The sequence below is a fragment of the Anopheles ziemanni genome, chromosome 3 (assembly GCF_943734765.1).
Source record: "Anopheles ziemanni chromosome 3, idAnoZiCoDA_A2_x.2, whole genome shotgun sequence".
In the NCBI taxonomy this organism is placed as follows: Eukaryota; Metazoa; Arthropoda; class Insecta; order Diptera; family Culicidae; genus Anopheles; species Anopheles ziemanni.
In genome coordinates this window covers 56,139,765-56,200,712 of record NC_080706.1, presented here as the reverse complement: position 1 = coordinate 56,200,712, position 60,948 = coordinate 56,139,765, and the positions used below count along the sequence as shown (strand labels likewise).

Genomic DNA, 60,948 nt, shown 5'->3' with positions numbered 1-60,948 from the left:
AAAATGCATTGGTTTGTGAGAGGTCTATGAGGCCAATGCATTGGTATATGACCAAGACAATGCATTGGCCTATGAGTATTTTGGCCATTCTGTTTTAAATTTGCTTCAAAAGTAAGTCACAGTCAAAATATATTCAGTCATTTCCAAGTACTACCACCATTATAGGAACACGATACCACAACTATAGGAACTATACCACCATTATAGGAGCAACCAACTCGGAAGAAATAAAGGCTTTTTTCGTCTATTTTTAATGTTTTACGGTAAATATAGATATTTTCCAGAAAAAAAGTTGTGTTTCGATCACAATTGGTACAAATATGTAAAATAATGTGTTCTTAACACTTATAAATTACATCATATTGTTAATTACATTACTAAGTGCACCAATATTGGCACGTTACCCTATTATAGTAAGACCAACACTGATATGATATACATAATTTTTATTCCAATTGGTACAACAACATCCCGTTCTCTCCGAAGATAGTTACTTTGACCGAAAGACGGTATATTATAGATCGTGGGATACCACGAGCACATATATTTTCCAACAACGGTTCAACGGCCATCTAGTAACGAAAGACAATTATATTAAAATTAACCTTTTAGTATACTATACAAAAATTGTACAAAATTCGACTCAATAAATGATCCGGACATACTCATTGGAATAGGTTTAAAATCTGTGCAAACGAAAACAAATTCATACGAAGGCTACGTATAATTTCGGTGCTGGAGTTAATTCCATAGGAACATAAATTAATTACAGAAAAAAGTTCAGCGATTCCTAGCAGCAAAACCATTTAATCTGACTATGGTTTCCCATTAGCCACCGTATCTACTACCCGGGGACAGTGTCACTAGCGGCTGTATCGGAAAACATTAGCATTAGCATACGGAGAAAGATCTTTCGTCGCCCGAACACATCTAACCAGGACGGCCATGTCGATAGTTGCAAACTTTTGTCACATCTCCGGTGGGCTATGAAAAATTAATTTCTACCCTAGCCTCAAACCGCCATAAATCATCACCCGAGCACTCGGAGCCGGTGAACACTGAGCCGAATGTGTATGAACATGGCGTAGGATGGGATGGCGTGCACGGAAACGGAAAAAAACATCCGTACTCCAGGGAAATGAATTGTACAAAAATGGGCTCCGCTATCGGTCGTTCATGAATTTTATCCCTTTTTTCTCTCTTCTTCAATCTGTTGGATACCCAAATAGCTGTTTCTAACCCTCGTCGGTACGCTTTCTTGTAGATTAATTCCCCAAGGGTGGAATAATTTTCACTTTCTCTGACGTAAACCACACTGATCTCGTTGATTTTGTGACTTGTCCGGTATTTGTCGCTTTTTTAATGCAAAGCCGTATGTATTTTGATAATTTCCAAACGTCGCATAACCACGTGGTATTGATTGCTCATAGCCTTTTGTTTTATTAGTCTTTGGTTAAGGCCGAGGATGTTTCGTTATGTTTAATCAAACCGTATGCCGAAAAGTTGAGGTTTTATTACTTACATTAATCGTATACATCCTTGAAAGCACCGAAAAATTATGCACAAAGAAGGTTCAGCCAACGCTACGACTGTGGTTGCAGGAAGACAAAGGATTGCATTTGTTGTGGTTGCCGATCCACAAAAAGGCATGCACAATCCTTCTTAAAAGTGGATACTCATGGTGGGGTAGCATTAAATCCGTGACGTTGTTGGGCATGCAGTCACAATTTATGCGGCACCATTTTAAAACCAACCCACATACGCTAAACCATGTGGTTCGGAAATGAACCATTGGGGCTTGTTGTACCGCGCAACCAAGTTACAAGTTCCTCAATCCTGCCGGTCCTTCTACGGATACAATAACCCATCTCGTTGGTCGTGGGATAATTGGGGCAATGTCGTGAGCTTGTTTTGGCACGCCATGGCATTAAATCATATGCCGACGGTTGTGATTTTTTTAAGACGCTTGAGTAAGTCGAGACGACACAAAGACAGTACAATAGATTTTGAGTTACTTTTCTTGTACTGCAATTATTGTGAAAAAAGAGAGAACGAAAAAATATTGGGTATTTTTAAAATTATGAATAAAGTAACAATTTTTTTTATAAATGCCTGTCATTTAATGTCTCTAACATCCTAAACAGTTTTTCTCCGTTATATGGTTTAAAATCACTCGTCATATCATTTGTATTTGAAAGGCTGCATATTTGTCTTATTTCTATTACAAAATGTTCTAAATACAAATATTAAAGGCTAACTCTTGGGCAAACTGTTAATAATAACTATAAGCATCAATAAAACACTATACGATATCTTACTTATTGGCATTTCACGCGCTTATCTCATCTTCAAAGATTCAAAATATTGAAGATTAAAATCTCCTAAAAAAGAAATCACCAAACGCACCAATTGTATCTGGAATTGCTTTTAGAGAAAACATTATGATCAAACTTTTGACATTGTTGTTTTATTCCATTTTTAAGGAAGATAGTGCAGGTCGTAGTGGTAGATAGGAGGGTCCGCGACAGCCGAGCGGTAGCGCTGATTAGAAAAATCGACCCATGAGCGCCGGGGCTCACCGCCTCGACGGCGTGGGTTCGAATCCCAACCGAATCCTCTGTACGAGAGAACTGACTATCCACGTACACATAGGGAAAAAGTCCCGTAAGCCCTTAACGGGCGGGCAGAGTTTTTTCTTCAGCTTTTCCGCGGGAAAATTGAAGGGCAATATTTATTGGCTTTTTTATGATTGATGGTGATTATGTATGGTTTTCCACTATTTATCACAAGTTAAACAAGGTTAATTTATGGTTGTCTCCTTTTGTTGATTTTATTCCAACAAGCATTTTTTTTAAGTACGACGCACAGATACTGGATAATGGGAAACTGGAATGGGTATAAATACATACAATGTCAGAGGCTAACAGACAAAAAACCTTCGTTGCCTTATAGTGCAACTTTGCCAATAGCTTTGACGTTTGCATCGCATCTAGGAAACCCGCAATCCGGCAAGGCCCCATATCACCATCGCCAGCACAAAGCTATCGATTAAATAACCATGTGCAACCATGTGCCAACTGAATCGAGGGAATTCCGGCTTCAGTCCTTAGGGTTCGTGCCAGAACTGCTTCTTCTTGTGCCGGGGCGTATTTCATGCGCCAGCCTATGGAAAAATTTCCTTCCGGCCAATCGATTGGTTTTCCTTTCGGTAGGAAAAATTGAATCACTTTTTAGGCGCTACTCGCTAGATATCATACAAATTCGAGCATCTTGTGGAAAGCTCTACTACAATATTGCAATCAAGCTTGACCGTTATAGTGAGCAAGCGATTCATTGATCCTAATGAACTTTCTCATTACAGTTGTTTTCGAGAATCTGTTGTTGGCTTGTAATTATTCGCGAACGCTGCTGAGCGGATGTGTCCGCAAAAGTAAAACTTCTGCATTACGTACCCGTAGGCTCGCCGATTTGCGGATTTCCATGCCAAATTCGATGCTGTGGTTGCTTTTCTTCAGCTAGAGACTGTGCTGCCATCGAATGATTTATACGGTGGCGCATTCCGGTTTGCACTACATCGCATTCTATTCGATTTTTGCTCCTACACTTGCGTGCACTTCGAGGGCTAAAGAAAATATGCACCCATGCGGATGGATTGTTCTCGATTCTAATGCAAAACCTGACGTGACGCACAAAAGAGTTTGTCTTTTTTTATTTTATTTACAGGCATAACATCATAATGCTATCACTTTTCAAATTTCATCAACAAAGTTCTATAACACATTAGGCAACTCGATCTGTGTTCTTATCGTTTTATAAGTGGGAAAAATAAAAGGTGGTTGGAACTTTGCAATTTAAAAAAATAATTTCTGTAATACTATCCATCTGAAACCATCCGTAGTTTTTCAGCATCGGCAATAACCGTAGCATAGTTCAGTGGTGTCGAGCAATATTCAACATGTGCCTTGTGTCACAATCAACCAACGTTCCAATTGCACCCTAAAGGATTCTTTAATGGATACCAATGAACAACGATGTGGTTCTGTTTCGACAGTTTTCCTGGGATAAGATAACAAGTGCTTGGGATTTGAAACGACGCCCAGAAGGATGATAACGAGGATACATTCATCGTTGCGTATACATCACATCTAATCCCATGTGTGCAATTTGTATTCAAAACATTGATTTCTCAAAATCAATGCATGGGTCCAGAAAGTCTTAGATTACGGAATTTGATGAGATATATTTTAGATACAACCATTTATTGCAATGCATGGGCAATATGCGCTAGATAAAGTGCGTGATGGCACACAGTTAAAGGCACTTCGCAGGGGATATAATGGCTGGACGACTCGAACGGCACACCAAAATCCTCGGGCATGGGCAAGCAGGTTGAAAATAATCCTCACACTTGTTTGTTGCATTTCTGCTTAGGTTAAAAACAAGGAAAGTTCTTTATTCTGATTTGGTAAAACACCTCAATATTTGCGAATTGCGATTGATCCACTCGTAAATCTGTTATGTGATTGAGTATCTATTTAACGGTATTTGTACTACGCAGTACACGACATTTACTTTCCTAAGCTACCGAAAACGCTTTGGGGTGGGTGATTTTCTTTGTTTATACGATGGTTTCTATAGCCAAAATCCAACGCAACGCGATTGTTAAACTGGGTCGCATGATTGAAACAAGAACCACGGACATACTATGTGGCCTACTTGGTGGACTACGATCTTTGTTGGTGAAAGCCAACCGACAAGTATCATGAATGGATGAGATATTATCATGATATACACGCACATACTCAAGGGCTCCAGCGTTTATAACATTTCAATGTGACCATTTTTGTTGCACGAGAAATATTTAAAAAAATATATAAAGATTTAACAAACAAAGCCTACCGACAATTTCGCAAATAGAATACAACATAGGCTGTCAACTAAAAATGTATTTGAAAAAATTGAGCAATTTTTAACAACTTGATTTACCTTTGTCCGTTTTTGTGCTTTTTATGGTGTACCCTTTCCTTTGTTGTATCTCTAGTCGACGGCTGTCTAAATGGAGACGCCTGGTTGCAATAACATCCCGCTCTATGCTGACGCCGATGTCCTGTCACTACTACCACCGGAACCACTAAATACACTCATGGAAGGTACGCGACGGGAACGCACACCATGTAAAAATGCTGAACGCAGAGGTCGAAACTTACAGTGAAGGAGCTTTAGAAAAGTAAGGTAGAAAACGTCGGAAAACTAAGCGGAAAAACTAGCAGTCACATCACAGTGAATCTGTGCCTGTATCGGTGCCGGAAAGAACACAAGCATACATACACGAGTAGCGCCGCATCAAGTAATAGCAGTAATGAAGGGGCTAAACTGCAAAACGCAGTTTAAAAAGCACAGGCAAATAATGGAGGAAAAAGGAACAATGTTTTTTTGTTGCATTTCCATCTTCTTCCGGTTTGTAATACATATGTTTCATACGTGGAATTTGTGAGGAATGAACGAACCCGTTTTTGCCATAAAACCGTTGAAAAATTCAGTTATTTCACAACAAACAGTTTGTTTTAATTTTGCTGAACTAGAAATAGTTCCAAACTAATAAAATAAGTACCATACTGCCTCGCTAATAATTGAAACACAAAAAACGGTTTGTAAGTGCTGTATAAAAAATCTATGAAACACTTTTTTACACTATTCAAAACACAATACAAGTTTAAAATGGAAGAAGATAGAATAATAATCTATATTATTCAAGATGTAAAATTTGTTCGGGAATAGTTTTTCTGCCCGGGTTTTTGGATACTCGTTAGATTGCTCATCCACTGTATTTTACAACCCATCACAACACTTTTAGAGCCCTCGTCGTAGGCTCCGTGACCGAACGCTATCACACATCACACAGTGCCTCGTGCACACGCTTTATTGTGGAGCTCGTGTAGCTGGAGGCGTGTAGCGAAACACACATCGAAAAGTTAAACATCCGCAGGATTCAAACACTACCGCAGAATAGCGGCATCGAGCCCACCATTCGGCGTTCTGGCCGCTATGGGTTTTTTGTTGCTCGCCTTCGTGGTGAGCATGCATGTTCGCTTACCAATGATGGTTGGTTGGTTTCCGTCACATCGACCGCTGGGTCATTGCACGTTACACACAATCCCAATTGGAGGCATTCTCGGGCATGCTGCGGCTTCGTTTATCCTTTATCTTTCGCTTCTCCTTTGCTAGCCGCAGTAATCCAAACTCGACCACCTCACGTTGACTACGTCCACCGGACTGACTAACTCCCGGTCGGATGGAAGCTTACGAACCGCGAGGATTGTTCCAAAGGCTACCTCATGCCGTCTCACTTCATCTGTGCACCACGGTCTATGATGCAACACGCTCCATTTCAACCCTTGGGAACCGTCCCGAAGCTCCCGAAGCTGACTCAACTGTGTGGAAATTGTTTGGTCGCCGACTGGGTCAATTTCTTCTCGGACATTTGTCCTGGCAAGCGATTTTACATGCGCTCGTACAGTCACACTTCTAAACACACACACACACACACACACGCATACACCTATATACACAATGTTGTTGCCGCACTACACTTCACAATAGGATAATGGAAATGTTCGTATAAGCTACAGCCTTTTACATGCAGCACGTACCTACTCCGGTCGATCGGCTTGGTTGACTACATGAACGAAGGACACAGTAAGCACAACTGATTGAACAATTCCACTAACGGGCAGCCTGAAGCGCCGTTTCCCGATACCATCGGAGTTAAAATACTGCAGCGCCGTAACAGTCGAGCGATGACACACGATCGGGGGGGCTGCGCACGCGCCCCTGGTCAACAAACATTCGGAAAACCAATAGGGCCGACTGTGGCACTCATCGTGGGTCGGTGCACATGTCTACCGAAGGTGCGAAATTGTGCGGGAATCGAAACAAATCGAAACGCATCCTATAATGTGTCCATGCTGGAAGCTTCGATTTTTTTTACAACGGTATAAACTTGTTAGCTTCCTGAAGGGTCGTCACTCAGGGCACCTTGTGTCTCCTGTGTTTAGATGCGGTCAAGGATCTCGCGTTTCAAAGAGGTATGGCGCATGCTAACGGTCATATTGACCCCATATGGTCTTTCCTTTCATTTACATTGAATTAAAAATATCATTTGTAAAGCTATACGTTTTGGTTTCCTTTGAAAATTAGAAGAGTACTTTCCAGATTTAGAAACGGTGATGACAAAAGGATCGTATAACTAATGTTTCGAAAATCAACGCGGTGTTGAATTTAGAACGAACGAAATAATTTTGTTTTTGCTCAACGTTCAAATTTAAGTTTATCAATGAAGATATTTCAAGATTCAAATTTGTTTACCCTAACATCGTGTGAATGGAACCTCTTTCACATTTTGGAATTTTTCTTCCCCGATAGAACCGAATGGAATAAATTGGATACATCAATGCTTTCTTTTAACTTTACTTTCGATATATTGTTTTGACCCAGCAGCTAACAATACAAACAAAAACATGACGATTGTTATCTTTTACTTTAATATCAAAAATCCAATTCGTAAATGCATATAATGCATTGCTAAATGAACTGGCCAGTAGAAAAGAGTTATCTCTTAAATAATTTTATTTATTCTGTTATGTGTGTAACTTATTAATAATTTAGTAAATTTGTAATTTTTCAAGTAATGCAAAAGTAACATTATTAATTAACTATAATTATTTTCCGATGATGTGATATTATCGAGAATGTTGTAAATTTGAACGTAACAATGGCGAATGGCTTTACGGTTTTTATTTACAAGTACAAACAGTAGAATGATCGCGTGGGGCGATTTGCAGTCTACAAACATCGACATTAAGCTCCTGGTGCAGAAGCTACAATACTGGACCAAAATGTGCCATAGTTCTTCACAACCGTGCCACTGAAAAGGGAAGAATCAAAAGCATTAAAATGTATGTGTCCAAATGTTATTTTAAATTGAATTTACTTCAACAACTCAAATTATACGAGCAAGGCATAAGCCTAAACACCTTTTGCGAACCAAAGCGTCGCACGTATTTGCTAAAAGACACAACGGGAATAAAAAAAGTGCTGGATCAAATCTAGGTCTTTGAAGTGGGCAGAAATGCTGCAAAAAACGTATCTTAATCAGGTCAACGCCGTGCAATGATTTATGGTCTATTGGAGAAACCAGTTTATGTTCACATTCGTTCATAAAAATTCATACCGATCCTACGTGCCAATGACCGTTTAACATGTCGGCTGTTATGGAACATAAAAATACCCACAGCGAATCTCTGTGTGACAAAATTATTGTGAAATCGACTTCCAAAAATACTACATGGCCAAGTGCTTGGATCTGTGATCGTTTGTTTGCTTCGGGACGGTTTAAAAGTGCAAGTTGACGAAGTATAACAACCTTTGCCTCACGCCTCAAGCCAAACCGGTTCGTATGAAGATTGACGTTGAACAGGTTTTCATTTGACCCGGACTGACCTACTAATACCTTGTCGACATTTGTCGCATTTAAAACTCTTGTATCAACTCAGGCAGTTGCTCTAATGTGACCACTTTCTCAATCTGTAAGTTTTGTTGAATGGTCAGCGATCTTCAATGGTGTTCAATTATACCCTTATAGATTAACACAATGACAAACATCATTAGACACAGATGGGGCGTGGCATGGTCAATACTTACGTAAAGTATACCTGACCCTGACGATCCTTTGGAGCCTGCCAGACAAAGGTGGCCTGTTCCTTGTCCCGATTGTCTGCGTGTGTCACCGAGGAACACTCCGGGATAGTCTTCGTGTTCGGGGTCTCGTACCACGAACCGATCCATTCATTAGTCTGGCCATCACGAGCTTGCAGAAAGAATCCACGGAAAACATCCTGATGGCCATGTATCGTAACCTGTATCTGAGTACCGGGACCGTACTGGCTGCCGCTTGCAGTCAATTGATATGGCAACGTGGCTAAATTTTGACTACGGGCCGCACCGTGATTTGGCTGGTTGGTACGACTTTTCACACAGGTATCCGCCGGGGCACCATCGGGAAAGCTCTCCGTTTCCGAAATAAGCACAAGCCAGTAGGTAACAAATGTTACCAGTGCACAAAAACTCTTTCCACGAAACAGCATTATATGAACGTAGTAAAAACCTTTACTATATTATTAAAGGTTTTGAATAGAAAGATCTATAGATGCAAACTTCACAAGAGACAACCATCGACTAAACGGCCAAAGAATTCAAAGGTGCTGCATTTATACCACAAACTCCCTTCTCGAACGATCAGCCTAAATCATCGAAATAAAACGGAGGGAGGCTTAAGTCCGAGCTTTCCAGCCGCCGCCAAGGTGGGGACAAGCAATTATGTTTTCATCTAAGAAAACTGGCAAGCTGGCACTCGAATTGGTGAATGAACTTGTGAAAATTGAGCTCATTTCTTTGCCACCCATCGGTGAATGGACCATTAGAGACCCCTGCGACCCCAATCGTTGGCTCAGTCGAGCCGCAACGGTTACGTGCAGCTATACTGCACGTTGTGCGTGAAGATCACGCATTTCGAGAGCAACCTTCAACCGAACTGTTGGTTGAAGTCAGCCCTGGGTGTTTTTGATCTCATTGAGCCTTTTCGTGAAGGTTTTTTTTCTAGAGGACAAGTTAGATTTTCGAGGATAAATCGTTCGCAGTGTCAACGAGCTTTCCTTCTCAGAAATTATTGAAATTACGATTTGTTTCATAAATACTGCTAACATGGATCCATCAGCAGTTTAAATGGTTTGCATATTATGTATCCACTTAAATAGCAGACAATCGTAGCACGAACTCTAGCGCAAGCAATTTATTCTTTTTTCTCCATCTTAACATGGAAGATGTACTCACGTATTGTGGAATCTTAGCACGAGTACTAGGTTATAAACGATTTCAATATTTTATTTATTAGAGTATTTTTTCTTTTCAAGTCATGATCTGACCAACCAAAGTGAACACAGTAGAAAAATTCGTTATGTAAAGAAAAAAAGTCCTAAAAGATCTAACTTTATTTGAACTATAAATTCGATGGGTTGCAATAAGATGTCCGCAAGAAAGAAAAAAAAACATTGTGCAGATACGGAGTGAAGTTTTCATAAGCTACTAAACATTCAACTACTTTACCTAACCGTAATACATGCATTAGCAAGGTTGGATCGGATGGTAAAAAAATAATGCTTCGCCCTTCTGATAAGAAAACCTGTTTAACCCGTTTATCTGCCTGTTTTAGGTTAAGCATTAATTGAAACACGTCCACCGGGAGAACTCTCATTATTTGTTGAAAAGTTATATTTTAAACTGTCCCATTATGAATACATATAGTCTTTCACTCAGAATCCAAAAACCAGAAACCTTAAACCCATCCAACCAAGGCTCTAATCTAATCTGCACACTGTTGTTTGCGTCGATTGGCCGTATGTTGTCTGTTGTTACGGGACGCTGTTGAACCGTTGATCGCAACATGCAGTCATATTACTGTAACTGATCCAGTTCGCCTCTTGTAAATTGAATTGTAATGGTGTTTGTGGTTGCCAGAAATACAACGCATACTCGTGGCCTATGGGGTTGAGTACGATTGAACATAGGGCACAGAATGCAGTTGGTACTTTCAGATAACCGATCGTCACCTATCAGTCGTCTGCGTAATCGCAACTATCGGAACATGAGAAAAACAACCCGATGTAACTCGATGTATGTAGGAGCCCAGAACAAGTGAAAGCGAATGGCCTCTCGACGGCAACTGATAAGTGTTTTGCATCATGTATAAGTGCGCGTACGATGCGGCGTGTAAGGGCCAAGACTTGCGCGCACTTGTACGAAGAGAATATGCATGACGACCATGAATGATTCTACTGTGTTTGTTCCTCCGTCGAATCCTATCTAAAGTACTTCGTTTGGCCTGTTGACAAACGGGTCGTCGAGGTTGCCGACCATCGGTCCCGTTTCAATCCCTCGGCCCACCCTCTGGTAAACCGGTTAGAACGAGTTCATCTTCATTGGCAGACGGGCGCGGTGATGATCGCCGGACGGGTGTAGCGGGCATAAGTTTGCAGATCGGCACTACGGCAAGTTTGTAGTTACTGCAGCTACCGCATTCAGGAACCGACGGGCAATCAACACGGTCGTAGCAACGGCTTGGTCTACGAAAAAGTATTCTCAATTGACGTACGTCTGCGAAGGTCACAGTAGGAAACAGTGTAGGAATACTTCATTCCCTGCGGATCAGTGCATTGCAGAACATAATGGTCATCAACTTTGGCGCCGGCCCGGCCAAGCTACCTCGCGAGGTGCTTTTGGAAGTGCAAAAAGAGCTCGTCGAGTATGGGACGAGTGGTATGAGTGTGATGGAAATGTCGCATCGTGGGAATTTCTACGTAACGCTCCACGACCAAACCTTGGCGCTGGCTAAGGAACTACTGTAAGGGTTTGGAAATGCTTATCTTAGAAAATATTAAAATAAAAAATTAAAATAATAAAACCATGTTTCTTTACAGCGATGTGCCCGATAACTACAAGATTCTACTCATGCAGGGCGGAGGCACGGGATTATTCGCAGCCGTTGCAATGAATCTGATAGCCAAAACGGGAAAAGCGGATTACCTGGTAACGGGTAGTTGGTCGACCATGGCAGCAAAAGAAGCGGCACGTTACGGTACGGTCAACTGGGTTCTACCAAAGCAGGACAAATACACCGGCATTCCAGCTCCCAAGGATTGGAAGCTTGACCCGGAAGCATCGTACGTGTACTACTGTGATAATGAAACGATTGGAGGTATTGAATTTGATTCCATCCCCGACACTAATGGAGTACCATTAGTGGTGGATATGTCCTCTAACATGCTATCTCGGCGGGTTGATGTTAAAAAGGTAGATATTTGTGGCACGCACTATGTAGTAAGAAACTTTGGCAAAATTTCCCATTTTCCTTTAACCACTAGTTCGGAGTGATATTTGCCTGTGCACAGAAAAACATTGGTCCTTCGGGTATCACACTGGTGATCGTACGAGAGGATCTGATTGGAAATGCAATGCCGATTACGCCGACCATCTTTGACTTCAGTATAATCGCGAAGGCGAATTCGATTAGCAACACACCACCAACTTTTATGTAAGTATATAACTACTGACCACGAGAACGTAATCAGGAAATAATCACAATAATCTCGAACCACTTGTGCATTTCGCAACGCTTTCACTTATCTGCTTGTTTCTCCGTTATCATGTCATGTGTAGCATCTACGTAATGGGGCGCGTATTTGCCTGGATCAAGAGGCATGGTGGCGTGGACGAGATGTACCGGCAGTCATTGAGCAAATCCCAGCTCATATACGATGTGATTGCCAAATCGGATGGATTTTACTACTGTCCGGTCGATGCAAAAGTTCGCAGCCGTATGAACGTCCCTTTCCGAGTAGGAGGATCGAGCGGTGACGAGGAGTTGGAGAAACTATTCCTAAAAGGGGCCGAAGCACTTGGTATGCAGCAATTGAAGGGGCACCGATCGGTCGGCGGTATTCGTGCATCATTGTACAATGCGGTAACGATCGACGAAGCAAGAGCGTTGCAGCAGTACATGCTCGATTTCTTGAAGAAGCATCAAAAGGCATAATTGATGCTATGCAACAGAGATTTCTTTATTATTACTGCTTTCACCCAAATGGTGCCATCTTATCAGAGCAGCTGAAACATGATCATATTAAATAACTTTTTCCTGACGAAAAATATCATCCAAAATGCGTTCCAGTGGTTCATTGGTGCCTTTAAGATTATCACACACTTGTTTAGCCCAAATGAAATATTCGCGGCATCTTTCGTCGGTCCAGTTCTGCGGTTTGCAACGTTGTAAGTCGCGTAGATTGTAAATTTTGTCGGCAAGTTTTACCAACTTAGCCTGATGGCTTATGGTAAGTGCGTGTTCTATTTGCAGTAGCTTTCTCTTTTCCTTCGGAAGCGTCTTGTCGTCCGTTACCTCCTGTACAATCGAGCGTACGGTGGTACCAAAATGCGTTTCAATTTCTTCGAATGTCGTTTCGGTATCTTCAACTGTATCATGCAAGATAGCTGCCTGAAGCACATCGAAATCGGTTATTCCGGCTTCGGCAGATAGAATTTGTGCGACCCCTAAAACGGAAGAATACCGGTCAAGCGTTTAGGATATAATTAACTATATGACTAACTCACCTATCGGATGGTTGATGTAAGGGGTTTCCTCCGTGTCTTTACGGCGCTGATTTCGGTGTTTGATCGCAGCAAAATTAATGCACTGCGTATAGATTTTCAACAGCTTGTCTGATTCAGTTCCCTTCATAGTGTTGCGCTATGTTGAACAAACCACTTTTCTTTAAAAATTCGCAAATATTTTGTTGGTGGAAACCAAGGCTTCTACATTTACAAGGTAGCGTAATGTGAAACGATTTGACTTTTCACAGCATGACATTTCGATCCGACTGTTTTTAGTTTTTAAAAACAAGATAAACAATAAAATCAATTTACACTACACAAAAAAATAAGCAAACTGAACACGTTGTTATGAATTTATTATCTTGTTTTAATCATTGCTTCACTCGTCACAAGCTTCAATCGCTATCATAAGGTCGTTCGGAGGGCGATTGATTCTGTTATGAAAAGCGTCACATTTGGGATGGCAAATCGCACAAATACAACCATCCCTCGAGTCCGTGGTAGCAATTGATAACTGGTTTCGCTGGAACAGTGCAGTCCTCTGGAGTCCGTGAAGCGCGTTGGAAACGTTCGTCACCTATCTAGCCGATTGAAGCGATTGTTCATTGTTGTTTGTCTGTTGTGTGAAGTGGAGAATCTCTGTTCAATTTAAAAAATATCGCAGTTGTCCGTGCAGCTACGTTTCAATTGTTGGAGTTTTCGCAAAACAACTAACGTAAGTACTGGAACTATTTTGGTGTGTAAGGCATGTTAAATCGAACCTGAAAGATTGTCTGAATGCATAGTGTTTTATTCCCCAAATAATTTGCAATCATATAGGTATTCTACTGTGACGATTTTGCGACTCTGTGCTAGTCAATGCAGGTTAGCAAATCTTAATTCTATTGTTTATAACACGATTCAAACACGTTCGCTTTGTTTGACCTTAGTGTGACCTCTATGTGTGTAACGTAACGCTTTCCGAGGTTCATAGTAACGCTTCTCACTGAGATGTGTGCGTGAAATTCCATAGTAATGACCGGCTTTTGTAGAACTGAAAAGCCGGTACGTAGTGAAGAGTATTGAAATTCGCACACTAATCATTTTGCAAATCAGCTTGTACTTCCCGGTGGACGAGAATCATTCGAGCGTATGAAACTTACACGGAAGCAAAAATAAAATGGATGATAGTCAAACAAAATATGATGCTGCGCGAGGTAACTGATGGGGGGATATGATTTTTTATCGTACGCACATCATCGCACGAGTTCTTCCTTCTTGCTTTAGCAGCCGCAAAGCAAATGACGCACAACTGTATTACTTTTCTCACGTGCCACTGTTCGTGCAAGTTCGATTCCAAGTGCACCAGTCGGTCGTTGGTTGTTCTTCGATGCTGTTGTGTCTGCAGTTACTACTTAACATTGTCGTGAAGATTCAATCGTTTTAATTCGAAGTTTCGGCAGGAAACTGCAAATAAAATCTGCTTCGTTCGTTTCCGTAAAATTGTGCATTGTTCCTGAACTGAAATGAGCATGGAGGTACGAAGAAAATTATGAATTTTATAGTGTCACAAGTGTAGTTGATATCTAAAATTAGATAAAATTCAAAGCAAAACGAACAAGTTTATAAAAGCAGCAACTTCTAAGCCGAATTATACTTTGGTTTCGATGGGTAACTGTAAAAGTGTTGGATAAACAATCCATTTTTGCTTGCTACACAAACACAATGATAACTGGCAAAATCATATGATTCAATTGCCGGCTCGAAAGACAAAGGTTCCGAAAATTTCGTGGAAAGGGTATGGTGCATTCTAATAGAAGTCAAATAGTATTCAGTTTAGCGTATTTTGCATTCATGTTGAAGAATTACAGCAAAACATGAACAATTTGGAAAATAGGATGTAGAGTAGCCTGTGATGGTTAACCCGGACGTGTTGGAGTCTATTCGAGAAATATCCAGCACGATTCGTATTAGCATTGGCAGTGCTAATTAAAAAGCAGATGTTTTCGTTAGCTTCTTGAACAGGTTGTACGTGCACACGCGATACCCTTGAAATTGTCCTATGATCGTAGAGTTTAGTTGTTACATTTGGAGTATGATGCGTAATACGCATGCGTTGATTCTATTCCTTAAATTCATTCTATCTGCTTTTTCTATTGTTGTGTAAGTTATGAAGGTGCTATTACACGAACGCAACTTATAATGTAAATTTCGCTAGATCATCATACAGCTTCGACCTCGCGTGTGGATTATTTTTTTTTGTTCTTATCCAATTTAATGTGTTGTTGAAACACTATACACAGTTAGGAGGCATTTCCTGGGGCATAAGATAGATCAACTCATGTGATGGATACTAACCAAGTTGTGTCGTGTAAAATCAACGTTCTCTTGAATCTATTTTTGAATATTTTCTGTGAAAATCGTACCTAAAACATCGCCTTGAATCAGTATCACACTTTTCGATATAGCATAAGCAAGAAGTGAAAATTAGCTTATCCGTTGCTAGCGCAACGGATAGTTTAATAGTCCAGTGACGTTTCACCTGACAATTTTTTTGTTTTTGAAAAAGAGGCATTGGTAGAAACGGAAGAAAAGTCTGGGCCATTGATAGAGCATTGATGTAATAAAACAATCCACGCGTGATTGAACGAGTCATAAAACGATGAACACGGTGCAAAAATGCATTCGGTATTATTTTCGGCTGCCGATGCATGCTGGGCAAATTCGGCAGGAGCGGTTGGCTGGTAGTATCCTTGGCGCGGGGATTCATTATTTTCACGAAAGGAGCCCTCGCCAATGCCGAACGAATGGCGTTCATTCGTCCACATTCGTGCTACCATCGTTACCAACTGGTGGCACTTTTCCAACAACGACCAAATGCCAGCCTCAAAAGCACCTCGTACGTTCATTCCACTGCCATCGGTTGAGTTGTGCGAACAGAATCCCCATTTTATCGGCCACGGTTTTGCTATCGATTGTTAGCGCTGCTCAGCAACCGTTGATCAGCAGGATATCCGCCTACTCTGGAGATTTAACGTCGCTGCGTTCAACAGCATTTTTCGCCTTCACTGCAAGTGCATCTGTGAGCCGGAGGTGCTCTAAAGAAGTACTTCAATCGAATCAGCTGTCCCGTTTGCTCCCGACCGGAAGAAGTGTAATTCCGCTTTCCTCCTTCCAACCCGGACCTTGGTTTTCTTTTTCCTCACTGATTAGTACCTTTAACCATTCAGGGATGATGGTGTGGGTTTCTGACTACGATTTCGACCCCAAGGTAAGCGAATGGAGCAAGTGCATCAAGGGCCCTGGATGGTGTCTCACCTGCATGGTCAACTGACTCTTGTTGGACAGACAGGAGATACAGGAGATGTCTTACAGCATGCCCCAGTGTGATGTGTGGTTGTACATAACATAAGATTCCAAGCTACACCATCGGATGCATCTCATCTTCGCTTTTGATCGAGCAGCAATACATCTTGCCAAGGGTATCGAAAGGATGCTGAAGAAAGTTTAAGTTGCTTAGTTCATTGGTCAAGGATGTCTCGAGCGTTTCAACCATAGTAAAGTTCACGTACATTCTGTTCGTCATCGTTGTGAGTGAGCTGCCAAGAGCTAAAGTGTGCCGAAATTTAGTTAGCTCTATTTTTATACCCAACAAGAGTTTTATTTTAACTGCTTTGTTTGCGAGATAACCATAACATGCGTTACATATGAGTGTGCCATATTGGCATTCGATGTGATAGTATTGAGCCGTCTCGTTAGGTTAACGATAGAAAACTACAGAAGCCAATGAAATCGAGCGCCTAACTCGCGATGCTATCCCTATTTCGTAACATCACACGCTAGAATCAGTAAGCGATGGAGCCGGCTTTAATATTTTCACAACAAATCCCCATCCTTTGCGACCGGTACGCCCTTGACCAAGGGCAAGTGAAAAATGATTTTTCCCTGTATTAATCGGGACGGCAATGCACTTACCTTTATCGTCGCACAAATTCGAGTGTGAGTGTGTTGTGCTCGTCTACTGGGCGATTTTCCTACCAGAGTTTTCTATGGGTTCGTGTGTTTTCCGCATCGATCCGTATCCAAGCGGCGGGGGAGCGTTGAGATGATTTTCACTGCTTCGACGCACAAAACAGCTGTGAACAACTTTTTTCATGCTTTCTCTAAGCGAAACGGTTTTTGATTAACAGATTGAGCGATTGATTTGGGGCTTTGCTGCATAGCAATATTGTGTAATAGTTCTTTTGAAAAAAAAATCTTAAGGAATAACAGCGCGCATCTTGTTTGAAGGTCAGATTACGTAAACCATTGCTTACACAAGCCATCAACTGGAACAGATTGTGCTTGCGACATAGATGCACTTTATCACTTTACAAATAATATTATTATTTATTTTGCTGCCTGTGCATCACAAACAATTTGTTGCAGGAAGTTGCACTACGACTTGTATTTGTTTTTCTATCATGAATAGTAAAACACGTTAGTTTGGTCTGGTCAAGTCTGTGAATGAATAATTTTTAGCAGTTTTCGGAGTATGTTAAATGAGCGAAATAGTTTGTTACAATAAAGCCATCAATTATGTGATTGTATAACACTACAAACCGTTATGCTGAGTCGATTGACAGATTCAAATTATATCATTAACTACCATCTGTATCGTAGGAAACTGTGGTAACAATTTGTTATGAATAATTTCATACACGTTTAATTGTTTGATACATTTGTCCTAATTCTGATCAATATTTTTAGGCTAAAAAAATGAATCCTGAAGCGGTTTCGCATTTAGAGCACATGTGCTCGCTCGATATCGATGCTACGGCACCGTTTGTGCGTCTATCCGGCATCATCTGCACGATCGGACCGGCCTCGGTTTCGCCCGAAATGTTGGAGAAAATGATGTCCACTGGTATGAACATTGCTCGTTTGAACTTCTCCCACGGTTCGCACGAGTACCATGCCAACACGATCAAAAACATCCGCGAAGCGGTCGAAAACTACTCGAAGAAGCTGGGCAAACCGTTCCCGCTTGCCATCGCACTGGACACCAAGGGTCCGGAAATCCGTACTGGTCTGATCGAGGGCAGCGGTACCGGCGAGGTCGAGCTGAAGAAGGGCGAAAAGATCCAACTGACCACGGACAAGGAGCATCTGGAGAAGGGCAACAAGGACAAGATCTATGTCGATTACGTAAACATCGTGAAAGTGGTTAAGCCGGGAGACCATGTGTTCGTTGACGATGGTTTGATCTCGCTCGTCGTGGACAGCATTTCGAACGATACTTTGACCTGTTCGGTGGAGAACGGTGGAATGTTGGGCTCGCGCAAAGGCGTCAACCTTCCGGGTGTACCAGTCGATCTGCCGGCCGTGTCGGAGAAGGACAAGTCGGACCTGGTATTTGGCGTGGAACAGGGCGTTGACGTTATCTTCGCATCGTTCATTCGCAATGCTGCTGCACTGAAAGAGATCCGTGGAATCCTCGGCGACAAGGGAAAGCATATCAAGGTCATCTCCAAGATCGAGAACCAGCAGGGCATGCAGAATCTGGACAAGATTATCGAGGCTTCCGACGGCATTATGGTTGCCCGTGGTGATCTTGGTATTGAAATTCCCGCCGAGAAAGTGTTCCTGGCACAGAAATCGATGATTGCTCGATGCAACCGTGCCGGCAAGCCGGTCATTTGTGCCACACAAATGTTGGAATCAATGATCAAGAAGCCGCGCCCTACGCGTGCCGAAATCTCGGACGTTGCCAACGCCATCATTGACGGTGCCGACTGTGTGATGTTGTCTGGTGAGACGGCCAAGGGTGAATACCCTCTCGAGTGTGTGCTAACTATGGCCAAGACGTGCAAGGAAGCCGAAGCCGCTCTGTGGCATCGTAATCTCTTCAAGGATCTTGTCGATACCACCCCGACGCCGCTGGATACGGCTACCTCTATTGCGATCGCCGGAGCAGAGGCTTCGATTAAAAGCCGAGCAGCAGCCATCATTGTCATTACCACGTCGGGACGTTCGGCTCATCTTATTTCTAAGTATCGTCCACGCTGCCCAATCATTGCTGTGACACGTTTTGCGCAAACGGCACGACAGTGCCATCTGTACCGTGGCATTCTGCCCGTCATCTACGAACGTAAGCAATGCAGTGCAAAATATCCTGTAGTTTAATAGTTTGTAAAAAAAATATCTCTTATTTACAGAACCGGCTCTCGAGGACTGGCTGAAGGACGTCGATGTTCGCGTACAATATGGTATTGAGTTTGGTAAGGAACGTGGGTTCCTGAAGCCCGGCAACCCGATTGTTGTCGTCACCGGCTGGAAGCAGGGATCTGGATTTACCAACACTATCCGTGTGATGTACGTATCCGAGTGGTAAATCGAACAGTGCACAAAAGCACGAACCGAAGAGTTGAACTTGAATTTTTAAATCTTGCTTGTTTCCAATTTCATTGCAGCAATGTTGAATAAATACAAATATAATACCACACAAACTATTCGTGTCTCCAACATCTCGCGAGGTGTGCAAGCCGAACCCTCAGGCGATAACCATCACCCCTACAACTCTCGCAGACTACAGATTATTGCCTAGACTGCTCAGAGTTACATCTCCCGGTTAATATCGTAGCACATCGTTCGTAAGCGTCCGAGACGTGAGTTGTTACGGGTTAATAAGTACCCAACCTTAAAACGGTCAACCACACATTGAATACAACATCCAATCCCTCCTGTCGCGTTTTTATGACGCGCAGACAGATTTATTTATTGTACCCTAAAGCCTAAATTATTAGTTGCAGAAAAATGCTGCATTGCACCCTAGGTGTGGAGCTGTTAAATCACCATTTTTGTTATGCAGGTGGTGTTAAATAGAACCTGCAAAATAAATAAAACTATTGACGTTAATTTAGAAATTTTTACCAGTAAGTGAGTTCAAATTAGGACTATGCATAAAGGAAAGTGGTTCTTGCGTTAAAACTAAACGGACAGGTAAAATTCAATTCGAACGAGGGATATACGATAACAATAATGTGTGATTGTACTAATAATAAACATAATAAGAGTAACCATTCGAACAGAAATCTACATTGTTTTTATTTGCTGGTTATATGGGATAATTGTGATGAACAAGCATTAACATGCACTAGACATTAAGTTCCTATGAATTTTGACGTAGAAACAAAAATGGATAATGCGTTTTGAAGTTGAACTTGTCTCACACGGTCTGTACATCGAAGCGCGACGTCTCGTCATGAAGCGTGACCGGCAGCTAAACTCCATACAAAAAAAAAAGTCGCAGAAAAGCGGGCTCTAGCCCGCCATTGTCTACAATACCAGGTGTACAAACAGCGAAACTGTCGCCAAACGCGATCTCGTTTTAGCTCTTGTCAAATATATTTGAAACGTGAACAAAACGACATGTCATGGAAACTGCAGTTTCCAACGGACAAGACGTAAACAAACCGAAACACAAAAGCTAGCAAAACGAGCAATATTCACCACGAAACATCAGATTTTTCGCTTCCCTCTTTACTGACTCTTTACAAATGTAATTCAGATATAAAACTCCGTTCTAAACGATATTTTACCACGTTGGTAACGTTGGTACGTTTTTCCTGGTACCGAAAAGTAAACAAGCTAGCACTTCAAATAACGGGCATTTTACCACTAGATGGCGTTGCATATTGTTTTTCAAAAAATATAGAACTGGTCCAATAGTCCGTTGAATTGTACGTTTAAACGTACGCGACCTTATGGTCGTTTTGAACGAGTTATTTCGAAAGTAGTTTATATTTCCCTGTTGAAGAAAACCATGCCATGTTTTCCCTTGAACATCTGTTCTATCTTCAAAACATATTGGAAGGATATAAACTAAGATGTCCAAGGTTACTCTTTTTCACGCGCCATTCAAAATTTGTGCAAAATAGTTCGAACCGTGTGGAGGGCACGAACCAGAAGGCCATGGTTATCGATTCAATTAACTTCAGCATTCATTAAATACTATATTTATGTACTGGATGAACGCTTTTTTATCTCGATGCCTCTGTTTATTTTTGACGCAGAGCTGTAAAACTCACATAGGATATATACACATTTTAACAAACATATTCCATTCGTTCATAAACATTGAAATTGCTTAATTCAGCTAAAATTATGTCCATCTTGTCGTGGTAACCCCAAGTGGAATAATCGCTATTCTCGTTTTTCTTTACCCAAATATTTCCTAGGTTAAGTTTCTTTTACTTGCTGCATTGATGTGGCTCCTGAATGGAATAAATAAAAAACACGCAATATTATTTTTAAAATGGTTTTGTTCGCTTTATTTGTTTTACTGTTCACCGTATTCTGTTTTTCGTTCCGAATTTCTCCTTTTCCGAGTCCTTTTCTTTAAAATTACATGATTTCCTGCCTAGAGTGCACCGGCCCGGGAGGTTTTGCAGCCGGGGTGTCACCTGCTCTAGTCTAAATATCTAAATACTTTGTTGGTATAAGAGTAGATGAAGTAGTGTGTACGTTTCATTTCATTTCATTTCGATTGGTTTGCGCTAGCACTGCTCCTAAGTTCCTGTCCTAATTTCGTTTTCCTATTGCAACTACAGCATGTGATTGAACGTTTTTGGCTGGTTTGTGTACATGTAAGTGTGTGTGTGTATGTTTAATGTTGTCTTCTTAATTTTTATTCATCCCATGCAACCATGGCCTTGAGCCAGCTGGTTCAGACACGTGTATTCGAACATTTCTTTCCTTTAGATTTTCTGCAAATGATTTTCCTAAGGTATACCTATTTTTCCATTCTGTTTGCTTCTTATAAAATATTTTTAAACGTTCGAACGTAAAACATTTTAATAATTCTAAACATTGTCTTAGTACTGATCTTGCTTCCAGTTGGTGGTGAGGCAGCTAAACATTTTTAATAATGGTTGTTGTATTCGTTTTTATGTCACTGCACCAAAACTGTCTTCGTCTTACTGCTGCACCTTACTCTACTGCACCTTACTCTACTGCACCTCCTACTGGTTATCTCCTACATCTCCCTATGACCTGGCGAACGTGGCAACAAATCCGGATTATAACAGGTGCTTAAAGAAAATTTTCGCGGTTCACCGGCCAGCCTTTTTTTCATAATTGATCCATGATCTTATAATTCCACTAAAAATTGCCTATAATACTTTTGTCTATAGCCGCCGTCGTCCGGTTGCATACATGTGTTCGGCCACTTTGTACACGTAATTCGTATCCTCTATCTGAGCCTGTCGCGTGTGTTTCTCTAGTGGTTTTGCATGTTGCGTTGTATGTGGTTGTTTACGGTTGTTTCCCTATCTAAGTTTTTTTTTATTTTCTTTCATTCTCTTTTATAAGCCTTACTTTTATCGCGGGTGTTTCTTCAAATTGAACATCGGCCAACATGGCTGCTTGCGTTCTATGCTTACGGATGTGGGTGGCAGATTTGCATACTGTGCTAGAATCTTTTCCTATCTCTTTGCAGCTTCATTTCCCGATAGCATCTTTTCAGAGAACGTTAAGGACGAGCTACTTTTAACAGCCGATTCAGATTCTACTATGCTTAACGCCTCCTTGGATGTCAACACGTATCATCTAGGAGTCTTGGTTTGCAGTACACGATTCTATAAATGTTCATGAAGATCATAGAACCACTATTGGCTACCGATGGCAGATCCACACAGGGCCTTATGTGTTCTTTGATTATGGAGGTTCCACGGGAAATGATCTTAACTGATGTTAGGAAACTGCAGAATGATGATTTTTTTCCAAAATGTTATTTACATATGCACACCTTAATCATTGTAAATGTGTTTTACGAAACGATGATCAATCTTGCCGAGCTGCTGATGAAATCAGTGCGAATATCCAAGAACCGGTATGTGAATTTATATTTACACTATCCATTTACATGGCCTCCGTATCAGCAAAACGGGGAGTGAACGGCAATAGATGGAATGCAGTTAAATTAGTTTAATTTGAGCTATTTGTAAGACAAATCTTACTTTTGTCAATCCTTCTTAAACCGATAAACCTTGAGATTCGCAATCAGTTTGAAAATATAAGACAGTACACATCATGATATTGATAATTTTTCTTTTAGTATTTCACTGTCTTTTAGAATTTACTTTTGAAATTGTGTGTTGTAGAAAACATAACTTAAAGTTTATATTTGCATCAATATTCCTGAATTTTAGCCGTGCGTTGTATAGATTCGTTTTGCAAAGGTTTTCCTCAAATGCAAGGTAAAGCCTTTCCTTATATATCAACATACATTGACTCCATTTTTTCTGTCGTCAGTTCGATATAAACTTTCGGGTTGAATGTGAGTTCGACAAGATAACGAAACAATAAATGTCTGTGTATGATTCACAATGACAAGTGTAGGGAGCAAAGGGAAAATCTTGATTTGAAAATAAAACAGACTTCACGAAAAATTGACCTGGTGTGCGGCGAAATGTGTGTGTAAGAGACACCTCGATGAAAGTAATCAATTAAAACTTTTTGCGGTAGTAGGAAGACAATTGTCATTACTTCATCTTTCTCTTCGCATGGAGGAGCGGTTTGGTTTTTAGTTTTCAGTTACAAATCTAAAGCCTCGAACGTCTAGCGTCACTTCGTAGTTGAAATATGTTTTCCATTTCAAAAGTTCTTCATCTTCAACGGTTCAAGAACACAGTCTGGATTGATTGATATAATCGTTAATTTGCGGTTGTATTGACAAGTTTACTCATCATCCTTCCTTGTTATGTCTTAATTCTCGCAACTTTTGAATTAATTTTAGCCCCTTTTCAGCTGCCAGACAAACAACTCGCGACATTTACGTAAGGTCCTAATGGGTGTACCGCGTCTCTGAGTTAATTTTTTAAATTGTCCTGTTTTGTTTCCTAAACATTGATTTTACGAATGATGATATTGTCGACGTTGGGGTCAGAATTAAAAGTGCAACTACTGCTTAAAAATAGCATAACAACACTGGGAGTTGATAAACCGGTTAGCCACGTCCACCCTAAAGCCGCAAACGTGTGAATGAAAAACATAAAATTGAGCGATCACCCAGCGACGCATAGAATTGCCTAACAGTTAAAAATAAAATGCGCAAAAGTGCAGCACATTAGTAATTTCAACTGCCACCATATTATCTCAATGTATCTACTATTCGTTCATCTAATAGGAAACTAATTATGGGCCTAACCAAATGCGCCCGCAGCCCATTTCTTCTTTTTTATAACTACAATATGCTAGCATTGTGCGGTCGAAAGATCCGTTCCGTTTCGCTAACGTCGACTTACCGTCGACGTAAACACACGAATGTAACATTATAATTTGCACACTTTTTGTCTTTCACTGATGACATCCTATTTAATCTAACACACGTTCAGTAACAAAACACGTGGGAGTATCAAAAACGTGTAAAATCGTGTACGTTCGTTTTAATGCAAATTGTCATATGGGGTTTCAGTACACATACCAGCGTACACGATAGTATCGAAGAGTTGGATTTTTTCTCTCTCGAATGCATATGAAAAGTCCCAATCCCGTTTCCTTGTTGGGAAAGGTTTTAATTTGCAAACAGTCACGATTATCAAAACAATCTATCCTACAGTTTGTATTTGTTAGTTTTACAAAGATTTAACTGGCGCCGCATTGATCTATTTATGTTTGCCAGGATATGGAAAACTTATCCGAAAGGAGGGAAAACGTACATTGAAGTGCTTAATTTTTTTGAGTTTGGTTGAATATTTTTGTTTAAATCCAAGTAGCTACTATAGGATCATTTTTGTATTTTGATTTTTCATGTCCTTATATGATAAAATTATATATTAGCGAAAAATAAAGTTTTATTTTAAGAAAAACAAAAAAAAACAGAGACAAGATAAAGTGCCCACTTTAGATTTTCTGCAAAATAATACGTCGTAGTATTTAATACGTTCTCTTTTGGCTTTCAGAACCTATCCAAGGCGCTTTGGAATTTGGTAGTATGCTTCGGGCCGTCCTGTTGAAAAATTAACTTCCCCTTCCTGACCCGTGTGGATTAGTGAAACCTCAAGATTTCCCAGCAGGATGTTTTTCCAAAACTGGATAGATATTATATTATGGATTTTAACAAAGTTTCCCACTCCATCCCTCGAGAAATACCCACAAACCATCACATGACGTTCCCAATGCTTCCTTGTGCGTTGGATTCAAGGATCCTGAAGCTTCTCACCCAGTCTGCGTCACACACGACCATGCCGTTTCCGATCAAATTTAGTTTCATCTCATAAAAGGGCCGTTTTATAGTACTTAAGGGGTCAACAGTATATTCCCGAGCAAATGTATTACCACTTGGCTGTTTTTGCCTAGGTGATATAAAAGCACCTCCATCTGAAGCTGGTCTCCAACTCGTGTTCTACAAGTCGATGATGAAAAGTTTGTACGGAAAATGATAACCGAAGTGTTTTCAAGTCATTTAAGATGGGTATTTTTGTATTATTTTTTCGACCATAAGTCAAATACCATAACGAATATGAATACTCCATTGGCCAAGGAGATTGTAAACAATCAAATAATTGATCAAAACCCCATCGATTGGGAGACTTTTCATTTTGCAAAACTCATTTGCATTTATGCAAAACTCGATATTTTTAAAAGAGCACTTTGTGTTGTCACTGTATTTTTAGATACACATTTTTAATATTTTTTTCTAAACTAGCCTGCTTTTTCGTTAATCCATGAATTAATCTTATAAAGGATATGGAAAAAGTGATACAAAAATAATCTCAGAGTATTTACTAGGGTTTGAACTCAAACATTAAACAAAAATTTAAAAAAACCTCGAGATGGGCACTTAATTATGCCAATCATTGTACAATCAATGGCTTGGCTTGGCAAACAATAACGGTGTATGCATGCATAGGTTAAGTGCAATAGTCGATCTTCATACCCTTTATCAATTCGAATAAAATAAATATAATTCTTTAACACATCTTTTTTTTCGTTATAAATACTCTTTGCAAATGGGACTGCCTATTCTAAAATATCCACAATTTCACTAACACGGTTTTATGAACTACAAGAACCGGGACAACGAAACGAAATCAAGGAAACATTAACGATCGATGACGATCCATCAATTCGCATCATCAATGGCACACTCATCGCGTTTCCTTGGCAATAGACATATTATACGAGCACCAACACGAACGATGTTCCGGATCACAGATCCGGAGATAGTATATCTTTCGCCATTTGTTTGTTTTTTACACTGCTCTGCCCCTACAGTTAGAACAACGAGGGTTCGTTGTGTGTCGATTAGACGATTTGCAACCGCCAATAATGCTGCCCGTGCATTGTGAGTTCGTGTTTTTGTGTATGTGTTTGCTGTGTACGTTTGTGTTTGTGTGTGTGTGTGTGTGCATCTGTAGGTTTATATGAACGTTGGGTTGAAAAGTTTACAAATATTCAACAATATCACATTTAATCGATATATTGGGGCAACTGGCGCCTACCATATTCCTCGCTCTATACCTAGACTCCTTCTCGTTCAGCAGCTTTCGGAAGATCGGCAAAATGGCCGTCTCGCCGTCGAGCAGCTCCGATTCGGAGCATGCACCGTACAGGTTGGGCTTGGAAGCCGAGCCCTCTTTCTTTCGATGTTTACTTATGTGTGAGCCCGCACCGCCACCGCCCGCGCCAACCATGTTCCCGTCCGCCGGTCCCCGCGACTCGCTCATCCGGTGCTTGCGATCCATCGTCCCGGCTCGCTCCATCCCGGGTGCCACGTTCGGCGTGGAGTGATGATGGGAGTGCTGTGACTTCGTCAGCCGCCTCGAGGACATTTTGGTTGGCGTAACGTAGCCGCCCGCACTGACACTACCGCCGCCACCCGCCGTGCTGCCCACCATCGAGACCGTGGCCGTGGAGCTGGCAGCCGTCGAGCAGATAGACGAAGAGAAGTTCTGATAGTCACGTTGCTCCCGCTCGCTGTCCGTCTCGCTCTGGCAAGCGGTGCTTTTGTGCTGCTGTTTGTGCCGATGCTTGCTGCGATTCTTTTCCGACACGCTGCGCTGGATCGGACCCGGTGAGGTGGTCGCACTATTGTCGTAGTCGTATTGCTGCTGAGTCTGCACTTGTTGCGACTGTTGCTGCTGCTGCTGCTGTTGTTGCTGGTTGAGATGCCCGTGGTCCGGACATCGGTTTGAGCCCTGATGGGACCGAGGCGATTGTCGCTGGTGTTGCTTGGCGTGGGAGAGTGTGTGCGTATCCCAGAGATCACTTTGCGACACGACAAAGTTACCCTTCAGGGAGGATGTCATCTGTACGCTCACCCTTCGGGACCCATCGCTGGTCATATCTGCAAAAAGTGAAAAGTCCCCAAACCAACGTCAGCGAGTTTGAGGCAAAGTCCTACTGGGACTCCTCGTGGCGACTACTACGTTTACCTGCTCGACTCTTACTACTCGATTTCGAGTGATGGCACAATTGATTTAGCTCCGTGTTGGAGTGGGTAATTGAGGTGGTAGAACTGCTGTTCGCCTGTGTGCTAAACTTGCCGATGGACGACGGCCCATTGGTACGCTCATCCTCGTAGTACCGGTGGTGGTCCTGGAAAGTAAAATAAGAAGATTAAGGGATTACTTCAAGGCAACCAATGGGATGATTCCATACGGGACGAAAGAGTCCTGCCAAACTAGATTGGCACTGCGAATGATACGGAGAAGGAGACAACGATTTGCAGAGAGATTAGTACAGGCAGCCATCGGAGACACATTTCACCCATTTTCGATTGAGCTTGCCACACTTGGCACCAAGCTCGTGGATTCAATTGCAAATTAATAAACTGGAGAAGCAACAAATGGAGATTTGAAAATGATTGCATCAATTTGTTTACAAGCTCGATTTAATTTTTTGGGCGATTTGCCAGAGACAAATCAAACAGGTTTTAGCTAAATGCCAATAATTTGTACAAACAGGAAACGTTTGGGAGCAAGCAAGATGAAAGAGGAGCTCGATTGCAGAATGTACGAATGTAGAAATTATCATTCACACTTTATTTTCTTCTTCTTCTTCTTCTTCTTGGCGTAACGAACACTTGGTACGACACTTTTTACCCTATGTGTACGTGGATAGTCGGTCCTCTCGTACAGGGGAGGGTCCGGTCTCGGTTGGGATTCGAACCCGCGCCGTGGTGAGCCCCGGCGCTCATGGGCCGATTTTCTAACCGGCGCTACCCCTCGGCTGTCGCGGACCCTTCACACTTTATTTTGTTGATGGCATAACATTTCTTCAAATTACAGGACAATCGTTTTTGCACATTTTATTAAGCATGTTAGTGTGCAATCATGTGTTATTTGAAGTTAAAAAAGGGTATTAACATTTGCAGGCCAAAAGTTTAAAAATGTGAGTAGCATGAATATAATGCTGCGAAAACAAATGTTAGTAGTGTATCCACTAACACCAGTTTCATCCTTTGGGAATGACTTTTTTGCGGGTTCCCCAATATAGCCTAAGAATTGAAATTGCAGAGTTAAAAAATCATTCATTCATTAATATCATGACTTTTTCCGCCAATTTGTCACTTTTTTTGTCAGCTCCGTTTACTACTTTTGGCCATCATGACCAATGCATAATGCTAAACTGTTATTGATTGGATCTTAAGTTTTACATTCGCTTAGACCCTAGACACACAGACCTGTAATAAACATATTTCTATTAAAACTAATCTAAAACTCCACTTGTCCAATTTCTAAAAGAACTTTTGTACAATTCGGTTTGAAACGCATCATGAGGAATTTTTCTTTTCGAAATGGTCGATCAAAATATTTACTACAAATTTCTGCATTTGTATAAGAAAAGAAATCAATTTTTAACCAAAAAATAACAACTCGCGAAAATCTTATGTGGTTTTATAGCAACTGGACAGAGATCCTAACAATAGCCACAGTAATATGTTTTCGACTTTATCTATCTGTGCGATTCCGAATATATCTTAAGCAAACAGCTCTGTAAATCATTAGTAAATGCTACTAAGCCGCCGTTAACTTTCCCCTAGGCAACCTCACCACAATGAAGGATGCGTAAATATTAAATGTGGCACAATTCAGTGGAATAAAATGGAATCGTATGCTCACCATCGTCTGCGTTTGTTGCTGCTGATGCTGCTGTTGAAGCTGCTGGCCGGGTGACCACTTTGCGCCGGCCGACACCGACTCTCGCCGGACGTCGTTGAACATCGGCTTGGTTGGATCGACCGGAACGCTGGTGCTCACGTTGATGGGCAGCACCGGCGTTACCTGGGTCGCCTTGGTGGTGGTGGCAGGGGCGGGGGTAGCGACTGCCGCTATCGCACTGCCTACCTGTGTTTGTGCATTGTTGTGTATGCCGTTGGCGGCGACTGGGGCAGCCTGGGGCACGATGGCGGTGGTGGTAGCGGCCGCAATGGAAGCCACCCCGGCCCCAGCGCCTACCGCCATCGTCGTGATGGCGGTCGCCAGGTTGACACGCGATCCAGCGGTCGCCGTGGTGGCCGCCAGGGCTGTCGGTTTTGTCGCCGATAGCGGTTCTTCGCCGGGAAGCACCACGGTCGTTTTCTTCTGCTTGCCTCTGTTGCACATCGAGGGGGGGGGCGAAAAATGGGGTGGAAAAGTACGATTGAATATTAAATCACACACATGCATGCACGGGCACTGGTCAGAGTGTGCACGGAACTGGGTTTAATTACGTCTGGCGTAGATGCACTATCACCTATCATCGAAATTACCTTTCAGGGCCCGAATCGAGCGTGTCATTGCTGGAGCCCACGCTGCCGATGGAGGTGAAATCTGTTCCTTCTGCAAACGGAAAAGGGAAGCGGTGGATACATTATGCATTTTAATAAAGACTCCTACGTGGCGCACATGCATGCACCGAGGCTAGCAACAAAGAAAAACTAGTCACATGCGTGCTGTATGACGAAAGAAGACATGAGGGTAGCCAGGATTTTTTAAGGTAAGTGCAGCGGAAAAGGGAACAATAAGCGGCGATAGGCCACTTTCAGTGTGTATTAATGTAGTTTACATCCGACAAAGATTACACCCGCCAGCGTACATTCCTAGGCCCATTATTCACACCTTAATAAACCAGTTAACCGCTAACCTGGCCGTTAATAATTCCGGCGTAATTAACGAAACGTAAATTGTCTTTGCCATCCATTTTCCGACTAGAATGGGAGGCACACCACAATTTCAGCACTCGGAAAACGGCACGCCCCGGCATGTGGGTTTGGGGTGGGAGGTTGACAGTTTGCCAGCGTGATAAGGAATCATTAACGGAGCCCAGCTTTTTAACCACATAAAGCCATTATCGTTAGGCCTGGAGCCGTTATTCGGTAATGGATATATGTAACCGCTGGTGATGGCGTCGAACGACGAACGTTCACGGTACTCGTGATGTGTGGAAGTGGTTTTTAAAATTTAAAACGTATCGAATTTTGCAAATGCCACTCCCTAGCCCCTTTAATTGTATCATTACTGGATTGAATGGGGCCAAAGTTCCAATGAATTCTCGCTGCCGCGCATGTCGTTTGTGCGTGTGTGTGTGTGTGTTTGTGTTTGGTTGCGTATGGTTTGAGGAGGGGTTTTGTAGCGGACATGGGGGGTAACGCTAACGATAGAACAGTACTCAGACTCAAAGATAACCCACCGACGGTATACGTACCGCTGGCGTAATCCTTCTTCACTTGCACTTTGACCGACTCCTTGTTGATATCCGGCTCGGAAGAGGAGGCTTCCAGCCCGATCCAGGCGCGTGCTTCCGGCGCGAGCCGTTTGATGAGTGCCTGCAGCTCCGCCTCCTTCTCCATCAGCACCTTCCGGAAGCGGCAGTTCGTCTGCTTGACGTCCCGCATCCGCTGCTCCAGCTCGCACACGGACGAGTCCCGCCGGTTCTTGGATCCGACCGGGCGCAGAGTGGCGCGCACCTTCTTGTCCACCACCCCGCTCGGGTTTCGCTTAAGTTCCACCAGCTGCCGGATGGGTTGGGGCATGTGGGCGATTAGCGTTGGACATGGCGTGCATTACGTCTTCATCTTACCTTCGGCACAAACACCAAACAGAGCGTGGCCGTCGTGCAGAAGATGATGAACAGCGAGATCAGGATGAACACGGCGTCCTTCCGATCGGAGAGGACGAGCGCGATGGCGGCCCCCATCACGCACATGATCACGCAGTTGTACACCGACAGGCCGACGTGCTTCGAGTCGTTCAGCGCCGGAATGGAGACGTGGCGTGTTTCCCATGCGAGAAAGGCACCGAAGATCAGCAGGAGCCCCTTGTACGCGTAGATCACGCCGACGAAGATGGTCATCTTGCTGGACTGGCAGTACTCGTTCTCCTGCACGATGATCACGTCCTCCAGTGTAGGATGTTCCTGTGGCGGCAAAAACCAAGCTTATACGGCCTCCTTTCAAATCACTCAGAGACCCCCAGTGCTTACCGATGGTTCGATGTATTTCGTTTCACGAAAGAACGGATCCGCTATCTGCCAGGTGGTCATGATGGCTAGATCAATCGCCAGCAGTACGCCAACTACGATGAACAGCTGGTAGTCCTTGATCACCTTCTTGTTCAGCTTCAGGTCGGTGAAGATCGAGTGCACTCGCCAGGTCTTGGAGAACATTGCACCGAACGCCAAGCTGAAGCCGGCCATCAGTAGCCACGCCCGAGCGGTACAAATGTACGGGAAAGCAGCCACGCTGCTCAGGCCACTGTCCAGTCCGAGAAATATCACGCTCAGGTAGGTCAGGATGCACCCGATGATGATGAGATTGTTCAAGTGTGGACTGGACATTTTTATATACCTAAGGAAGGTTACATAAAACTCAATTAATCTCACCAGAAGACCAAATAATTTCAAAATTCGTGATTATTTTGTCACAACATTCTTTATCGTCAAAGTAGTTTTAATGTTACAAATACAATAGATTTTAAACGACCTCTAACCAGGTAAATTAAAGGAGAACATAATATATTATAGCAGCTGTATTATGCCATTCAAAGATAACTTTCAAGAATTTTCCAAACCAGAACAACGATTCAAACATCATTACAGCAAAGGCATGCTGGAAATGACTACAATGCGAAAAACCCCAAACCACAACCGGGTAATAAGATACAAACATGAAATGACGTTCTTTTTTCCGGTTTTCATTTAATTTGCGGGTTACCACATTATGTTATGAACTTTCAAACATGATTGTTCACATTTAGATGAAGCTGAAATCAAACTTTAATTAAATTTCTGCTGCAATATTGCAGCAACAAAATAAATGAACCGTAAAAAGTAGGGTTGGATGAAACTCATTCAATTTGCATTTCATACTCTTTTCAAACCCTCACACCCTCCCAGTTGTTGTCGAACACAAAGCTCCCAAGCTCAAAACATTACAAACTAAACATAGCTAATGCATAATGATGTGTACATTAGTTTATTTGCCATTCATGGCTATCGTTTATAATTGTTTAGTAGTGGTAATTTAAATAATTCTGCAAATTTTTAATGATTCAATTTGTTAAGAAATAATGCAGCTTTCGTTTTTTGTCATCCTTTTTTAACGGTTCCCACAATTACGGTGATCAAGAAGCAAATTGTTAAAGCCAACTAAAAGGTATATTATTTCAAACTACGTACCAAGCCCTTTCAGAATATTTTTTTTGTAAAAAGAACATTGGTGAACTTCAACCGAAATGATAATAAACATAGAATAGACCTATTAAACTGATGTAGGTTTGAAGGATTAGCTATTTAGGGTTCCATAATATTTGTACCATGACCTATCGCAAAGAAAACATTGGTCTACTTCATCGGGTATCACTTCAAAACAAGAGAAACCAACAACGAGCAGCCACAATGCTTCCGGAGTTATTCCTCCAAGCAAACCGCACGATTGCCGTACCTACCTTTGGTTGCGGAACTTAATGTTGACGGCGAGGAACACAGTCGCCATGATGATGCCGACGCAGGACGTGCTCGCCAGCACGACGAAGATCGTAATGTTCACCTGGCTGTGCTCGATGATGCGGAGCGTGCGATCCTTGGGCGGACTCCGGCCCACCCATTTGAGCGGATGGCCGATGCTGAGATCTAGCCGGCCGGTGAGCGAGTTGTACTCGCCTATCTTCACCTCGGCCCCGTTCTGGAACTGCTCCAGCAGGAAGCTGGCCTTCCGCTCGTTGTTGTAAAAGCGCACCGGACCCTGCGGCGGCGAAGGCGAAGTGGCCCAGATGACCAATTGAGCGGAAAACGATACGCCACATTAGGCGAATGCGATTGGTAGGGGGTGGGAAAAGAATACGGACACGGAACGCGATGCCCAATGGGTTGTGAAAAGGGACACGACATGGAAGCACGAAGACAAACATTAGCGTTGATGGGCTAGATTGTTATCGCCCGGCGGCACGAGCGGCCACGGGCGGCAGAAAAGGGCGAAGCCAAACCTACCGTCACTCCCTCGAAGCTGGTGTTCTTGAGCGCTTCTAAAAATATGTCCTCCCATGCCTTCTCCCGGTACTCGAAGTGGGTCAGCGTGTGCTCCTTGCGCTGCGACACGTACTGGATGGCGCTGGCTACGGCCCAGATGCCGTCGTAGGTATAGCCGTGGAAGCGTGAGTACTCGCTGCCTCGCCGACTGTTGTACTCGGTCAGATACTCATCGGCCGTCTAGAGGGGGGGGAGAGGGGAGAGAGAATGGGTCGGACACGGACCGGAAGGATGCCAATTAGTGTCAAACGGTGTCGTCGCCCCTCGCGGGCGGTCTCGGGCGGGGTTTACACGAGATACGTACGATGCCGGAGATGGTGATATCGCCACTGGTGGACAGCGGCAACAGGTCGACCAGGATCGTCGACTCGAGGGCCGTGGCCACGTGCTCGACCAGGCAATCGGTGTCGTTCGCCGTCCACCACTCGCTGCCGTACGTGCCCATGACGAGCCACTGGTAGGAGCGGCCGAACATGTCGAGCTTGTACGCCTCGCAGAAGACGCGCCGGGCCCAGAACTCGTCGAAGTTGCCGTAGATGATGCGGACGTCCTTCTCGCGCAGCTTGCGGAGCGACTCCTCCACGTCGTACACGAAGCTCTGCGTCTCGACCACGTCCAGCCCCATGGCGTCCAGGTCGGCCACCATGTGGTTGTGCGGCAGCGAGTAGCGCGGCTCGTTCTGGTAGATCGTGCCGATGCGCGTCCAGTTGAACTCCTTCAGCAGCGCCAGCCGGGGCGCGTTGAACGCGTTCTCCGAGGGCACCACGCGGAAGAAGTTCGGGAACGCGTCCTTAGTGAACATGGGGTGCGTGTCGGCGTAGGACAGCTGCGTCAGGTGCCAGTGCTTGCTGGCCTTGGCGATCGGGTCGGTGACGTGGGTGCAGGCGGCCCCGAACAGCATCAGCTTGTGCGGGCCGGAGTGCATCATGTCGAAGAACGACTTCATGCCGACGGCCGCGTTGCACTCGGTGTCGTTCCACCACATGTGCAGCCGGTAGTTGCGCAGGATGGTCGAGTGCTCGTTGACGTGGTCCAGGGCGAGCTTGACGCTCGGCATCACGCCACGCCCCGTCTCGCTGTTCTCCACGCCCTCTCCGTACGGGAAGAAGCCCGCTATGTACACGTCCAGCCGGTGGCTGGATCCGGGTCGCGAGCCCGCGGTGGCCCCGCGCTCCCCGACGAACACCAGCACCAGCTGAGCGACCGTCAGCACTGTCCCGAGCGTCGTCGATGGACGCATGGCCGCTGGATTAGGAACCGCAAGCTGACGTGAGGTTGATTTAATTTTATGATAATCCTACTGCCGCCCGTCGCCCTCCGTCCTGTGGTGCAAGTGCAGGGCCGTATGGCTGGCCGGTTCGGTGCTCAGTTTTATTGTTTTGCGGCCGATCGATTCCGGATTACGGGCCGGAGCAAACTGCCAGCGGGCGGTTATTTACTTTGCCGGTGCTTTTCTCTTTACGGGCCCTTTTGGCCCCGGCGTGCATGGAGTGATTGAGTTTCTCTCTGCGAATTGCGCTATTTGACGGTCGTCCTCGCGATCCGGATAGCTCCGCTGGCGTGGAACGGATGGGGTAGGCAACCAATCATCTGGCCGTAGGCTGAAAGAAGAAAACCAGAAGAAAAAAAAACCACGGTAAACAAACGGTACACAACCCCCCGTAACCGTCATGTGATTTGAATGGAGCTCAATAACGCTCAAGCGAGCGTGAAGCGGCGCACTGGACGAGGCTTAGATGGGATCTGTTTCCGGATTTGGGCCAGATAGGGCCTGGAACGCCGTATCGATACGTCGAAAATCATCCATCACGAACAAATAAATCTTCCTAGCTGGCATTCCGGCGCTGGCAGGTATTACCGGTAAAAGACTGCACCGTCCGCCGGAGGGCCGTAGAACCATTTATCCGTTGCTTGGTAAACAACAATATCGAATTCTGGTAGTTTGACACATGTCAAGCCCATGCCATATCGTAGGCAAATGAAATTGATCAGTTATGAAAAAGAGAAAATATCAATTGCCTTCTTGTCCACTTACAAAGCTTTTTTGATAGACAAAAAAGGTGTCATCACCAGGCGCCTCACAAAGTGTTTGCAGCTTGTTGTCGTTGGGATTTTTATTTCATGTTTACTTAGTTTTCACCATTAAGTTCTTCGAATTTATATTAAGTTCTCAATAGTGTTAAATAATTTTTAATTAATTTAAAAAACCTACCAAACCTCAGTTTGTTCATACGCACTTAAAACTTTCTTTCCCCAGTTTTCATAGGAGCTCTTCCCGAACCACAAAACATCATATGCGCAAGTTTATTCGAGGCTTAAACATAATGTGAAAGAGATGTAAGTGAATAACCAAAAATGGATGAAATACGGTCACGACTTTATTTGGTAGAGTACATATGATGTCCAAACACATGAATATATAAAGCACGGTAGTTGATCACTACCGAAGAAGAAGAAGAAGATGAAGGTAGTCGATCACTGTTTTCAGAAACTATCATTTGCAATACATTTAGATATTATTGTTTAAAGTTTTTGCTAAAAGTTAGACAAAATATATCCTACTGTATCTACTAGCACGAAAACTTATTTCTAGGTTTTCATAACTTGTTAGAATATTTTTGTTACACTAGATTAGACAAAATCAGTTTTTATTCTTAAGCATGCTATGAGTTTTGGATAAATTTAAAAAATAATTTTTCAATTGCAACAATTTTGTTTCTTTTTAATAATATGTTTTAAAATCGATTATTAATTTATTTGTGTAAACAAAAGAGTGACAAAGGATAAACTAACAGTGCTTTTTCTGCATAGGGTATGCCGATGAAAGATGCTTTAATATAGTATAGCATAGGAGTATAGTCAATGGTATCGCAGGACAAAGTTATTTTCACAAAAATAGTGTCAAATGAATTAGTAAAAAATAGTGAATACGGAAAACGAACAAAGAAAATAAGGTTAGTTTAAAATATTTAAAAACATTGACATGGTTTACCGTTCATTCATACGAGCATAGCTTAAATGAAAAATACACATGTATTTTTAGTCTCATTTCCACGAACAACGAGACAAAAAAAAATGTCATCTCTTCCAGCAACAGCGAGCCGTTTGCATTAGAAATGGTACGATCGGTACTTCATAACGTTATTGCTTACGCTACCGTGTATTGCATTGCATTTGCATTGCATCGCAATAATTTCTCAAAACCATGACATTTAATTTCCTCTAAAGTTTTGACGATACGTCTACGAGTGACTGTTTGGTTTCTGTTTTTTCCGCTCTTCCACGGGGCAATTGCGTTCCGGTGTAGCTTCAAAGGAAAGCTCCTACTGCGAAATGATATTGAAACACGGGTAAAGTACATATGGTGCTACCTCGAAAGTACCCCTCACAGCGAAATAAATATTCATCAAAATCACTAGTGCCCCGGCAAAATGTTAATTAAGATCTGCAAAAAACCATCAATCAATGGGCATCGGCACAAGTACTGGTTTTATGAGGCATGCCTTTTTGGTGGGATGTATACGTAGGCCAACGGGGAAAAATAAATGAAAGCAAGATGTATGTTTAGATTAAAATATCATAAGCATCGTTCAAAAACCAAATTCCACTTTAAAAACGACATATGTTTTAAAATGCACTTTTGAATCATTCGTATTAATGTTCAACATTTTAAGTGTTTAGTATACATTTAGTATATGGATATAAAGTTTTACAAAATTTTCTTAAGCCAACGATAAGTTAACAAAAGTTTTTTTATCCTTCTAGCCTTCTCAAAATTCGTCTGACACAATTTCCTATTGCCGTTCGTGGTACGAGTGAAATTTAATTTACTCCACTTCATGCCTGCGAGGGAACAAATGGGATTCAACAAATTTCAAATGATCATCCCGTTTCAGCTGGCCTTTGCATGATGTGACATAAATTTGACGACATGGCATCTATAATGCATTTCCCCGTGTTTTTTTTACCGTTGTCCTTTTCAGTTTGGCTTGACTCCGAGGTAGGCGCTGTCATAAAGCACTCAACATGCCGGCTTGTCGGTTGGCATCCGCAAAACCACACATTTGGAATGAGCCTACCGCATTCCACACCGCTCTCTGCCTTTTGCTCCTTTGCGCCCTGCACGATTCCCATTACACGGATCTACACAGCAGCCTAAAAACCTCGCTCAAAGCAGGAGACTAACAAAACAAATCCGTTGAAAATAAAATAACTCAGCAAAATCCCAATCACAGAGCAATAATAAATGACTCCGGCTTCAAACTCCATCATCGAGGCACGTTCCATGCGTTCACCATTTGCTGTCTGTCGATGTGTGTGTATTTTCTTGCCGCGTCCGTTTATCTCAATCCTAGCCCCGGACCCGGGTCTCGGTAGCCATTTGACGGACGGTTCCCGGTTGTAAGCTCTCGAGAACAATCGTCCTCCACAATGGCATCGGCCCTTTTGTTTCCTTGTATTTCAGTTTGTGGAAACGGCAACGAATCCGGTGGGGTTTCGTTTTATGTAATTTTAGTTCGATTTATTGCTTTGAACGGTTCTCAAATCTAAAACCACCACCGTCCATGCTCCGTTCCGATCCGATTTCCGGAAGCAAAAGGAAAAACTGAAATGAAATCGCACCGCCCCAGGACGTCATACGGGGCATTCGAGTTTCGAATTGCGCGGGTGGACCAAAATACGGCTATCCGTGTTTGTGTGTGTGTGTATGTATGTCCGTGCGAGTAGTGAAGTGGAATTCGGAATGCGTTTTTTTTATTTATGCACACCAAGGGTCGGACGAGTGGAAACTTCCAGTGGATTTGCATTTCACATTTTTCGGTCGTAGCACTACGCCGGAATTGTTTTTCCTTTGGCTTCCGAACCGCTTATGGGTTGTTCACATTTTCCCTCTTTTCATATTTCCCGGTAGGTCACGAGTGGGAAAACGTTTCTTCCCAGTCCGGAGTGTCTTTGATTTGATTTATGACGTCGTTTAGGTGCGCTGAGGTAAAAAACGAATAACCTATCCATTACGCAGAAACTTCCACAAGTTCAGGAAGGACTGAAAAGGAAAAAGACAAAATGGGAAAACCAAATGAAAATAAAAACAATAAAATCGAAAGAAATAAAACAGAAAAAAACAGCTGCTCCCGGAATGTCGAGCGGGGAAACGACGCACGACAGGGAATGGGGCAGTTTTGTTTTCCGGACCCCTTTTTCCTCGAGCCCGAGTGCGAAATGTCAGTGAACGTTTAATTGTAAATGTGAATGGGAAAAGGGTGGATGTTTAATTGCGAGAAAGTAATTCGCATTCAAGTTTCACCGATTAGCAGCGAAACCGGGCCAGCAGCGAAAGTTTCCGGTCAGGCTGAAGCTCGCCCTTGCTGTCCACTTGCTGTAAACTCGCTGGCGCTGGTGAGAGGGTTTGGAAAAGCTGCTGACATCGGCGGACCCGGAATGAATTTTCACGTTTTCTTCTGTTTTTTTTTTCTCCTTCCGCCGCCCCTCCGCAAAATAACGCCAAAATACCAAACGGCAGCGAAAATACACCGAACGAAGGAGAGTGTCTTGTACAATGTGAATTTGTTTTTGGGTTCTTCAGTCTGTCTTTCCTGTTTTTTTTGCGTGTGCTTCGCTTCGGGGACTTTTGGGTTTTGAATGTTTTTTGCGTTGTTGTTTTATTTGGGACTGGTTTCAGTTGGCATTCTAGCAAGGATACCGATGAATTCCGGTAACAAACTGACAATACGGCCATTGTTGAGCATGCTGGCGGTGGTGGGACATTCGGGGACTTACTGGGGCAAAGGTCACCCATATTTTAGCGTTACAAATATCCACCACACCCCCACCCAAAGCGTATCGCAAAACAAAACAATCCTCCAATAACACTCACCCACACACACACACACACGTTCGCACACGGTTACGATGGGAAAATTTACCGATGTGGGCATAAAAAGGCACTCTCGTATCTCTCTCCCCTCCCCCGTGCTTCGTACATGCTTTGGGTGAGAAAATTCGCCCCAAAACTCGGTGGCATTACCGGTGGGTCGGGGTAGGGTGGGAGGGTCTGGAAAATGATAATAAATTTCATAAACACGCTACCGCCACGGCGAAACGGCGAAGCGAACGGTAGCGCCCGGTAGGGTTCGAAGGGAAGCTCCGGGAACAGCTAGCCAGAAATTGGGTGAGCATTCCCATACGCCGGTAGTGCTTGGGCATTAGCATTATTATTATGAGTCCTTTCCCGCATAAGTTGATCGGCGCACGAGGTTCGGTTTCTTTAGAGGGACCAAAATAAAAAGGAAACTGGCAAGGATAGGAATCCCCCGTCGAGGGGGAGGTTCGGGTGAAAAACGGACTTCACAATGGGTGGCTTTTTCTTCGCGTTGGCGGAAAATGAAGGACGTCCAAAACAACGACAAAAAAAAAAGCGGAACTTAATAACAAAGCTTTGAAAAGGACACGCAAACACACACACATGACGCCCGGGACTTGGGACAACAAGTCCCGCAGAGCGAATGATGTCGACGACGGCGGGCAGGAAACAACAATTTTCCTGCCAAACTGTTGGCAGTCGTTCGCACTCGTGCATTCTACGCCCTGGTGATTCGTGAGTCGCGGACGAAGCGAAATCCGGTCGCCGGTCGCGAGGGAGTTTTCGTTGCGCAACCAGGCCAATCCTTTACCGAGGACCTCGTTCACTCTCCCTCTCTCTCTCCCTCCCTTCAGTGACTAACAAGTCCGGCCCGGCCAGCAAGGCCACACATCGGTTGCGCTGTGCTATTTATAAAAAAGGGCACCACATTTATTTACATCCCAAAGGTACCTCCGTCTTCCGGCGTATGCAGACACACCGAGGCAAATAAGGCTTCGAGCCGCCGGCAACTGGCAAAGGAGACTAGTGCTGTGCAGTGACAAATTATGCATTTTCAATCGGAAGGACACGCCGTCATCGAGCCGGAAAGCGAAGCTGGAAGGGATACTAACCGACCGGAACCAAGGTGGAGGCAACCGGAACCGAGACCGGGGAGGTCAATCGTAATGGTAGAGAAAAAGCACAATATCCGCCATTAGCGTTTGTCGGCAACAGCTCCCTTTGCCGTGTGGACGTGCCAGGCTCGGGGAATCGGCAAGCGGTACGTACACCGTGACACCAGGTGGCTCACGATGAGGCAAGACGTCCGACGAGGAGGCTTGTTCCAAGAAATCATGCCACGACCAGACCTGGTACGACCGATGGAAGCGATTTCTAGCCGCGGGCAGCACGCAGACTATCCCGGTTATCGTGGTTTCCAATATCTTCCCAAGTAGAATCCAATATCTTGCCAATGCGCGCCATCGCCATCACCATCGGGCGGCGTCCGTTCGGGAGGGAGGGCAAGTAAATGATCCAGAAAATTGATTTGCCAATTCTGCTCCGCACTGCATCGACCTGGTGTTTGCCACCGGCTTCACTATATTCAGTTTCCGTTTTTTCCCATTTCCATTCCACCTGTTTTCGTTTCTACTTTCCATAACAAAACCACGGGGATGTGCTATATTTTGCCCATCAGACACTGTTTTTGATTTCCATCGACATGTCATGGAGGCCACGCCGACGTATTGATGGGGCGTTATTTTTGGAAGTCCCAGCTTTCGATCCGCCTCCCCCTCCCGGCGATCGAACCAATTGGCTCAATATGGCGGATTGGAAAAAAAAACCCAAAAAGGGAAAAACCTTCACAAATGGTCGCATCGCGTATGGAAATTTTACTGTACAATCATTACCACCCCGAAACGCAAGGGTGGAAGTAAGGGTGGGAGTTGGCCGCCCGTTGTAAGGAGCGGTAGTTGGAATAATAATTCGACGGAAGGTTCCTCCTTCCGTGACTTCCCAGCATTTGTTGTTGGGGAGGGCACGCGAGGAAATCAATTCCGGAGAGAAGTTTCCCGTCGTCATGGCACCGTACCATCATCATCGTCATCATCGTCATCACCGGCAACATCATCATCGTCGTCGTGCCACGGATGAGTTAGTTTCTGATGACCTTATTCTCGCATACTGCTAGGCATCCGGGGCACTGGGTTGGGAGGTGGCGGTTAGTGCCACGGGACGTTGGCAGGAGAAGTTATAATAAAAATAGTAATAATGGTAATCATAATACAACTAATAAAAAGAAAACAGATGAACCTCGACACTGGGGACGAGGAGGTTGGACGAGATTCGTTACGATGCATGCCACAACACCCTCGTGTTTGCTGTGTGTGGGTGTGGGTGTGGGTGTGCTTTTTTCCTCCATCTTTACATAATGTCTTAAGTCCCGGTCCTCGGAGATGGGGCGGCTTCAAGGATAAGTCTTGAGAGGAAGTTTCAAGCACAGGAAAGCTCGGAATGGCTACGTGGTTTACCGGGAAACAGCAGATATTCGCTGGCTGGTGCCGCACCTGCTCTAGGACCAGCATCATTTTCCAGCCAGGTGGGCACGAAGCACGAACTCGTGCCCGTGCCATAACTTTGCTTCCGCCGACTCAACGGCAGCGATAGGAGGCACTCCTTTGGTCGGATTTTAGAGCACCACCACAACCACCTCCGAACTCCAGAATGGCGTGGAGCCGATTCCCGACCGAAAGTAGCTAGCAAAGCACGCGGCCGGAGTGCTAAAGTAGCACACACCGGTAACAATTCACAAAAAGTAAAAAAAACACTGGAAAAAATGAAGAAACTTTAGCAATGACTGGGAAAGCGCGTGGATAAATTGACGGCTAAGATTGGACCGAAACACGCTGGAACCTGGGAGCGCGCGCGCTACGAGGGACAAGTTGTTTATATCGAGCAGAAAAATGCCGCTCCAGGGCTGGGCAGTAAGGACGTGTGCCAAGTGCTTGTGCGTGCTATCCATTTCCCTTACTTTCCCGTTCTTTTTTTTGCTTCTTTCTCTTTGAGCCTCGCCCGAGCACTTCTTTTTCCTTCCTCCAAGGCGCTATCGGTCGTGTAGGAGCAATTCTTATGCTTCTGCTTAAATATTCATGAGCGTAATAATTCGACTTCGTCAGAGTCGGAATTGAAAATGAAGATAAATGCAGACACAACCGCTTCCCTAACCGCGGCTACTTCCCGTGCCACTTCCGGCAAAGGAAAGAGAGAAAAAAGGGGCTGACCGGCGGAGGGAGTAAAGATTGAGTATACATTTACCTTTACCTGGTTACCCGGAGGTATCTGCGCCACCCGGGTGCAGTGCAGTGCCCGGATGCCAGAGACTACCGAGGGTGAACAGAGAACGTTCCGGTTCCGGTCGATGCGGCTACTCGGAAAGTACCGGCGTCGGATGTGGTCCCAACCCCGCAGCGAGATGTGGAAGTGTGAATGTAACGAAAGGGGGCGGTAGGGCAAAAAAGAAGAAGAAAAAAATGGCAGCATTGCTGAACCGAGTCAAATCATGACTGGCGAATGATTTCGACTTTTCAGAATCAGGTACACCTATCCACCGAGATATGTGTATGTGTGTGAGTGTGTGTATGGCTTCCATTACCTTCGGTGTTGGCAGAGATGCTTACAATACGAACAATACCGGAGCGTATGACGTAATGCCGACGAGCGGTGGATGAAGATTGACCAGGGAAAGCCCGACGCCGGAAAGGATGGAAGCTAAAGGAGACCGACATAAAGTCTCGTACAAGAATTTCAGGTTTTCCGTTGGGCACCTTTCGGACTGGAAACTCATTTCAGAAGTTGAACGACGATGCCGGAGCAACCGGGTAAGCTCTAGCAAACACCTAGAAGAGGTTCCCTTGCATCGGATCCCCCCTCCCGCCAGCACGCCCTCCGGCGCCGCGAGTGTGGGAAGCTGGGTGTGTAAATTGGCCTGGTTTTCCCTGGGAAATTGAGTTAGTGGTCTGATTGTTAGTTGTGTGTGCGACGTTGACTAGTCAGCTCGAATTCGGCACGGCTCTTATGGGAAGGATAAGAATCGAGCGAAAAGGGACCGGCAAAGCTGGCTTTGGGGGAAAGGGGCAGAAACCAAACGGTATTCGTAATTTTCGTTCATCGCCGTTCCTCCCAAAGCAGGGGGAGAGTGTGGTGGCCCGAGTGGAGGTAAAATCAGGGAGCCAAATTTGGGGTAATCATTTCTAATTTGCGATCAACGGAGTTGAATAGTTTTGCGGTTGGGCGCACTGGAACCGGTGCTTCAGGTCTTTGTCCAGTTGGGGCGAAAAGAATGGATCAATAATTGCTGTCCTTCCTGTTCTTCCGGTGTTGGGTTGGAGCTGGACCGATGCGCACCGCCACTTGATGGGCCGGAGATGGGCAAAGTTCAAGAACTTCAAGACAAGTTGTTTCGCCGGTTAAGAAGTTTGTTCCGCGCTGACCCAAGACCACAGCATTATCGGGGGGACGATGAGCGGTTTGCAAAGGGCCTGCGGGCCGATGGCCTAGGATTTAGTTTACGCTTCCCAGGATACGCAACCGGAACCGCGAGCCGTTGGATGCTGGATCAGCAGGAAGAAGCGGAAATCAAAGATTCGCCTCAGAATCCGAAAAAGCGGAACACCGCGACTAAGGCATATGATCACACACGTACACATATGTCGAGACCGGAACCGGGTTTGGGTGGAATAGATGGTAATGAATAATAGCACAGTTTCCGTAGGTAATTCTTCGCCCCACCAGGGACCGGACCAGCGAGACTTGGGAATTCAGGAAAGAGACAGAAAGAGAGAGAATGGTCCGGGTAAAAAGCACTTCCCGACAATGGTACAACATTAATATTTCGTTTCGTAATGCACAGCAGACAGGACGCGTGTGTTTGTGTGAGTGACGAGAATTCGTCAATACGCTCATCGACGGTGTCCTCCGGTATGGGAACCTCTCAATCCATCATCGGAATATACGTGCTAGGGTGGAGATCTACTCGGTGATCCTCCAATTCCTCCCGGCGTCTGCACATCCAGCATGAATCAATTATATGTGTGCGCTGCTGTGAAATTCATCTAGCCCGGATAGCAGCAGAGCAGCAGCTCGATACATAATTCATCAGCGAAAGTGAATGGATTGCAAGAAAAGGAAGTAATACATATTTCCGGACCCGGGACGTTTCATCAGCACGCGTTTGCAAAGTTGAGCGCTCGGGTTTTATCTCGAGCTCGGGGTGTCGTGCGCCCGTGCGTGCACTAATGAGATGCTCGCATAGGGTAACACCAACCGGTCCTGGTTACCTAATTCCCGGTCCCTATGTTATTGTACACTGTAAAACAAATTCCAAACATTCTTTGGAACCCCGTTCCTTGGCGAACTTTACGGCCCTGCCTCATGAGCCCGCACGCCTCATTAAGGATTCTTTGCCGATCGAAACTTTGCGAGCGACCGCCACGGTGTCGTGTGTTGGAACCTCGCCTTTCTATCCGGTACAGGACGTGACACAAACACGCCCACATGCGTGGAACAAACCAGCCAGTAAATGGATAGCACGTATTTAGGACGAGAAAAACCACCAGGCTGATGCTGTGCGAAAATGTGTGTCTCATCTGCCGCTGTCTGCTGACTTTTGCGTCCCGAACCGGAACCCAAACTGGATCCTCGCGCACGTGGGGCAAAGTAAACCACTACCGACGGACGGCCACTACCGCACGGCGAGGGGGAGGTTGGTCCGACAATAAAGCGTTCAAAGTTTTGCGCTAATTCTAGGAAGTCCCCCGTTAATCGACCATTTTCGATGGAAAACAAAATTAACGAAACAAATTTGCCTTCTGCTGCCACCAGTTGTCGTCGTCGTCGTCGTCATCGTCCAATTTCTGTCCCTTCCAATCAGCTCACACCAACCATCGTGGTGGACCCATTTCCCTTCCCTTCTACTCCCCCGTGGGGCTCCGGTGAGCTTCGCCAACAATTTGCCATCGGATGCCAACCAGCGTCGGGAAATGGTGTGTGCCGGAACAGTACAAACAGCAGTGAACGCATGTGCGCGAGTTGGAAGGAGCCGGGATCGATCGATGGAGTGAAAAGGGTGCCAAAACGGGTTTGAGGTCAGAGCTGCGAGTTGGAAGCGGAGGCGGCCGGTGGACGGATGGTTGGAGCTGAGCTAGGCTGAAGTGCGGATAAAATCAACACTCCCGGGGTGGTCGGAGCCCGAAACGAGAATACCCTTTTAAGCTTGCCAACCGGCTGACGCTCAATCTCGACGGCACCGAAAAGGATGTTTCCAGCAGCAACAGATTCATGCCGATGGCCGCGCGGACGGGTAAGGGAAAATCAAGTCTTTAAACGAACCAAAACAAATAAAAGTTTGTTTGTTTTCGTAATGACTGCGGAGCTAATTTGATAACTGGTAAATATTTGATAAAGCAGAAATTTTATTTCTCCAGCTTTTATAGATATTTTCGTTGCAATGTTTCTCTTGAATGTGCGTAACACCTCTCGAAAAACATGAGCCTGTTGTTATTCAAATGTAATCAACCAGTGACCAGTGGCATAAAATGCCGTAGATTAGAGTTAGAACTGGTGGGTCAGTATATCCTAGAGGGGTCATTGTGGTACTATACACACAAAATGTGTGTAATATAAAGTCGAGGGCAATTACCATTACATTGGTGAAACAAGTATTTTAAGACAAGGACATTTCAACCATGTTTGCTCTATCTATACGTAAAGGGCTTAGAAAATATTTTGCTATGTGGACGTAGATAGCCAGTGCTGTCGTACAGGGGAGTGCCCGGTCTTGGATGGGATTCGAAACAACGCCGTCGATGGATCGATTCAATGCTTGTGGGCCAATTTTTTAGCCAGCGTAACCAATCGGATGTCACGAATCCGACATGCATTATTTATCAAAAAGCGATTTTAAAGTGTTTTAAATGATTATAAAAGTTCGAAAGAGTTAATTATATTCGTTATCTAGAACCTCAAAGACGTATAAAATATCTTTTTAGAAGTCATAACTGCTATATTTAGAAGTTATAAGCAGATTACTTGAAAATAGATTGATAGGACTAAAAGAGTAGACTAGTCCTTGGTAATAACCCATCTTCGTTTAAAACCTCAACTAGCTTTGTTTTGACGAATCAAACGAATTGAAAAATGAAAGAAACCTCCAGTTTGGAAAAATATGATTTTATTTCGTTTCAATATGGTCCAGCAACAGATTGCGTATTATCTTAACGTTATGCTGTGCAAAATATGCATAAATTATCCAACCGATCTTTAAAGCGAGCATCCAGAATGTTTTTGATTTGCGAAATTCTAGTTGCTCAACTTTTCAACCTCAACTTTTTGAGCAACTAGAATTCAATCAATCAATTCTACTTCAGTGTCGTATCAATTTTACTTCAGTATTATAATGTTTCTTTTCTATTTAAACATTTTCTAGTTTTATTTCTATCGTTTTCGTTGTTTAAGTATGGCTTCAAGAAATATCAATCTGTTCAATCGTTTACATAAACTTTTGCTTCACAAATAACTATATTGCTACACTAACACAGTAACTAACACTAACATACTAACACTAAGTTATAAAAAAACAGTTTTTCGGCCTCCTTTAACATCGTTTGAAATTTAAAATATGAAACAAAATACCCATGGACTGATAAAAGTATAATATATTTTGGTGGCTACATATTTTTATGAAAAACTCACGAACTCAAAAAAGTCGTGACAGTGGAGTAAGACAGAACTATTGTAGCAAAAACCAATGTTATTTTCCCGTTTTATGACCAAACACACACTTTAAACACAAAAAGTCAAGTGCCCACAACCATGAACATCGAGCGGCCCACTGCTAGAAATAGGAGACAGTTTTCTTTTGTTCAGAAAAATGCACGAAACGAACATTTAACATGAACTTGGTATCACAAGATTTTTGTGTTCGACCAACCTTATTCATTTTATTTTCAATGGCAGTTGGTCGTGTTTATTTTTGTTGAAATATATTGCAATTTCTTTCCGATGCAGCTGAGAAAAAATACAACATTCATTGTCCACTGAAGGGTGACTCTCTTGTAAGCCATTCCATGAAAATGCAGTAGAAACTAGAACATGTTAATAACAGATACACAGCATTTGAACAATTTAAAAGTGGAATTAAGCTATGAGAACATTATTTGAGAACAACCTTTTTACCCTATTTCTCCTTTTATAAAACCAAACCACTATCGTTTCACTTTTATCCTCTATCCATTTTTCCCTCCGGATGATGGTTCTGTGCTTGTAGATTTTATCAAACTGCCAGGGCTAGGGGCTGCGAAATGTTTGTAAAATGCGCCATCCTCACCCTCACCCTTCACCACCGCTCACCAAATGCTCTTCGGCCGACCCGAGAAACGGCTTCACTTCGGGAGCAGAAGGAACCGATCTCAAAATTTAATTATTTTGACAAAGGCTAGATGTATCGAGCAGGAAAACTGTAATGTAATGTACGGCATCGTTGACATTCCCAATACAGCCTCGGCATTACTCAGTGCGGACCGACGAGGGTGCTCGAGAAGCTGGTTGGCCCGCCTCGCTGCCGCCTGCTTTCTGCAAAAACTGGCAAACGTCCCCGGTTCGCATGTTGCCGGGATGGTAATGGTGCTGGGTGTACCCGTCACTCTGACAGGCCGGTATTTCTGCCAGCTCGGGATAATCGCCCGACTGGTCGAGAGAATGTCGGCTGTTTCAATAAGAGACACGCTGACAATTTTCCACCGAAAAGACCCACCGGCCGCATGGAAATCGGGGAACCCGGAGATAAGCATTGGAATTGAAAACGAAATCGCATGGCGCATACGGAGGCAGGGATCAAGGGTGGAAATGACCAGAAGCGTCCCACGGTCACTATTATCCTGACGATGGTAACGACTCCGGCCAGCCGTCAAACTTGAACTAGAGAATGGTAAAACGGCCGGACAGGTAGGCGCATTCCGATGGTGCGTATTAAATCCTAGTTAGTAACTGAACCTCCGTCAAACGCTTGCCACTTTACGAGCGTTTGCCAACAAGCCCTTCTGAGAGGCAGTCTGGGCTGCGCTGCCTCTGCGTTGCTCGTTGTTGTTCAATGTCAAACCGTCACCATACGCCACTGCCAGCAACAGCAAGGCTTCACATACACACACCTGGGTGATTGCACGTCACCGTCGCATTGCTGGCAAATGAAAGTAATTGAAATTTAAGATAATATCATCTCATTTTGGGTAAACACAAACCATCATCATTACAGCCCCAGGCCATCGCCGCTTCACCTACACCGCCAACGAAAGGGTCCTGCAGGCAGTTCTGGAAACGCTCACACCGGATTCGATTTTGGCAACGTTTAGCCCGACGTAAAGCCCACCGCCAGCGCCACCTGTTGGCTCGGCGCGAACATGGCGCGCAAGCGAAAGAGAGACCCAATTCCGGCCTCGCCGAAAGTGTGCCGCCCGTGGCTTTCGTTCGCCACTTCAATTATTATATTTGCGCTTACATATGTGACTGTGAGGGAGTGTGTGTGTGTGTGTGTGTATATGTTTGTTCTATTTTCCGGTTTCAACGTTGCTCAGGTGCTACACCGATGACTGATGGCGCAGGTTTTGGATGGGTTGCAGATGGATGGATGGATGGATGTAAAACCCTATTGTGCGAGGCAGTCACTCCTGCGGCTCTTTTGAGCGATTGGGTGAACATTTTCCGGGGGTAACGGGGAGGGGGAAATTATTATTGCTATTATTAGATGGAAATGAAGAAAGGATCGAGTTTCGGCGAAGCCAACGGCAAGAATGTTGTATTCCATCCTCCTCCTCCTCCCACCGTATGTGTGCCTCAAACTGAAAAATTGGGCATTACCTTCGCCTGCGCTAGTTAGCTAGTGGTTTGGGAGAAATAGTTAAAATGTTATGCCACTTCCACCACCATCACCGCCACCAGGCGTCTCCATCGTCAACCACCAGGCGCCTCCATCGGCTCATGAATCATAAGCAAACCAGGGAGACTCGGGAGATTAGCAGACGACGCGAGCGGTACGTATACAACGGTGGCTAAGCCCTGCAAAAAGGGTGACCGGGGTGTTCGTTTGTTCCGTCGTAATCCCTCGCCTGCACAAAGTTCCCCTACCCGATGGACGATGTTGGGGAAAAGCAGGGAGCAGCGTAAACTGGGGCCGATTTCCGGGGGTAGTTTGCATAGCAGACCGCTTTCCAGGCGAACCGATCGCCTGGGCTCGTTACGTTTCATTACGCTCCGGACGCGTCTGGGGTGTTTAAATCGTTTGCTCCGACGTGGGAACTTGCCGGGAGAAAATGATGACGAAGAAGTGGAAGAGCTTGAAGAACTGACGCTTTTCCCACCCGCCAGCCTGCCTCCCAACAAGTTCCTGTTCATGGGGTGCACATTAAGTATGTAAATTAATTCCGTGTGGCTTCTTTGGGAATCAATTTAATTTCAACCAAGCGACCGATCTTTTTGTCTTTTGCCGGCACCAGTCAGTCAGTTTGAGCCCGACGTGAAGGAACGTTTCACTTGTCCAACGCTTCGCCAAAACGGGGCCTCACGGAACGTGTAGAAATAAAAAGCGGAAACAGAAAAAAGGAAACGAAAAGCAGAGATAAAATGAAAACCTCGCTAAAAGCTTCCATCAAGAACTCGTCGCCCACTGCTAGAGATCCTGGGCGGAAGATTCTAGCTTCAAAGCGGGTGCGCTGGTTCAATGCCAGCAAAGCCAGAGCTAGAAGAAAACTTTATCCATCTCCCCGTAGGTGCTCCCCTTGTACCGATTCCGCAAAAGATTAATTTTCCTTTCCTTTAGCGCACGTCATACCGACGTAGCCCACTCCCAGCATGAACGCTCGCGAACTCCCAGCATGGGGGGATTCGGAGGCACGTAGGGCATGTAATGAATCAAACAACATTTTCATTTCCACTCGCGAATCGGGTTGTAACGACGCCGCTATGCGCTTCGACAGATGGGGAGCCCTCAGCGTCTCAGCCCAACCCACTCGTCTCGCCGATGAATCCTTTCTTATGAGTTTGTGGTGTTTGCATCATACAGTTGTTGAAATAGTTTAAATAGCATTCCCATTTTAATAATTTAGTTGTATCTTATATACGAAAGTTTATTGCTTGCTTATGCAGCTCCAATTTGTGTCTAAATCTGTCAATGCAATTATTGTAGTGAGAGATTAGCTTACATTAAGTTTAGATTAGGTTCAATCGTTAGATTAGATTAGATTGTTAGATTAGGCTTAGTTAGGGTAACGGAGATACGTTAAGTTAGTTTGTAAGTAGAAGTGATAGAAAAGATTGTTAAACAATTCATCATTATATTCACATTAAAGTACTTGTGAAAGCTTTCGAAAATGTATGTTGTAGTATACTTTCAAGTTGCCACAAACATTAAATTATGCATCATTTTGGTTGTTTTACAAGCATCAATAATTTAATCCCAGTATGGCCCGTTTGGATAAACTTAAATTATATAAAATGTGTTCGTTAACTTGTTTGTTGTTAAGAAAAATAAAAGTCTTGGAGTGTTGCAACATTTTGTGTTGCCGTGTGACAAACAAAACTCCTGCTTTTGATAAAAATGTAAATTACCAGCAATTACAGATGGATGGAGTGAACTGTTTTAATATATATAAAAAACCTTAACAATAGAGTTGTTTCATTTCTTATGTAACTTTTGTGTGCAGATCAAAAATGTGAACAGACTAAATCATTACGTGTATTTAAAATATTAAAAAGTATAGGAGTGTGGTTATTAAAATGCAGACCACTGCACAATTTTCTACCGTATCCATTAGTCTCGTTATCAAAAGCATCTTCGGAGAGTATCGTTATTTTGTGCGTGGCATGAGCACACCTTACAGGATGCATTCCAGCATTTTCTAGATGTAGGAGTGCGCAAGTACGAGTTGTCTCTGTCGAAGCGTGTCGTCGCGATAATGTAACCATGTAACCAGCAACCAGTAACGATGTTCACCACGTCCGTTTTGTCGGAGTCCCTTTTTTCGCCTGAGTTGTGTGGAGTCTGTTTGCGGGCATCTGTTTGTGTTTCTTTTTTTTATTTTTCTTGCCCCTCCACACCTTCACACACCATCGGACTCAAGATAGATCCCAAAATACCCCATTTGACACCGATCCGCCCGGATGTGGCGGATTTCGCACTGGATAGTCCAACCGCTGCCGCGCAGAAAGGAACGATTAACATAGCCAAAGTGTCGGAGCGGAACCGGAAGCGGAAGCACAACAACGGTGCCACGCGGCAAACACGGGATGGATTTTTATTCTTGCAAACCATCACACCCACACACACACACATACATGGAATGCGCGGGCTGACGACAAGTGAAATCGGGCGGTTGAAATTGTAGAACTTGCGTGGCACAAATGATGGCAATCGTGTGGATAGAAAAAGTAACACCGGCAAAACAAGGATGGGAGTGAATGTGCAGGGAACGGTGGGAGAGCCAGTGAGCGCGGAACGCAGCCGGTGAGGATATGTTTTAATTTTAACGCGCTTATCATCGTACCCAAATCATAATAGGAATGGTAGAAACTCGGTTTGCGAAAACCGCTCTCGACGTTCGTATTCGGCACATATAGAAACCGTTTGGGTGGTTTGTGTTGCGCCACTTGCCCACTCTCACGGTTACGAGGCCTGACATCCGCAGGCCAAGAAAAGCATGCAAAGGTTGATGCTGTCGTCGAATGGTGTACCGAAGCACGTGCAATGTGGGTTTGACATTTTTGTATTTAAAAAAAACACTCACACGCACGCCTAGAAAAAACTACAGTCGGGGATGAAAAGCGAGAAATCACGTCACATCGACACGCACACGTACACCCAAAAAGCGGGCTGGGTGGCGGTGGTGTTGGTGGTGTTCGAGTGATTTGGGCTGTTTGGGATTTGTTTTTCGTATGTGTTTTTGACCAGAGCTTGTACCACAGGCTATAAAAACACATACACACATACACAGCCTGAGGCTTGTAGAGTATGAGGAGTACGAGGGTCGTAAAATTGTCGTCTGCAGCTCTGCTCCAGAACATCAGAAGCCGAGGGATCAAATAAGCATCCCCGTGGAGAAGGTACAGGTGAAGGAAATTTAGCAACTGCAATTTCAAACACAATGGAGCCGTGCGTTGTTTTATTCATTCATGGAAAAAGTAACATTTTCCAATTTGCAAACGTAGACATTCTCTGGTAGGAATTTTTTTATTTTAATGAAACAATTAATATTTAACGAAGTATGCTTGTAAAGCATTGGAACGATCGAAATAAGATAGATTTACATAACAGTAACGCATCACGGTATTTTCATTAGTTATTTTTCTATATGTAGGATCACGTCTGCAAATAAATGAACCATATAATTCTGTGTAAAGTGAATGTGACATTTATTTAAATTATAATAAACGAGTAAAAAAATGAACAACATTAAAAACGTATTTAAAAGCTGAATTCAACATACTTTAACGATAATTTGTCGATGAATGGAATACTATATTAAATAGTTATCTATTGGCGTGTATAGTACGCCGTGACATGCCCTACTATACGATACCTCGCTACACTAACAATTGCAGTTGGCATGTAGGAATGTCAACCATATAACTATATGTTGAATTTCTACCAATTGAATTGGATGGTTTTGAAATATACTTAAATTTAAAAAAAAAGATATGGTAAATAAAGTAGAATACAGTTACATAATCATGTGATTTGACCGTGTAAAATGAATATGTTTGGCCAATTAACAATGTCGCTATACCTTAACAAGATTGTCGTAAACAATACATTGTTCAATGGAAGCGTCAGTGGAAGTACCACTGACGGAAGTATTGTTGAAATATATCTTTTCGGCAACATCTAATTTATGCTGAACGGCAGTGAATGACAACGGACAGGATTTTTTACCTTCTGACAGCAGATTGGTTTCAGTATTGATGTCAAATATATATCCACCAATGCGAAAAGGAAATTTTTAAGTGCCAGTTCCCTCATTCTTGGTTTGATTTTACAGCAACATATACAGTTCATTTCGAATGTTGAGGATTCCTGTGGGAGCTAGCACAATTCCGACTTGTTTCTTTTGTCACAACTTTTAACAAACTTTAGAACCATCTATAAGGACGTTCAAATATTTTGATATGAAACCTACTGTTAGTATAATATAAGGAAAAATATCTCATTTAAATATCTTGCGTTTATTGTTGTAAATTATGTAATGAGTTACGCTTATGATTGATTGTAAGGTTCCAAAATTAGAATACAAATAACTGCAGATTAGTTGCAGAGATTTCTTAATTTTGGAACCTACAACAATCATCAATTGTAACTCGGGATATATGCTTCTTAACTCAACCTCTCAGTAGTGTCACACTCTGAACCAATCGTTCTTCTTTGCAGATAATGCGGGTGAAGCGAAATAAATAAATCGATTTCAACACGTTAATTCGATCAGAAAATCAGTTCATATCAACGCATTGCTTGTAAGAGATTCAATTGAGATTGAACGGTTTTCGTACGGCATCACTTTTTCCCATTTTCCAATGCGCAATGCACCCCCAAGTAAACCTCAGGACGGCAAGCTCACAGCGCAGAAATCAGATTCAATTTCAATGCTTGACTTAATGACACTTGACATGAAGTCGGTTGCTATAAGAAGCCCTGGCAGGGCCATGGAGAGTGTCGGAAATACAATGAATTTCGGCCTTGATGAGATTGTTTGTGCACTGGACGAATGGTGGTTGCGCAATAAGGCACGCGAAGTACTTGAGAGGATTTGAGCGGATTAAAGTGATTGCGATTTCAACGGTTTCCCACGAGATAGCTGTTGGATAAAGTTGAGTATGGTGCAATATTTATTTAAATTACTACATGCCGTCGATGTAATTTTATTTTGTAGGGAAATTTGTTGTCATTGGTACTAATTTTACACTACCAAGTTTTGAACATTGTTGTGGAAGTTGATGTACACAATTTATAAACTTTTATACCTAATAAATGATAAATTTATCTCTTTAAAATATACAACAAACAAGCACATGTATCCATGTCCTCGCGGGTAATAGTACGATAACGGATGAGCTGATGAGTTTTTTCAGCAGCACATATTGAGTTTTTTCAGGGTTTAGCCTGCATAATTATTAGTAGCCTATGAATTAGTAGTTATAAACTAGATTAACCTAATGTTCTGAACCTTTTTTACTTTTCTTCTACGTACCATCAATTAAATGAGATGAAAAAAACACCATATAAATCTCACTTCACTATGAAAAGACTATAAATAAATAGACAAATGGAGACATTTTCCGAATTTAATCCATTTAGAAATCAATTAAATCCAATTATGCACTCTCTCTAAAAATGTTTCGGATTTTCCTACATATATATTTTAAAATAAAACAAAAACAAATTTGCTCTGAAAATTTATGTCAAAATTGCATATAACCCATTTGCTATACTTCAACCAAATTGTAATAGTTTATTTAATAGTTGAACTGTAAAAACATCTTTGGGTGAAAAATGAATGAATATTGATTCCTTCGAGACAAAATTATAAAGAAGAAATGGACCAATCACGTCACATTCTTTGAAAAGAAGGTGATATCAGAAAACGTAGCAAGTGGATAATTCCAGTTTGGCTTAAGAAATGTGAACTAAACATTGGAAAAGTATGGCACACCGTGAAATTCAAGTAAATACTCTTTATTAGAATGTCAGAATTCCGGAAAATTATTTCACAGAATTCAAGAACTAGGTATTAATCATTTTAATATCAAGTTATATTTCTGTCTATGGCTGTGCCACCAAAATAAGCAATTATTAGGTTTCACTTCTGGTATCAATCTATAGCTATTTGTTGCAGATCAATTCATCTCAAACGACATCAATTGATACGAACAACGAGTTTTTTTTATTCTGCTGATGAAAGCTTGATTCAGAAATTTTAACAAACGAGGATACATTTTCCCATCCATCCTTCTCATACAAATATATAAAGACCTCATCCATGATTGGCACAATCAAAAACAGAAATTTACACAACTTGAAGAAGGACAGACCGGACAAGAAACAATGCGGTGTAATTTCGAAACATGTTTCACATTCTTCAAGGTAGTCTTCTGTGTTTCAAATGGCGTTTGTTGTGTCCATCCAATTTTTGACTTGGCAAAATACATTTGAAAGAATTAGGTTAATAAACACAGAACTTGGGGAATGAACCTGATGTTTGGGAAAAATGAAACCTAATCTCATTTATTTGAAATTTCCCATCTACAGAAAATCCATCTCAAACCGGATGAGCGCACAAATTCCCAACAATCCATTTTTCCAAGATGCTTCGTTCAATTTGCTTTGCGTGCTTTAAGTGAGTAAAATTCTGGAAGTGAGTTGAAATCGGTTTCTTTTGCTTTTGGAATTATTATTTGCTCATATTAGTTGCAGCGTTTAAAGAACTCCTTAAAACTCTTTGCTAAAGAGAACGATACAAAAGATACCTGTGCGTTTACAACTTCATATCCAAAGGCATTCAAATAACATGTGGATACAAGATTACATTTAATCATACAAAGTGAATAATAAATTGAAGAAAAGTTATAAGCACAATATGTGCATTGCTTCTGCGTCAGTTAAAAGCTGACAAGTGCATGTTCGCTTTTTATGAGGAAATAGACGGTACTTCCGCGAAAGTTACCATCAAGCAAGCGCCCGGAGCACACCTTACTTCAGCTCCGCTTGGCAGACGGCAATGAAACATTTCATTCTATTTTGCAAATTGCTTTCCAAACGCCTCATCCAACGTCGGCCAACTCAAGCCACCCCCGGGAGCAGAACGTGTCCCAAAGGTAAGATATGTTCACGGCGTTTTGAGTTAATTAAGCCACATCTCACCCAAACGTTTCGAACTCTACCGAATTCCGGGAACGGCACAAAATCCCTCCTGCCCCACGAGACGCACCAACCGCATTGCTCGGTGCGGTTCAATGATGGGCAGAACTAGCTTCGATGATCGGTTCAACAAAACATTCACCGATGATGTAGTTCGCTACAATATCGGTTGCGGTGGGGCCTTTGGGGCGTGCCTCATAATTGCTTCAATAAGTAATGACAATACATTCAATCGCAAACAGCGTTCGTACATTAATCAAACGGTGCCCGGGAATAAAGGCAAGTCGAGCAAAGGAAGTTGTACCATCAAATCCAAAAGCATTAATGGGTACAGCATTGGTGTAGCATTTGCGAAATTGTTTGTCCCAGAAGAACAATTACTTCATAAGTTGGATTTCTTTCCGGCCTGCTTGGTTTGTTTTCGCTTCGCTGGGAGAAAGCATTCTTCGTATATTAACCGACCCACCGCTTCAAAGCACCAGGCGCCTCCATCGGGTGAAAACGCAAGCACTGCAGTTTGAGATGAAAGCAGCCGTATACGTTCAGATTGCGCTCGATTGCCGAGAAACGGAATGCGTAAGGTCCAATAATAGGCACAGTAATCAAATTAAGGGTTAATAAACACCACTTTTGTTGAGTGACAAGTATCGTCAGAGAAAAGTCCCAAGCTCCGGCCTCTTCGGTGCGTTGCTACGCACAAACAAGCACCGTTCGCATCGTTGGTTGTAAGTCCGTCTCGTTGCCATGTGGGTGATTGCTATTTGGGATCATACCATAAACCAGGCCAAATCCCCCTTGCTGCGTTCCCCGACGCTGCGTCACCTGCCGAGACGATGGTCGGACGCTTGCGGGCGATGCTGGTGTCCAAACCGGGCGGCTGTACTTGGAAATCAAAGTAATAAGCAAAGGTTGCCAAGAGCAATCGCCAAAAAGCCAGTGGCAAGATACCGATGGAGGCGGAGGCCTACCCGAGCATCGCAAGTGAAGAAGGCTCGGAAGGCTGCGAAATCCACGATAGCTTGAAATGAGAAATGTCGGCTTTTGATTCATCCAGCTTTTCTTTGCGCTTTGTTTTTTGCCCGTGTTCTCGAAATCGAAATTGCCGACATCCCGACATTCTTACCGTGCCGAGCCGGCTTAAGTGACGGAGTGCAAGCGCTCCGTGATTCCATTCTGTGATTTCTTGCGTTCCCGACTCGAGAGTCCTTCACCGATGAAAAGAAACGACACGCCCCGGGACGACCACTGCCAGTCGCGACGGAATATTGTGGTTGGCCAATATCGCAAGCCCCAAACACAACCAGCAACAACAACAACAAAATTGATACACTTACAGTCAAACCTTCAATCCCCCTGGTGACGATCGAGCTCAGCTGTGCCGTTACGGAAGAGAGATACCAAAACGATAAAAGGGCATTATTTCTGACGTTTTTCTGTCCTTTTTCCTCTTCGTTGCTGTGTGCTTTTCGTCATTGAATTAAGTGATAACATCGTTACGGTGTTATTACAGGCTTATCGTGAAATTCGCCATCGAAACTCGGGTCTTATCTCGACGACGAAGCAGACCTCACCAAAGCTATTGTCCTTGGGAAATAGAGCTCTTGTCCGAAAATTCTGCTGATGTAACTGTGCAACAACAACGTGATGGAGCAGCTTCAAAGCCGTGTAATACAGAAGCATACGATAAAAAACATCCTTCATCGATTCGGATGGGGCAAAAATATTATTAGGAAATCTATTTCCTCAATCCTTCCAATGGAGTTATATTGGAAACAACAGGAGCATAGGAGAAGGGAATAGTTATGTGTAATTGTAATTGTACGAATCTTGTAGATTCTGACCGTATGCTATGTAGCATACGAACTTTTATTATTCACTTACCTTGGTTCAATTCTAGTTCTTGTTGTGCCGCTTGTAGAATCTTTTCGCTTCAGAAAATTCACACTCTAATTCCCGTTGCTTTTCCTTGCTTGCACAATCAAAAGACAACGTCATCAGGTGGTATACCCGATTCGCCTGAATGCACTTTAACCCGTGTGCAACGATGATGAATGGTAGCTATCTCCGCACTTCACTCCGCACCCTCGCTACCAATGGCTGACTCTCTCTTTTTCTCTCTCTTTACATTACACCAAACCAAATCGGGTAGAACCCGGGGGGAACGAGACATCCGAAGCTACGATATGCACACCCCCCTGTATGTAACTTCGTTGCGAGGAAAACTTGCTTCCGTTTTTTTCTATCCGTACCCTTCGGAAGCCCTGCTAGTGCCAGGAAATTGAGGGCTTTGCCAACTGAAACTGCACTTGTCCACTCATACTCGCGTAACACGTAGGCACTGGTGCCAGTTTGTCTCGTTTACGCTCCCGCACCGTCTCACATATACACTACGCGACCATGAACGGGGTGTAGGTAGATCAACACACTAATGCATTTCTGATCGACCCTCCAAGCTTCGAGTGGTCTGCCTGCCTGGACTGGTTTTGCTACTGTGAATGATGCATCACTTCCAACCCGTTGGGGTGACGGACAAGTGTGATGTATTTCTTTGGAGTACAAAACACGCACGAAAAACCACCCCTGCACTGTCAAGTGTCGTTGGACACAGCTGAAGCGAGGTAATAGAGTCTCCAAACGTGCACCGAAGCTGCCTTAATTTCTTTCTTCACTCGAACGTGCGTTCGTTTGTTACACAGAATGACTTACAACTTCCCAACCGGCTCCCAAAACACAGTAATCCTTGACAATTTCTCATACGCTTTCCGGTAGATTGCAGACCTCCCCCTCTTTTTTCACCCTTTCCAAGGGTCTTCGGGTATTTTCTTTGCGCGAATATCGTTCACAACACGTTACACGATAAACCTGGCGATCGAAGAATTATCTCCTGCCTCGCCAAGCTCCAGCATCGGGGCATCGATTTGTTATCGTCCCTGCCGTGCCGGGAAGTGCGGAAAGTAATCCCAGAACTCCGGCCGTTCGGGGCAGCTGCAGCCTTTTTACTGCCTCCCTTTTGGCAGCCGTGCGAGATGCGCATAAAAGCCTTCGGTACCGGCCGCTCCTGCCTCCTACGCCAATTTGTTCCTTCGCCTACGTAACATTGCGAGCGTTCGTCCTCGTACCTAGCATTCTTTCGCTCGGAAGAAAATCTGCTCCGTCATAGTCGGGCCGGGCGGACCGGCGGTGTCATGTACCGTAGCTACGAGGGAAGCGTGAAAAATTGACATTCTAGTCCCTAGCAGCGAGCGTTCGGCCGAAATGGCTGCCACGGTGTATAGCATTCGGAGGGAAAAACGGTCGATACGGTGTACGATCATTGATTTCACACCGGTGATAGTTTGCTTTTGTATTTTTAGTTTTCCATTTCCGCACTATTGGACCACGGAGTACACGATTGGCAGCGCTACACAAACACCAACACACACACACACCTGTAAACAGGGACACACAACGGGACCTGGTTGTGGTTCTTTTTCGATCTGCACGAAATCACTCGAACGCTATTTCCGAATTACCGAAAGGCGGCCCCGGCCAGCCAAGTGTTCGGGTTTGCATAAATCCCAACACCTGCGGGGGAAGCTTTCTTTACCCCTGGCGAGCAGGACACGTCCTGCCAGCAACGCTTATTTGGCTAAACTCAGCGGCTCGCCAGCGGGCAACACACATAGCGATAGCGCCGTGCGGCAAACGATCCACCAAGATCTCTATCAATAATTAACGGGCGATTCCGGGTCCTAGCCCATGCCCAAGTGTTTGTTCGTGCAGGTCGTTCGGCAGAGAAGAGCAGCGGTGATCTCTTTCCAGCACACACGCGCCAGGAGTCGCGCGAGCAAATGGAGCCTATTTTCACTCCACGTGCTGACTCCACGAAACCGATTTCACGATTCTCACGGCTCACTCGCTCGCTCGCCCATCGAACACACACGCGTCCATCACACTCTCACTCACGCCCGAGAGGTTCGCCCCCCGTCCCGCACACATCAACTCGAACCCTCCGCACTCCGCACGAGGCCAACCGTTCTGGCCGTTTCTTCTAACGATCGCGCAAATACGAACTGCCAAAAGTAATTGAACTGGATATTTAGCGAAGCTTGCTGCGAACTCCACTCCGACAGGCTGTTTCCGGCGTGGGACTGCCGCTTGCTGCGTTTCGTTTTTTCCCCGGATTTTGTTTGGCTTCAGGTCGCTGCTAACCGATTGATTTACTGCCCACGAAGGCCACCGAAGGCAACCTTGCGCGCTTGATGTCCGTCACGTACACTTTCACGGGCTTACATAAACAATCACCGTGTAACCGTGGCTCCCTAAGAGGGCAAGCGGTGCGTGTGTGTGCCAACCGCACTTTTCGGTTGGCCTCCGTTGTTGGCCGTGGCGCCGCACCAACCGAGGGTCACACACTTCTTTGACCCTGTTTAGCCTTGCCGGGAGTTGGGTTTGCCTGCTTTCAAGCGCGTCCTTGCCGTGTGACGGT

General features: G+C 43.8%; 5 protein-coding genes across 6 annotated transcripts; 2 read left to right on the top strand and 3 right to left on the bottom strand.

Annotated features, from left to right (window-relative positions):
* Nucleotides 1–7,857: 7,857 nt before the first annotated feature.
* Nucleotides 7,858–9,143, bottom strand: LOC131285064 (putative defense protein 3). Its single transcript, XM_058313923.1, has 2 exons — nucleotides 8,701–9,143; nucleotides 7,858–7,924 (listed from the first exon to the last, which is right to left on the bottom strand). Exons 1-2 carry the CDS (start codon nucleotides 9,141–9,143, stop codon nucleotides 7,858–7,860), a joined length of 510 nt encoding a protein of 169 aa, XP_058169906.1.
* Nucleotides 9,144–10,950: 1,807 nt separating this feature from the next.
* LOC131290051 (probable phosphoserine aminotransferase) lies at nucleotides 10,951–12,775 on the top strand. The gene is made up of 4 exons (XM_058319431.1): nucleotides 10,951–11,455; nucleotides 11,532–11,904; nucleotides 11,976–12,145; nucleotides 12,271–12,775. The coding sequence occupies exons 1-4, from the start codon at nucleotides 11,280–11,282 to the stop codon at nucleotides 12,644–12,646; spliced, it is 1,095 nt and encodes a 364-aa protein (XP_058175414.1). The 5' UTR covers nucleotides 10,951–11,279; the 3' UTR covers nucleotides 12,647–12,775.
* On the bottom strand, nucleotides 12,373–13,355 carry LOC131290052 (guanosine-3',5'-bis(diphosphate) 3'-pyrophosphohydrolase MESH1). Its single transcript, XM_058319432.1, has 2 exons — nucleotides 13,219–13,355; nucleotides 12,373–13,158 (listed from the first exon to the last, which is right to left on the bottom strand). The coding sequence occupies exons 1-2, from the start codon at nucleotides 13,343–13,345 to the stop codon at nucleotides 12,734–12,736; spliced, it is 552 nt and encodes a 183-aa protein (XP_058175415.1). The 5' UTR covers nucleotides 13,346–13,355; the 3' UTR covers nucleotides 12,373–12,733.
* Nucleotides 13,356–13,747: 392 nt separating this feature from the next.
* Nucleotides 13,748–20,005, top strand: LOC131287503 (pyruvate kinase-like). 2 transcript variants are annotated; one of them, XM_058316557.1, is made up of 4 exons: nucleotides 13,748–13,933; nucleotides 17,947–19,327; nucleotides 19,395–19,551; nucleotides 19,650–20,005. In XM_058316557.1, the coding sequence occupies exons 2-4, from the start codon at nucleotides 17,956–17,958 to the stop codon at nucleotides 19,660–19,662; spliced, it is 1,542 nt and encodes a 513-aa protein (XP_058172540.1). In that variant the 5' UTR covers nucleotides 13,748–13,933; nucleotides 17,947–17,955; the 3' UTR covers nucleotides 19,663–20,005. The 2 variants fall into 2 exon arrangements, with proteins under 2 accessions (XP_058172540.1, XP_058172539.1); XM_058316556.1 differs by lacking the exon at nucleotides 13,748–13,933 and adding an exon at nucleotides 14,623–14,735.
* Nucleotides 20,006–26,624: 6,619 nt separating this feature from the next.
* Nucleotides 26,625–34,927, bottom strand: LOC131287276 (gamma-aminobutyric acid type B receptor subunit 2). The gene is made up of 10 exons (XM_058316311.1): nucleotides 33,992–34,927; nucleotides 33,649–33,867; nucleotides 33,108–33,403; nucleotides 31,645–32,008; nucleotides 31,243–31,578; nucleotides 30,868–31,174; nucleotides 29,933–30,002; nucleotides 29,304–29,775; nucleotides 27,615–27,777; nucleotides 26,625–27,526 (listed from the first exon to the last, which is right to left on the bottom strand). Exons 1-10 carry the CDS (start codon nucleotides 34,925–34,927, stop codon nucleotides 26,625–26,627), a joined length of 4,065 nt encoding a protein of 1,354 aa, XP_058172294.1.
* Between the last annotated feature and the right edge of the window lie 26,021 nt (nucleotides 34,928–60,948).

What these genes read in the sequence shown, in the direction of transcription:
- LOC131285064 (XM_058313923.1), bottom strand. Translation starts at nt 9,143, where the DNA reads ATGCTGTTTCGTGGAAAGAGTTTTTGTGCACTGGTAACATTTGTTACC. An exon ending in CAGGGTCAGGTATACTTTAC is followed by an intron (nt 7,925 to 8,700) that starts GTAAGTATTGAC and finishes TTCCCTTTTCAG; the next exon opens with TGGCACGGTTGTGAAGAACT.
- LOC131290051 (XM_058319431.1), top strand. Translation starts at nt 11,280, where the DNA reads ATGGTCATCAACTTTGGCGCCGGCCCGGCCAAGCTACCTCGCGAGGTG. An exon ending in GCGCTGGCTAAGGAACTACT is followed by an intron (nt 11,456 to 11,531) that starts GTAAGGGTTTGG and finishes GTTTCTTTACAG; the next exon opens with CGATGTGCCCGATAACTACA. An exon ending in AACACACCACCAACTTTTAT is followed by an intron (nt 12,146 to 12,270) that starts GTAAGTATATAA and finishes TGTCATGTGTAG; the next exon opens with CATCTACGTAATGGGGCGCG.
- LOC131290052 (XM_058319432.1), bottom strand. Translation starts at nt 13,345, where the DNA reads ATGAAGGGAACTGAATCAGACAAGCTGTTGAAAATCTATACGCAGTGC. An exon ending in TTACATCAACCATCCGATAG is followed by an intron (nt 13,159 to 13,218) that starts GTGAGTTAGTCA and finishes CTTCCGTTTTAG; the next exon opens with GGGTCGCACAAATTCTATCT.
- LOC131287503 (XM_058316556.1), top strand. An exon ending in TCTGCCCGTCATCTACGAAC is followed by an intron (nt 19,328 to 19,394) that starts GTAAGCAATGCA and finishes TCTTATTTACAG; the next exon opens with AACCGGCTCTCGAGGACTGG.
- LOC131287276 (XM_058316311.1), bottom strand. Translation starts at nt 34,927, where the DNA reads ATGCGTCCATCGACGACGCTCGGGACAGTGCTGACGGTCGCTCAGCTG. An exon ending in GAAGAAGGATTACGCCAGCG is followed by an intron (nt 30,003 to 30,867) that starts GTACGTATACCG and finishes TTCCGTTTGCAG; the next exon opens with AAGGAACAGATTTCACCTCC. An exon ending in AGCAACAAACGCAGACGATG is followed by an intron (nt 27,778 to 29,303) that starts GTGAGCATACGA and finishes TTTACTTTCCAG; the next exon opens with GACCACCACCGGTACTACGA.